Source organism: Sciurus carolinensis, chromosome 1 (assembly GCF_902686445.1).
Source record: "Sciurus carolinensis chromosome 1, mSciCar1.2, whole genome shotgun sequence".
Taxonomy (NCBI): Eukaryota; Metazoa; Chordata; class Mammalia; order Rodentia; family Sciuridae; genus Sciurus; species Sciurus carolinensis.
In genome coordinates, this window is record NC_062213.1 from 56,300,472 (window position 1) to 56,372,560 (window position 72,089).

The window sequence follows — 72,089 nt, forward strand, 5'->3', positions numbered from 1 at the left end:
GTGATGCAGTCAGGGAGGCTCTTACCAAGATGTCAGTATCATGTTGTTTGGACCCTCCAGTCACCAGAATTATGGGCCAACAAACCTCTTCACTTTATAAGTCATCCAGTCTCAGGTATTTTGTTATAGCAATACAGAGTAAGAAAGAACTCTATGGAAATGATCTTCTAAATTGCTTCATTTTCTCAGTAAAGTAAAAAGGAGAGGCATCAGTTCAGTATGAGGATAGGGAAGAAGTTTAAGAAATAGAAGAATAAGACTACAAAAATAAAATGTGATTGCCAGGAAAATAAAGGGCTTGCTTGAAGTTCATGTTCATGAACAGTGAGCATAGCTGTGTGGTTTATGCAACTACATTCATATGCACAGGCACAGGTGTGGTTAGATGGAGAGCAAGTTTAGCTTGTGTTACTGGTTTGGCCAAAAGAACAGCACAATTGAGAGAGAGAGAGAGAGAGAGAGAGAGAGAGAGAGAGAGAGAGAGAGAGAGAGAAAGAGAGAGAGAGACAGAGGGAGAGATAGTTGTAGAGATATATATGAGAGATAGCAACAATTAAATGATTGAAATTTAAGCTCAGCAAAGAGCAAGTGATGACTAAAGAAAATATGGCACATGAAAATGTCCTATTGATGGAACCTAGTCCCAATGTGGTTGAGGGATAGGGATTTGACTGGAGACAGGAGATGGTGGTCAGGCCATGGAATGGGATAATAGAAGGATTGTGGGTTTTGATAATGATAAGGTCTAGTGAATAACTGTGGGGTTGAGTGACCAAGGAGGAGAAGAAGAGGAAAAAGATCATGGGGTGGGTGCTCAAGGAACTCAGAACAGAATGTGAAAACTTGCTGTATGTGGATGTTATTATGGTCATTAGGACAGAAACGGTGGAAGAGAGTAACAGTGATCCAGGAACTAAAATCATGGGGACTGAGGGAACGTGACCTGGGGGTTGCTGGTGAACACTGACCATGAAGAAAAGAGGTTGAATAGTCTGGTAACAGGAAATTAAAGAGTGGGGATTTTAGGAAGGACCCAGAATGTTCCAGAAGTGGCAAACCGAGCAAGGAACATACGTGGCACAGCTTCTTGAGAAACCTGCTGAGGAAGCAGTGTCCTCAGGGAAACCGAGCTCTCCAGTGGGAAAGATATTGTTTACAGAGGGAATTGAATGTTTAAAGGAGTCAATACACAGGGTGCTGCCCAAAAGCACTGGGGATTTAATTGTTACCAAACTCTGTGAACAGTCCTGATGTATACTTTGCCATTTCTGGAGGCAGTTTTGTTCAGCTAGGTTCCGTGTCATCAGTACTGAACGGGAGCTTCAGGCTTTGAAGATCTGGCCTTGCTGCTGCTTTAAGTGACTCGCAGCTGGAACTGGCAGCCAGGCCATGCAGTCTGGGGTGGGAATTGGTTTGATGGGTTGACATCAGATTCTTAGTCAAGGAGCTGCTCCAAGAGATTTGATTTTGCTTTTGTCTAACACTAGGTGTTAGAAAGATTTCCTTTTTCATTGAAAAAACCTACTTTTTTGATCATCTAAACTAGTCCTTTGTATGACATAAACCTTAATTTCAAGCTCAAATAATGTAAAACCAAGCAGACATTATCAGACTTTGGAAGAAGGATAGGAGGTGGGAATTAATAATTAACTGTCTATGTGGGGCGAGCATTGCTTTAAATTTTTTTTCCTCATTTGGATTCATTAATTTGTTTTGTTTATTTAACCACTTACTCCATACTGTGAACTGAACACTTGTTAAGTACTAGGGATTCAACAACCAATTAGAGACTGTGCTTCAGAAGAGCTTGTGGCTAAATGAGAGAAACAGCTAAGTAAATGGAAACTCTAATATAGTGTAGTGCATATTAATAATTAATAATTATTAAATACTTATTATGTACTAGGTGCTGTGCTAAGCCCTTTTACCTTAGTTCATTTCATCTTCTCAGCAATCTTTATAGATCTTATAAGAATCATTTCATAATAATGCTGTACAAACCATTCTAAACCCTTGAGGAGGCTAGTGAAAACAATTATTTACTTTGCTGCATATTATATTTTCAGGCTGCCGGTCAGTCAGACCTGGTTCTAGGCTTTTGTTTGGGCTCTAGTCTGCTCCACAGGTCTTCACAGTCTCTTTGTTTCTGCAGCTTCCCTAAGATATGTTCTCATGGTAGATCATAAGGGGTATAAGCTGCCAAACCTCTGTATATTTAAAGCCTCTCCCTACTTCAAATCCATTATTATTCCATTGGCTAAAGTATGATGTGTGATCAAACCCAACATCAATGGGGCTGGGCATGAGTATTCAGGTTTAAGCTCTGGCTTTACCATTCCTGGTTCTCTTTGTAAGCTTTATACCATACAAAGGACTAGTTTAGATGATCAGAAAAATAGGCTTCCTGCAGTGGAAGGTGCTGCAAAGTCAAGGATACAGGGACAAGTGAAGTATCGAGAACAATGAGTTCATCGACCATAGGCATTTACTGTGATATCATCCTCAACTTACAGGTAAAGAAATTTTAAAAAGATACACAACTTCCTCAGGGTCAGAGAATTAGGAATGGTAGAGCCAGAACTTAAAGCTGAATGCCCCGTGCACTGGATCACTGAACTATTTTGCACAAGCTGCTTTGGGAGCATCAGGTGAGGTGGCTTGCCAGCCTAGTGGTGTGTGAAGAGTTAAAGAGAGTTCTGGAGAGAAGGTCATATTTGGGGCTGATCCTGAGTAGTATTTGATGAAATTAAGAATTTCCATTGGGTATAAAAACAAAGAGGTCATTAGCACTGGTGAAGCAGCTTCCTTAGGGAGGTGAGAACAAAAGGCAGATGGTGGTAGATTACGGGTGAGTGGGAGGTGAAGGAAGAGCTCCAGAATCATGGCTGTGAGGGGCAGGAAACATATGGCAACAGGATTGGAATAGGAGAGAGGATACCATTTTCTTTCTTAAATAACCTGAGTGCTTAATACAAATCTGAAAGTTCGTGGGGAGGTCCTGATGGATCTGGATTTGACCTCTAAAATATCCTTCACATCCTTGTCCCCTGGTACAAGGTGGACTCCACTGGATAGTGGGAGGGGGGAGAGGGAGAAGGAGGGGATTTGAGAGGGAAGGGTGATAATGTCAGTAGCTGCGTGTTGAATATTTGTGGTCTAGTATAGTGTCTGTCACATAGTTTACGGAGTTGGGTTGATCTATTTGCTTAATGATATTTAGGGAAACATGTTTATCAAGAGCAAGTTTGAAAAGACTTTCTTGGAGTATTCATTGATTTAGATGGACTTATTCTGGAGACAGCACCCCACGCTAGGGATAGAGGGATGTGAGAGATGGGAACACGAATCTTAGGGAATAATTCTATCAAATAGACCCACTGTGTTGACCCCCACATGCTTTCTTTCTAAGAAGCAATTTACCTGCTGCCCTGCCTGGCTTAAGTGGACAGGATATGTCACATTCCTTAGCAAACTACCTGTTATCTGTAGGAAAAATGTAGGCCCAATAAGAGGAACTCAAGTTACCCTGAAGTGGGGGGAATCTTATGATCCTTTTCATGGGTCAGATCCTGAAACCAGGAAGATAAGGATAATTCCTCCTAATCATAAAATCTGTAAGAATTTATGGTTAAGAATACAATTAGAACCAGTCACCATGGGCCAAAGTGACCTACAGTTGTCATGGCAGTGGGGACTTGAAAGTGTGATGTCATCCTGCTGCCAGAGGTAAACCTGGGTGGAACTATCTGGAAACTTCTCTGCCATGCACAATAAAACTGGAGTGCAAAAGAGGCATGATGCCTCTCTCCTCTCTCAGAGGACCCACTCTCTCCCTTGAGAGTGTCCCCTTCCCTTTTTCCTATCCCTTCAATAAACTTGTGCCTGTGACTCTGAATGGCTTGTATGAAATTTTTCTGACTTGACCACAAGAATCGAGGCTTGATCACAAGAATTGAGCTTTGTGCGGCCTCAGTTTCTCTGAAGGCCCTAATCCTGTATCAGTGATAGGTTAGTAAATTGTGTTTCACCATTTAACATTTAAAAGAGTCCACCGAAGTGGCAGTCATGGGAATCGAATGTTAGGAAATTGTAACCGTTGGAGGTGGTGGACATTATTTTACATGTGAAGCTTTTTGTATATTAGAGTTCATATACTGTTTTCTTTTCCACTTTTCTCTCTCTTGCCCTTTAAAACAATGTAGGTGATTTTTGCCAAAATAAACAAATGAAAAAATTCAATCTGCCTTTCAGACTCTGAGTTAAATAGCTCAGTTGGCAGATCAGGCCTCCCTCCAAATATCATAGCTTTAATTAGCTTCTTGGCATTTAGGGCTCAAGTGAACAGAAGATATGCAAGCCACTGGAAAGCTGCTGAAAAACAGAGAAACAAGCATACTCCCTTGAGCCCTCAACATGAATGTTTGGATTGGAGATGGCATGGTTGGTTACCAGGTGTGCAGGATGGCAAAAAGAATTTTCATCCAGTATTTATTAACCAGCAATGACTCAAAAATCCAGGAGCATGGATCCCAGAGCTCATTTCTCAGACATGCTGTGTGACTCTCTTGGAGGTGCTCTGTTCCTCGTCATCTTTATTCCAGGTCACAGTAACAGAGGGAAAGAGGGCATAGTGAATTGGCTCTTAAACCTTCCTCCTGAAAGTGGAACACATTATTTCTGCTCATATTTCATTGGCCCAAATGAGTCACAAGCCATACCCAGCCCAAAATGAACAGGAAGTACCATCTCAGAAGGAGAAAATCCAGCAATATTAGTCAATAGCACTAATGACAACCAAGTAGAAGAGTATTATAGTTGTGGTTAGTGCTGATCACTGCCTGCCATCTGGACTGCAGGAAGTGTACTCTGCCTCTCCAGGTTCTCTCTGCCTTTCTTCATCCTGCTCAGCCTCATTCAGCATTAAAATAAACTTCCTTGTCCTCTGATTTTTGGTTGCATTTGGCCAATGTGAGGTCTTGGCTAGAGATTAAAGGGTGAAAGAAGAAAGATGTTCAGTTTTTCATTCCCCAGGTCCTTCCTCTCTAGACAGCCTTGTTAGAGACTGAATTCCTCTCTGAAGGCCATGGCTGCTGGTCAGGCAGTCTTCTATAACTACTACTATCCCCTGGGTCATCAGGCCATGGTTGGGAATGGTTTCCCCATGTTTGCATTTTCTAGATGCTTCACTGTCCTCTGTTGGTGTCTCTTAAACTTTTAAAGAATGGTCATTAGATTTTCTTCACTTCCTTCTTTGTGGTGTACTCTTGTTTCCTACAGGATCTAGGCCAATATGGCAATCAATGAAAAGGTAAAAATCCTTGGGTCCTGAAGCTAGGTGTGCAGCAAGCAGGTTGAGAAGCTGAATAGATTCCAGAGGGGAGGGGGTGTATTCCCAATGCCCCTGTAAATGTGGCCAAGGAGAATAAAGGACCTAGAAGATCTGCTGAGAGGACAGAGCTGTGCCTTGGAGAACAAAGGCCTGGGGAGCTCCTCCCTGGGAGTAGGATCGAAGCAGAGTCAAGGAGCACTCTTTATCCCAAGGGTAGAGGTCCTCACAATGCCTGGCACTGGGACACCAGAATTTCTGTGATCATTGAATTCTGTGCATCTCCTATTTCCCTTTAGAATGAGCAGAGTCATTGTGATTATTCTATTGAGTGTCACTATGTGGGAAAAGATGACTTGTCTTTTTGGTGTTTTTGCTTCTGGTAAAGAGGACCTAAGGGGAGAGAGAAAGAGAAACTGCAACACCCAGAGATCTTGCACATTGAGTTTGATGCCATGACCAAATGGGATTTGGCAGTTGTGTGTCTTGAGGGCTGTGTGAGTGTACTTTACATGCAGGGAGGAGAGTGAGCTGCATATTTGGTGACCAACAGGGTGGTAGGTATTGGTGCAGTGTACCAAGTATTTCTGACTTTCTTCCTCCTGAGTTTATGATTAGATTGTACTTTTCTGCCTATTTGGAGTCAAATGGGATCATATCACTTGCTTTGCTTAATAAATCTGATGTGTGCTATGTGGAAGCTTTAAGAGCCAGTGTATGATTTGCCATGCTTGTTCTTCTCTCTTCCTTGGTGACCAGCAACACTCCAGAGAGAGGCAGCTCTATTTGTCTTTAGCCTCTGAGTGAGGAAAGACCCAGCAAAGAGTTCACAGTGACACACGTTGGACATGTAGCAGGAGTATGAAACAAAACTTTGTAATTTTAATTCACCGATATACTTTTTTAAAATCACAGCCTAACCTAGAAGTCTCTCCTGACTTAAGTTGTAGTGAAAATACCTCTGTACAGAAATTACAGCATGTGCATGGAGGCCTGAATTCTCACATTATTGGCATGTCAGAGTGAATACTTTGTGTGCAAAGGTAGTAACATTCATGAGGAAAGAGAAAGATGGTGGGACACCATCAGTTAGTGAATTATCTGGAGGGTAGCCTTGCAGAGGAGAGTGGATTTCATTTTTCATGTAAGGGGGAGGTGCAGTGTAAAGCAGTGGAAAGTCTGTAGGGAAGACTGCAGACTGGAGCAAGGACATGTGAGGAGGCTGGAGTGAGTCTAACGGGAGCCAAAGTAGGCAATATTTGTGGAAGTAGAAACAGCAATGAATGAGGGACACTATGGACATCAACTTGATGCTATTTAATGGTCTGTTGGGGATGATTCATAAGGGACAGTGAGAAATCCAAGACAACTATGAGGTAATCTGGGAACTCTTAGGTAAGCTTTGCTTTGGGCTCTGTGTTTGCTTTAACATTTTTCAGCAAATGGCTTGCTTAGAAGTCAAGGATGATTGTGTTGTCCAGGGCGGGGAACGTGAGAGGTGGTTGCTAAAACCAAGGATGCCATGTTTCCACCTTCTTACTCTCTCCCTCAGTAGGAGACCACGGATGGTGTTGATATGCCTATGGGTACATTTCTTACTTTGCTTTCTCTTAAGTGTCGTGGAGGCTGGCAAAAAGCCCAAAGGTAGGTGCTATGGTTTGAATCTGGAGTGTCCCCCAAGTCCACATGTTAAAGGACTGCTTTCCAGCTTGTGCTATCAGGAGGTGGTGGAAACTTTAAGAGGTGGGGCCTAAAGAGAGGTCTGTGGGTTATTGGGGGTGTGCCCTTGAAGGAGATTGTGGGACCTACTCCCTTCCTCTCTCTCTTGCTTCCTGGACATGAATTGAGAAGTGCTGCTCTGCCTTGTTGTTTCTGTCATGGCGTTTTATCCCTAAAAAAGGGGCCAACTGACCATGGACTAGAACCTCCAAAACTGTGATCCAAAACAGACCTTTTTAAGTAAGTTGAGGTCCCAGGTTATTGTTACAGTAGCAGCTGACTAACACAGCAGGGCTCTCACCATTTGTCAATATTCAATTGTTCCATACATTTTGGGGGTGTAGAAGAGATATGAGAGGTGGATGAATCATCAAATCAGTGTGATTTTTGTCAATTTTCACAGAACATTTTAAAGACATTTAGAGAAGCTAAACAAAGCACTGAGGAAACCAAGATTCTTAAAAACATCTTTAAGTGGAACAGGCTATGTACTGGATAATTCACTAACTGATATCACCCCTGCAAAGAGCCTAAGTCATTTCTAAAAGGGTTGGGAGCATCTTAGAACTTTTTAGGCCCTACTGAAAAGTGCTGTGTGAGACCCTGACCTCACCTGCTTCTCAGCCCTGCCCAGTCCCTAGCTGCATTATTCCTTTCTTTTTTCAGTATCCTGCAAAATGTAGTTATTTTCTTTCTTTTTTAGATTTCTTCTACTTCCACTTTCTGAGTAAAGCTGAATGAGTCTCTGTTTACACTGCCTGCCATGGAACATGCTCTGACTGAGCTCGGTACCCTCAGTGTGGCAGCCATGCAAGTCACACTCTGGATCAGTTTCATTGTCCATAGCAAGTGAGCCGTTCTGGCATCATACTTTCAAGTTTTGGCAGAGACCTCAGGAATCAAAGATTCTGGAGATGGGGCCCAGTAATCTGCCTTTAATAAGCCCTCCAGATGACCCTGAGACACACTCGAAGTTGAGGACGTCTGGTGTAGCAGAGCTTCACAGACGTAAGTTGTCCTCACCAGAGAGCTGAGACTTGGGAGTGGTCTGCTGATGAACTATTAGCGAGGAGAGAAGTCATGAGAGGTGGTTGTTGCCTGGAGTTAATGACTTAGCTCTTTGGGTCTTTGTTTCTTCACTTAGAATTAGATGGTGTAAAGTGATGGGAAGACTTGAGAGGAAGCAGCTGGACTGGTCAGTGATTGCAGTTCAAGGGCTCTCACAGTAGTATGAGAGGTACATCAGTTATTTTGAATATTTCAGAAAGCTTTATGGCAATGATCTGTTTTCCCTCATATGCTGCATGGACTGACCAACACAGCCCCATTTGCTACTTTTAGGCCAAAATAAGCTACTAGACCATCAGCTGATGTCCATTCCTGTTTATGTTCCCAGGTCTTTACACAGAATCTGGCCCAAGGAAAACCATCTGTTTTCAGAACTAATTTGTATAAATCATTGTGAATGTAGAGCTCATTTCATGCTAAACAGAAGTGCTAATGTTCTAAAGCATTTGTCTCATTTGTTGCAGTGTTAGGTTCTGACAAATATGAAAGGATATTTGAGATAGAGACCAGGTGGCCTCAGTGCTACCCTTGGCTTGTTAGTGGTCCTGGGGACTTTAACCCAATTTGCTTATTCATAAATCTGTGTGGTTTCAATTATTTATGACTTTCTGTTAAAACTGGATGTTGTTTCTTTGGTCCTGCAAGATCCATCTGGGCCAGTGACAGGACCCTGCTGTGTCCATGTGTGCAATGTGCTTACTGGCAGTACAACATTCAGCAATATGGCAGAGAAATCACATTTTAACAGACGGCCCAGGCTGAGGGAGGTGTCCCTGTGGGTGACATGCGAGGACTTGGGAAGGTGCCTGGATCCTCCCAGTGCCGAGGGGGCTCTCTTCCTCGGCCTTATCAGTCTGAGTTTTCGTTTCTCCTTCAGCCTCTGTGTAGTTAAAGGGGACGAGGTTGAACACTCTCTCACTGGTGGGCCTGTCCCAGGGAGGGGCAAAGAGGAGCGGCCTGCTGCTGCAGAAGGGAAGTGGTCAGCCATGCCCCAGCTTCCCTCCAGTGCAGAGCTGTCTCTTTGCTTGCGAGAGCATCCAATCCAATGGCCACCCTTTTAAAATTGGAACTCCAGGGTTAGAATGTGAAGGGGCAAGAGAAGAGACCAAACCTTTATTAGTTCACAGAACTCCAATTCTTTATTAATCACAGCTTGCTCACAATGACATACAGGAAAATAGCACTAATGAAGAGTATATATGCAGGCAGCAACCTTCAGGAGTTGGGAGGTGGGAGTTGGGGGAGAAACAACTTCAAAACTGCGATAGGTACTTATGGTGGGTATCTGGTGATTCTCTTAGTTGGCACAAATGCCCTGCCTAGCCCCCTTTGACTGCATCAGCTTCACAGATGGAGTGATATTTTTTTTTTCTTTTTTCTTTGTTTAAATAGGCAGGAATGCCTCACACTGGGGAAGAAAGACCAGCTTGAGTGGAAGTCCGCAGTGCTTTTGATTTTGTTTGTGTTTGAATGCAACAACCAGCTCACAGTTTCCAAGTGGAAAAATATTCAGTAGCATCATGTACTTGTACTATAGGTAAAAGCTTAAAATGAACATCATCAATCATGGCATCCACAAATAAGCCACCTGACACATTAATTCATTCCATCAAAAGAACTTAAACTAGAGAAGTCAGCCCACTTTATGAAGAGTGATTTTTGCGGCTGCTTGAACCATTTGGATGTGGATCTGTGTTCAGCACTTTAAAAGGTTCAACCTTTTGCTTCTACCCGGATTGATCTCAGATCTGTCTTCTCATCCATCCCTTTCTAAAGCCAAAGCACATTTGCAGCACATAATCCAGGAGAAGCAGAAGTAAATGCTATGACTGGTGGTTTATCTTAGCCTGGTTTGTAGTTTCTAGGCAGTAAGTAGATTATGAGCAAACAAATGTGGAGGTTCATGTGGAGTCAATACCTGTGGTCTAGGTATGGTCTTGGTCAAGCTCAGAGACTACAAAGTCACCTAGGTCATTAGGCAATGGTGGGTTTCTAGCACCATAGACTGTCTACTGACCTCATTTTTCTGTTAGGATGAAAAGGGCAGGGAATGGAGTTAGACATGGGGAGCTTCAAAAAGAACAGACCTTGCAAATCCATTTGAGTGGAAAGACACAACATCAAAAGCCTGTTACAGGACATGTAAGATTATGAAATAACTTGCATAATGCAATACTTGTATTTTTTAACAAAAATGTAAGTATTTACAAAATAAGATCCAAGGTATTTTTTAAACATCAAGCAAAACATTCTGCAAAGAGACCGCATTGACTTTTTTTAAATTTTTGATTCTGTTTTTTGTTTTTTATAATGAGTTCTTTTTAAACCATGTCATACATTTCCCATACTGATATCGCATGATCCATTATAATATAGGCAGGGGGATTTACTATCGGTGGGGCGTGCCATACCCTCCCTCGCTTCAGCCAGACAGTTCCACCTGGAGTTCCTTGTTCCTGCGCACCTCCGCAGCATGCCTCTCCTAGAAAACACCAAAGGGAGAGAATGACACAGAGCCGTGCTGTGTGGTCCACACAGGGCAGGATGGCTTGCTCCATCCTCTGCATAATGAGCACATGGCTGGAAGTAACCCTGTTTGATGACTACCTTTACGAAATTTTCATTTCACAAGAAGGGCAAATATGAGCACAGAGAAATGTCACATTAGAGGATTTTACAAGACTTACAGTGTCTTTAAAACTGTTTTTTTTTTTTTTTTTTTGGTTTAAACTATGATCAAAAAGTCATATGACTTGAGGATTTTGAATATAATGAATTCTGTATAAATCAAGAGAGTAGCTATAAAATATCAAATTGTTGGTTTCCCTATCATTTTTTAAATAGTGTCTTTCCTCTTCCCGAATATTTTAAGGTCTTTATCATAGTGGATCTAATTTTTCCAAAGATTAGATTCAAGAAGAAGACCTTTCATATTGTTTCCTAAACTCTTGATCTGTTCCCTTTATAACTTGTCTAATGACTTTTCCTGTCTTAGTGTCTGGTCTTTTCCTATACCTACATGATGTTTCTGTTTAATGGAATTGTATTTTCTTTAAAAAATATTTTTAACATATTTTTTAGTTGTAGATGGACACGATACCTTTTGTTTTATTTATTATTATGTGGTGCTGAGGATCAAACCCAGTGCCTCACACATTCCAGGCAAGCATTCTACTATGTGAGCCACATCTCCAGGCCCTGGATTTGTATTTTCATGCTTGAGATTCTTAGTCTTCCAGTGTAATCTTACTCTTTAAGCCCTGTGGCTGTTGTACCTTTCTCCAAGAAGATTTTCATGAGACCATAGGTTAAAGTAATTTCACCTTCTATGCAAATACCTGCATAAACAAATCTTTCCTTTTATGTGACATAAATAAACTTGAGAGCATTCCTGTCCTTGTCTCATCTGTTATATTGACTACAGGCTCACTGAGGGTCTGTCCTGTGTTTCTCATTTCTGTTCCACCTGCAAGTCTAATGGAGTGCTTTGCACATAGAACAGGACTGGTGGATGTTTATTAACATGAGGAAGGGAGGCACTAGTCCTGAACTGAACTTCTGAGAAAACTGATGGGGGAAAGATGGATCCAGTATTTTTTTAATACAGGGTTCTACATTGAATGATTATAAGCATATTGTTTTGCATATAGTAGGTGCCAAAAGTATATTAAATTGAACTTGTAAATGTCAATTATTAGTACTATTATGTATTATTTTATTTAGTATATTGTTTATACAAAGTTCCAGAACTTTCTTGAGTTCTGTAGTTTCCTTTAGTTCAGGGGCAATAACATTGACCAGATTATCATTAAACTCAATTCACTTCAGGATTATATGCTTATAATAGATTATAAGTATTAGATTATAATACTGAGCATTTATTAGGCTATTAATATGTACCAGGCCGGTCTCAACACAGACTTTAATTAGTTTCTTTAATCCTCATGGCAATCCTATCAGACAGACTCTGTTATCATCCCCTTTTTACAGATGAAGAAACTGAGGTACCAAAAGTTACATTACTTGCTCAAGTTCACCTAAGTGGTAAACTGATATTCAAACCCAGAGAATCCACTTCTACAATCCCTCTCTTAACTACTGCTGTACAATCTCAAGGTTAGTGTGAGGTGACAGTTGCATAGGAGTGAGGGAAAATGAGTCTTTTCAGGTGTAGGTTCTAGAGAAAAATGCATAGAGACTCTACACTTACTTCAGTGATACAGAATTGGAGGAATCAGGGACAGGTTCAGAGCACTTTTATCTAATTGGTTTAAATGAGCTTCAAAAACCATGACGAAAAGGGAGAAGAGGCATGTACAAAGAAATTAAGTCCTGTTTGGAAATGACTCTGGGAAAATTAGCATGGATGCAGCTGATTCTTTTTGTTCTGCTATTATAAGGAAAAGATGCAGCAAAATCTTTTTCTCATGCAAAAAGAAATGACAATTTTTGAGTGCTGAGTTCTTAGGAAAACTGAGAAAAGGTCTAGACCATAATTATGCTAGAAAAACACAAATCCTCAAGCTTAAAGATTCATATAAATGCATCTTCGTAAGAGGAAGCAATTTATAATTAGTATTACTAATCTCCTTTAGGATGTACTTATTATTATATTCAAAATTTGTTGCAAAGAAATGAGTTTTGCCATAGGGAAAAACAAATGTAATCTGTGAGCTTCAGATAACATGAGAAAAAGGAAATTTAGATTCATTCTTTTGAGTTGCTACAACATCATTTTGAGGCATTTAATCTATTATTTGAAAACTTTACATTCCAGTTATTAAATATATATTCATGAAATGTTAATGCAACTTGTGGGAGAACCAAAAGCAGACATACAGGAGGCATGCAATTGTTAGCATTGCCTGCTTTTCTTATCAGTAAACTGTTATTATTAGAAAACCTGCAGTCCAGAGTTTCCTAAGGCAGTTGGGAGACTCTAAGAAGTTCATCCAGAATACTGTTCTTTGATAATATTCATTTCATTATTGGGCTCCTAAAATTGGCTGGGCAGTATCAGAACCCCTTGGCTAGACAGGCCCAAACATCTCAATTTACAAGGTTTTTGCAATTAACCTTCTTCCTCCCTTCAGTAAGAAGGAAGCATCATAAATAGTATTTTCGCATTGAATGTAACTATTTTTTTGATATGAAAAAAATGTCTTAAATGTGGTTTAGGAAAACTTCTAGTCCTCTAAAAATGAAGTTTAGTAGATTTCTCCACTGGAAGGTAAGAACTACGAGGTCTTTTTTTTTCTTTGACTTTTAATGTCCCTTTAATTTCACTAGGTACCAAATGTAATCAAGGGGGCTTGAACTAGATGACTTAGGGTTTTAATTCTATCTGTGAAATTTTGTTTCTTGAATCTATTTAAATGCAAAATAAAGTTGATGTCATCAGGAATCTTTCTTTTATATGAAAGAGGGGGCAGGGGTGAGTCACGAGAAGCCCAGAGAGCTCCCATTTTCAAACGTCAATATGGTGGCAGCATAGGGTTGTGGGTAGTAATGGAGTGCATCTGTCCGTCCTTCGCTGAGACTGCTTACAATGCAGTGTTTGATGACTAATAAATAGTAGTTGCTTTAGCTTAGTAAAGAAGTTTGGAGTCAAAGATAAGCAGTCTGGTCTAGACTCTGCAATCTACTTAGCTTTGTGGCCTTGCCAAATGGCTTAACCTTCCTAAGGACCAGGCTTCTTAGATGTGAAATGGTGATACTAACAGTATTTCCTTTGTTTGGATTAAATGTGACAGTAAATGCAAAGAATACCTGGCCTACGATGAGCAATCAATAAAGATTAGTTTTAATCCCTTTTCCCCTTTCATTATTCATTCATCACATGTTCCATAGTAAATGGCTACACCACCATTCACACATGCACTTGTGAATCAGAACGACAATAAAACAAAATACCAGCCGGATGAGAAGAATGTAAGGTTACAACAGATGCAAATTGAGAATGGTTGAAAATTATACCTAGAGAGTCCTATGTTATCAAAATCACTCAAAGGAAAAGAACCACAGCATTTCATTCCCCAAAGACAAATATATTTTTAAGCTACATCATATTATGTGATGCTGTTTTCACTAGAACAAAGGCTATAATGCTTTTGATTCACATTTGTTAGATTATTGGAGGTGAAATTACCAATTATACTGAGGCCACATCTTTTATTTTCTAAGCACTGTCCTTTGTGGTTGGATAGGGTAAACTAGTTGCCAAGCTTGTCTGGGTAATTTACTTCTCTTGCTTTGGAACACCCTGATATTGTTGGTATTTATTATGATATTTTAAGTTGGAGAGGCAGGTGGGACAGGGGAGAATTTCCAGCAGGATGCTGTGAAGTACTTCAAGGGAGGAAGGATTCTGTTAGGGGAAGAAGAGAGTGTCTCTCTAATCATTCCTGCTGGTAGACAGGTGTTTTTCCTGGTGTGGCAGCCTTGATGTGGATTGGCTTTCACTGATATTCTTCAGTGCCTTGGTCTTTACTGACTGAATTGGATCACACTACACGTCTTGTTCTCTAATTGTGGATGCTATGCTATTTAGTGATGTATTTTGTCTGCATTGGGAAAGAGATGGTTGGTAAATACTTTTTGATGTTACACCCCCTTTCAGGTCCCTGAACATATAGTAGGGACTTCATAAATACTCGTTGAAGAATTAACTCATTAATAGCTGTTGTTTCTGAAGTAATCATCATTTGATGTGGCAGATTTCAGAAGCGCTTATGCTATATGGTCAGTTTTACACATTTTTCAGCATTATTATTGATCTTTTTAATTTCTACTTTCATAAGAGTAATTTCATTTGAATAAAAGGCTAGATAGTGATCATAACAAAAACACTTAGTAGTTTTTCTATATACAAAAAACTACTTAGTAGTTTTAGTCTATACAAACATAGACATAATATATAACAATAATTTTGCACCAAATCTACAATCTATTTAAAACATATCAAATGGAAGTCATTCTGTTACTTTCTCAGGAATATTTCTACTTTATTGAAGAGATAAAATATGTTGGCTGACAATGGTCAAAGATCCTAATAGATTTAAAAACTGTCTCTTTAGCTATGGAATACCAGAAAAAAATGAGGTCCTAGAAATGATGCTGGCTATATTGTTTGACCATGGGATAGAATACTGGTGGCTGAGATTTCAAATCAGAGCTGGCTACAAACCATGAGTCCTCAAACCTGGCTGCATATTGGAATCACGTGGAGAGTTAAAAGATATCTATATCTATATCTATATCTATATCTATATCTATATCTATATCCATAGATAATTGCCCCTGAAGAATCTGAAGCTTGTTGCCAGAAATCTAAGACCCTCCGTGGGTTTGTTATTTGCAGGAAAAGTTGTATATAGATAAATACATATGTGTTTGAGGGGGACTCTGTTTGGGTGAGAGGTGGTGGAAAGAGTACAGAAAAGAGATGGGCAGGAGATGGTGATCATTTAAAAAGCATGGAGGAAAAAAATTGCCCATTTAAATCTAGTACTTCTGGAAATACTGGTTAAAATATCAAATTTGATGACCAATTTTATATTCAGATCAGGAAGGATATGCTCTAGTTTTGCAAAGGCATAATCTAAAAAAAAATAATGCTTCTAGACTGTCAATGATACAAATTTTGCATTGGATATTAAAGGTGTAATTGAGAATGCTGGAATAAGATCAGCTCAGCATATACCATATCAAGCAACTGCACTTGATTTTTATTAGGGCCTAGGATATGAAATGAAAGTGAGTCAGTCACAGGTATAGCACACAGTGACTTTCTGCTGTCCATGGTACCAGCATTGGCCAAGCAAGAATTTCCTCTGTTCTCTAGGAAAGGGTGAATCGAGGGTAACTGGAGGAAGACTGACTGTTCAAGGTCAGGGGAATATGTTTTAGCAAACAGAACTTTTCTCTTCTGTACCTCAGTAAAGCATTTGTTTTGACACTATACATGTAACCTGCTGAGAGCCCAATTCTGTTGTTTCCCACAAATCATTTGGGTAAAAACATGATGACATAGTTCTGAGAGTTTGGAGACGCTGGCATATAAATAAAAATTCCAATCTCAAGTTTCAGGTTGTGGCTGAAGCATCCAGTGGCTACTCTGGCTCCTGCTCATGTCCCTAGTAGCCTCAACGTCTTAAATCTGTGTCAGAGCCTACACACTGTTCCACGGCAAAACTTACAAAAATTTCTTAAAAGCACAGATGCCCATGAAAATCTTGAAATTACAGTTTTTAAAGAATTTTATGCCTAAAGTCCTTTCTCTTAGCCTGAATCTGTAGAGACGGGGAATGAAAACACAGAATCACCAGAACTTCCAAATAAGGCTGACTGGATCTTAAATGAGATGGGCCAACTCTAATAGAAAACATGAAGCTTCCTAAAAAATACTCAAAAAACAGGAAGTGGATCTGTCTAAACTCCCAGCACTGGGATGACAGGACTGTCCTGTTTCTCTCTCTATCCTCAGAACCACACATCTAACAGTTTCTCAGTACTGGCCAGGAGGGTGACTGCTCAAAATGTTGGAGCATCTTGAAGTTCCTATTTTTTGAGCTTAACCCAATGTTTGGAATGGGAAAAAGCTAAATTACCATAGCTACGCTTCAAAGGAAAGGTTTTTTTTTGGGGGGGTTAGGTGGGGGATAGATAGCATAGAGCCTATAAAATGAAAAGAGAAAAGATTTCTCAGTGGATCTACAGCACTGCTCATCCTGATTGATGGGTACGAGTACATGTGCAGAAAGGCGACAGAATGGCCTTTGATGAACCAAACATCCACTATTACCTTCCCTTTGTGGAGTTCCATGCAATGTTATTATATGTCAATTTTCCATGTAGATTTCCCAAAATGGAGAGAATGGGCTTACCAGTGTACATAAATATCCTGGTCTTTCCTGACATATATATTTTACAATTTAATATTTCTATTAAATATATATTAATTAAATAAAATATTCCTCAGTTTATTATATATTAATATAATATTACTATATTAAATGTGTAATATTCTCAATTTAATACTTTTCCAGTAGTTTATTTCTTAAGGTTTGAATAGCAAACATTTGAAAAGCATGAATTAGCCACATCGAACCCACTGACTACTGGAAAATGTAACGAAATTGCAGTGTTAATGTGGGCGTCCCAGTTTCTCTACCATGTTTTAGCTCTTAACTGAGCCAACACTACTCTGAGACCCTCCCCATGGGGTCAGTTGTTCTAGCACATGCAGCAAATTTGGACTAAGTGTTTGTGCTCACAATTGTGGGGTTCATTCAATTGTATTGCCCATGAAAGCCTCTATCTGCTCGGGCCTGTGTTGTGATTACCTTTTCCTGCAGACGTTCAATAATAGCAGCTAGATTAGCCTCACGGTTTTCCTTAATTTGTTCCATTTTCAGGATCAGCTTTTCCTCTGCCATCTTGCTGAAGTTGTTGTTCTCCTCCAAAGCCTTCTGAAGGACTTCCCGCTCATGCTCCCTCTTCTCTGCCAATTGTTTCAGCACCTGGGCCTCCTGAGACTGTGGAAGAAAAATACATCCATCTTATAATTACCTGAACACCAACCTGGCAGAATAATGGTCCATGGGTTCCAGGGAGTGTTCTTTTCAAATGAACAGCACTTCTAACATTTTCTATAGAAATGTGCTTGGTTAGTTGGGAAATATGCTCTGTTCAATATTCCACTGTGGATTTTTTGGACAGACCATCTTAGAAGGAGAAGTATTTAAACCTTATCGAGGAGTGTTTTTTTTTTTTTTTAAATAAGTTGCTGTTAAGCATTTATGCAACAGGAAATGCTATAATTAATCACTGGATGGCCAAGTTCCCTCAATGCCTGAGGAAAATGGGTGAGGACTGAGGCTAGTTTTATTCCTTTTGCCTTTTTCCTGTTCCCCTTTTTTCTGATCAACTGTAGGTGTGGACCTATAATAAGATTTTCACCTTTCCTCAATCAAATCAACAAATTACTTTCTGTTTTTATTACATGCCTATCCTTTCCTCTCTTTTTACCCATAAGCCAAATTCTCTTTGGAGACCTGAAAACAGTACAAATTTAATGTTCACTTGGCCAGAGACAGCAGAAACTCCTTGTTATGATTCTTTCTTTAATGAGCATTCTGAGTGTTCATTAAAATCATGTGCTTGCTCAGTGATTTGAGCAGAAACATCAAGCCACACGTGCCTCTGGCATCGCCCCTGTTACTCTGCACACTGTAATTCTCCTCTAGCTTCAGGAGGCTATATGGCTCTGGGGGATGTGTTATTGCTGGGGTGTGGGATAAAAATGTAGGTGCCTGTTATCTACCTTTAGAGATTCTGATTTCAAGATTCTTTGGTGAGACCGTGGTATCTACATTTTTGATAAGCAGATCTACTGCAGGCAGGCAGGCCACAGTCTACTTTTTGAAAAATGCACTGGCATGGGCTTTATGGTCAGGCCTGTGTTTAAGCCTTAGTTCTGTTGGTGACTCCAGATGTGTTATTTACTCCTCCACACTATGTAACTGAGAGAAGTCTTACCCAATACTGAACTATCCAAGTTTAAGACCAAATTATTATTTACTCCTGGGCAGTTACTTAGGATTGACTGATGCTCTGAGGTGAGCCTTCACTGGAGTCTTGACAAATGTGAATATCTAAATAATTGTGGATTGAAAAATTCAGAAGTGGCCTGTTGAATACTGATTACAATTGAAAGCATTACTAGGAAAATCCTTAGTTGATGGTAGTGGTTGTGGGCATTTGCTGGAGAGAACTTGATGCATAGGCAATGGTAAAATCAAACAGCTTTACAAGTCTTCGCTTCTGTGTTTATTTGGAAGTTCATCTGGAATAGATCTGTGGCTCACTGAAGGATAGACAGAAAATTCTGAGAACTAGCCTTACTTCTTGCTTTAATTTCATAAAGGTTTTACTGAACATTTACTGAATTCCTTACGTTCTTTATTTGATTTAGCTTTCAGGAAAGCTAATATGAAAAATGAGAAAATGGTAACACCAAATTATACATTTTTCTAGGTGGTTCATCTTCTTGCCTCTAGAGGGGGCTGTTGTTAAAGCAGCCTACAGAGATGATGCTCTTTACTTTTACAGGAGTGCAGGATTGCTGGGCTTGGGTGTGGGGAGGGAGGGATGGTGGGATGGAGTGGGGAGGGGGAGAGAGAGAGAGAGAGAGAGAGAGAGAGAGAGAGAGAGAGAGAGGGAGAGAGATTGTTTTTTACTGTTATAGGGGACATGCTTTAAAGTCTGTCTCTGAGAAAAGTCTTCATGAAATTAATTTTTCTGGTGTATGGATAAGGATAGTATCCCTCTCCTAGGGTTATTTGTCAGTATCAAATAATGTTTTCCTCCCATCTTCTGTAGATCAGTGTTTCCAATACTGCCCTGACAGAATTCAGCTGTATGTTTTATGGCCATTTGTTTCAAGCAGTCTTTCTACAGGAGCTCCTGTGGCACCCTGAAATTGGGTTCCAACATGGTATTCAGAAAACCTGTGTTTGCGTCCCGTTTTTTTGAGGGTGGGGCCCACCTTAGTGCTGTGAACACGGAGTCCCTGGCAACTGGAGTGCATCTGCTGGTCCTCAGGCTGGATCAACTGCTCACAGAGAAAGTCACTGGGGGTGAACAGTTAGCAGGAGGCCCCTACAAAGGCTGAACATTTCATTTTCAGATGCTCAAATTAAATTGGCACTCAGCTCAGTTCTGTTTTAACTCAATGTGTATATTTACATTCTTAATTGCTTTGCAAAAGAGCCAGAGTCAGGAGGAGGCAGCAGGGGAGGAGGATTGAGAAGAGAAGACTTTAAAGAGTAATATAGCAACACGTACTTTTTTAAATTTCTGGCCTTGGTGGGACATATTTAGTCTGCATGAACACATCCACCCACAGTTCCCATTGTGAGTGATGGAGAATTCCCACTCTGGGAAGTGTCTATTGCATTTACTGGAGTGCAGCACTTGGCTCACTTCGAAATGCTTGTTAATGGGTTAGTACTTTTGCAGCTGTTGGGGCTAAACAAGACACATGGCATAAGGATCAGGTGCATTTTTCTAAGCACAATTAATAGTGTGAATCAGAAATAGAAAGCAATACAGAGTATCATCACATGAGCCTGAGGCTAGGCGACAAAGACCTAGGAAACTGGGCCAGGCCATCCTTTAGGGCTGCAAACTTCTAGGGTGCCCTTTTTATACACTGGAAGTGAATATAATACCCACCATTGCCTCAACTAATGCATTTTGAGTATCTAATAATTGTCCATGTATCAAATATTTGAAATTCAATTCCATGAAGAAAATATAGGATGTGGAGTTCAATATAATGAAAAGCATTCTTCATTGGGAAAGTATCTCTGGCTTTTTATTTTGGTCCCTACTCAAAAGTACTCAATTTTTAAACAAATTCTTCTGAGGAACTAGAAGCCATGGGGTCCTTTACCTTAGTTCCTAAGATCTCTGTTACTCCATTGTTACAGAAAGTTACAACTCTTTCTCTTTTTCACAGCCTAGTCTCCAGCTATTGCTGCCTATAAATTTTCTCACTGTATTCCTGGGAAGAAATTGATTCCCACATGAATAAAATTTAATGTTCCAATTATACCCTCAGGGAAGAAAATTGGTTCTGATTCTTGTATGTGTATCATGAGCAAGTACGAAGTTAGAGAAAACAGCCTTAAAACACGACATGAAATGAGTATGCGGTTATAGAATAAAAATGTGATATACAAAAGTGGTAGCATATTCTTTCATTTTCAGTAGAAGTCAAGTTCTCATTACAGGTTCAGATAGGTCTTCTCATGTTATACTTTGGATGGGCAGATTAACAGAAAGGAATCTTGATCACGTGAATTGAGAGGTTGGAGAGGCATTTGCTGAAAGTGCTTAAAAATAAATTGTTCATGGAAAAGCCCTCTGGCCTTGGAGGAACATTTCTGAAGAATGTGTACCTTATGTAAAAGGTTGCTGATATACTGAAATGGAAAATTAGGGCAAGTTGATGATTGGGTGATATAAAGCAAATGTCAAGGCAAAGTATAAAGCTGAGATGTGTGAGGTGGCATCTGGGGAGACCAGGAAACCTTCTCCATGGTACTGTTGCGGAAACCAATGCACATTACTGGCGAACACCTTTTCCAGGCATAAACCTCCTCACGTGGAACTCAGATGACGGGAATAATGACATGAGAGGTACGTGAAGGGAAAGTAATGAGACAGCTAAGAAGAGTTATTGTACATTCAGGAACACTTCAACGTTTTCCAAAGAGGTTAATTACCATTTCTTTTATTACCCAGTATAAGAGTTTAATTACCGCACAAATGAAATGGAAGATAAATTTGAGTTAACTGGTATATAAAACTCATTTTACTTTATGTACACATAAGAGATTTAAGGCTACATTTTAGTTAGCACTAGTTTCCCATTATTTCTGAAGTAAACACATTTCTGTCCTTTATTTTCTGGCTTCTTTTCATCATTTGGGGGACTTATTACTTGCTTGCTATCCAGGACAAATGATCACATACTAAACTCCCAGTAGCACATTGCCTTTATGCTGATAGGTTAGGTGATGTGTCTGTAATAATTGGCATTACAGCTAACAATGAAGAAACATTATTAACCCAGTTAAAGTCACAAACAACATCTTGTTAAAATGACAGTTGAATACAATCCTGTTAAACCAAAGGGTGCGATATTCACTTTATGTTGAAGAGTCAGAAGCATACTAAGAAATTTAAAATGGTTAAAACCCAAAGCCCTTTGGAATGAGTCCTTCCTATTCTAACACCTGTGATGGTTTTCACTCCTAGGAAAAGAAATTTGGGGTGCTCTTCATTGAGAGGATCTCACCAGAAGGATTCTGTGGCTTGTGTGTCAAACTGGCTTCCTGAATGCCAAACTACGAATAATCCAGCACTGAATTATGAAATCCAGTGCTGTAAAAACCACCCATCTTTCCCCAAATCCCATCTGAACTGTCACTTACCAAGAGAGATGTAAGCCTACCAGCTTTTGTAAATAATGATTCACTTTTATGTGATCTCATTGAGAGTAAGCAACACATCTTCTTTTTAGGGCTTCAGTGACTTTGGGGTTCATCATGCCAGCAATGTCAGTGTGTCAATTAAAATCTCACTGCACTGGTTTGAGTAGGGTGTATTTTAATTTAATCTGTTTTGGTGTGAAGTTTTATCAATATCATTGAGATTCTTTTCATCATTTTTTATATTAATTTTTTCAAGCCACATTTAGTTGGACCATTATCTATCAAACTGCCTATACTTTTATGTGATTTGATAAGGAATATTTTATTATATAAAAATATCTATAAAATGTATCTATGGTTAACATTTCACTGTGTTAATTAAAACCACTTTCCTTTATAAAATCAAGAGTTTGTTAGACCATAATCTCTGTGAGGTCAGAAACTCAATTTATCTTTACAAAATAATAGCTAACTCTTTCACAGTGCTTGTTACATGTCTTCATGTACAGTAACCTTCTGTTCTCACAATCACTTCATGAAATGTGACCTATTACAAGTCTCATTTCATAGATGGGTAAAAGAAGTCAGAGAGATTAGGTGACAAAGTCAGTAAGTGGTGGGATAGAATATAATCATGGCCATTCTCTTAATCATATGTTCTTAGCTCCCATGGTTTTATTTATTTATTTATTTTGGAACTGGGGATGGAACTCAGAGGTGCTTTACCACTAAGTCACATCCTGGCTTTTAAAAATTTTTTTGTTTTTGTTTTTTCATTTGAGACAGGGTCTCACTAAGTTGCTTAGAGCCTTGCTAAATTGCAGAGACTGAACTTGAGTTTGCAATCCTCCTGGCTCAGTCTCCTGAGTTTCTGGGATTACAGTTGTGTGCCACCATGTCCAGCAGCTACCATGGTTTTAAAGATGCTTTTAAACACTGCACTTTGCTGAATATGACTATCCTATCAATGATTACCCAAACTAGAACACCCAAGAAAGGAAAATCATTAATAATGATATCGAAATGGGAGAAAGTTGTCCTAGATCAACTGGTAGCCGAGTCCTGCTACCTCTTGCTAGCTAAGTGTTAGTTGAATGGATGAATAAATGAATGGGTAGATGACTAATTATATTCGGTTGTAGTACAGAGACTGTTTTCAAGTGAGCTTCAAGCGGATTGCATGAGATTAATACAGTCTCAGTGGAGGTGAACACTGACCCCCAAAGATAATTACAAAAGGGAAAAAAGCAGGAAAAAGATGTATTCTTTTTATCATAAGCTTCTACTAGCCAATCAATGGAACATTAATTCTGGTTCGAGGGAACCTGAGGGAGTATTGTCCACCTAGTAACCAGATGGTCACTGCTGCAATAGTGTCCACAGATAGAGTGAGAGTTGGAGAAGCTGCCAAACATTTAACATAAAGTAGAATTGATCCCATGTGGAGACATCTCTATGGCAGCCTTCTGGCTGTGAATCCAGGAAGCCTGTGCCGCAGAGTCCAGGTCCCCAGTTTCCAGATAGGATCTCTGAACTCCCAGGTTTGGGCCTTAAAGATATCAATGGTGATGGCAGTGTGTGTGTGTTGCGGGGGGGTGGGTGGGGTGGGGTGGGTGGTGTGGAGCTCACAAGTTGTTTAGTGTTTAAAAAGTCCTAACAGAAATTATACTTCACATCTATATCCAAGTCTACCTTTATTGTATTTTCTTTGAGTTAGAATTACATCAATTTAGTGAGAATATGCTTATTACTATCTGAGGATGATCAGAAATATGAATTGGCAGGTACAGGTATCTTTGCTTATAACCTTGGCAAGAAAATTTACTAATACTTATTTAAATGGAGTATGAGTTCTAGGTAGGCTCTTTAAAAATCTCTGACTCATGGGAAAGGAAATGAGTCCAGGGCAATGAAACTATTGCTGACTACTGGATCAGGGTGTGTGTGTGTGTGTGTGTATAGTTTTGGAAAGCCTTTCCTGACTCCTCATGTCTTGTGTAATGGAACTTGTACTCTAACCTAGCATTCAAGGCCCTCCCCAGTCTCACCTTCCAGCTATCTACTCCCTCCCCAAAGTGACTCCTCCAAATTGGGTCACCCAGTGCCCTGAAAACACACTTTCGGCATTCTCAAACCTGCCCTTGGTTCTCTTAGTCTAGAACATTTTTCTGTTCTCTCTATTTAATCTAACACTATTTATTTTTCTAGTTACTGCCCTCTTAAGAACAGATACATGTTTGAAATGATACTATGATTCACATCAAGTAGTGATATGGTTTTATTTTCTCCCACGACCTCTATTGCACTTGAAGTCAAAGCCCTTCAAATACTAGTTTCTGACCTCAGATCCTGCTCGGTCTCCCCTTGCATTCTCTGCTTCAGCCTCACTGGCCTTTGTGTTGTGTCTTAAAAGAACCCAGTACACTCTTACCTCAGGGTCATTGTACTTGCTACTCTCAAATGTCCTGTCCCCAGAGAAGAGCTGCATGTTTTACCTCCCTCCCTGATTTCATGTTTCTTTTCAAATATTTTCTTCCTTAAGAGACCCTCCTGTACTGCACTATACAAATAGATCCTTCTATCACTACACTCCTTATTCTTTTGCCTGCTTTATTTTGTACGCTCTGACGTATTTTATATTATGTTATTAGCTATTCCTCTCCATTGGAATGTAAGCTTGGTGGGGGTGTTCCTGGTGCCTGGAAAAGGGTCTAACCAAACAGTAGGTGCTTCATGGATATGGAGATAGGGTGACTTTCCCTAGATGAGGAATTTCTTGTATTGTAGAGTTTACTTAATGCAATTTCAGATGTCATTTGGAAATTTATTGACTACAATTTGTTTCAGGATGGAAGGATGGAATAGAAAAGAATCAAAAGAAGTTACATATTGGCATTTTAACATTTAGCCTCAGTTTTATAATTTATTTATTCACTTAAAAGTATTTGTAGTGCTGGGTGCCTGTACTCCCAGCTTCTCAGGAGACTGAGGCAGTAGGATTTCAAATTCAAGGCCAGCTGGGCAACTTAGCAAGGCTCTGTGTCAAAATAAATATAAAAAGGGCTGGAGATAAAGCTCAGTGGTAGAGTACTCGTCTAGAATGCATGAGGCCTTGGATTCAATCCCCCCCACCACAAAGTATTTGCAGTACTAACTATTGTTAGGTACTATTAAACAAAAGACACATATTGCTACGTTTATGGAGTTTATATTCTAATGGGAGATAAAGGGTTAAATAAAACTATGCAGATAAACATACGCTTACCAATTATACTAAGTGCTACTACGGAAAAGCTGGGTACTATGAGAGAGAACAGAAGATGAGCCTGGGCTCAGAGAAGTCTCCTCTCCAGTCATGAATCGACATGCAACAGAAACCACAGGGAGCCAAGGAAGAAAGTGTGAGATTCAGAGGGTCCCTGACTTTGTAATGCAAATATTGAAACCAGAGCACAGAAATTTCTTTTTAACTTTCTGAATTTCTATATCAATATAGAAATATCTATATCTATATCTATATATATCTATATTGATATAGATATAGATATCTAGAAATATCTATTTTTAGGGAATAAATATCTATTTTTAGGGAATCAGTAGTTTTTAAAAGTTGAAATATCTATTTTTAGAGAATCAGTATTTTTTTAAAAGTTGAATCTGAATACTAGTCTGGTACCAATATGAACGAATTAGGCTGAAGGTTCCCTGTTGTTCAGTAGAAATTTTCCCCTCTCGTCTTCTGTGCTATCCAGTTCCATGGCTACTGGCCACGTATGGCTCAAAAAAGATCTTGAAATACGGTTGGTTTGAATTGAACTCCATTGTAAGTGTAAACTACAAACTGGATTTCAGAGATTTACTATGAACAAAATAATGGGAAATATTAATAATTCCATATTGATTACATGTTGAAATAATGTTTTGGGTATGTTGGGCTCAAATATATTATTAAAAGTAATTTTGCACATTTCTTGTTCTTTTAAATATAGCTGCTAGAAAAGTTTTGATATATGTGTGGTTCGCATTACATTTTGAAAGAACAACGCTGTTCTTTGTAGTCACATAGATTGATTTTTTCCACTCTGTTTATATGAAAACAAGCACATAGGGTGTGTGTGGGGCAAAAGAGAATTACAAGTCCTATAGTGTATTAGTGTATAAGCTAAATAGTTATTCTAATTGTTATAGTAGCGCTAAATATTTGCAGATAAAAATGGAACACATCTGTAATTTTGCATGCTTAAGATCCATTTTCCCTGCTGATGAGAACACCTGTTCTTTTTTTTTTTTTTTTTTTTTTTTTTTTTTTTTTTTTTGAGAACTAGCCCTCCACACTTCTCACCCCAGGGATCTTATCTACGTTTCCCTGCAGGTCAGGGGTGGGCATGTGAAGCAGGTTTGCAAACTGAACTACTGCATCCCCTTGGCTGTAATGACTGGTTTAGGATTGGGCATGTGATCCAAGAAAGGTCACTGAGAGTCCATTCTAGGACTTTTGTTAGAACTATTGGGAAAGAGAAACTTTACTTTTTGCTGGAGTTGCTATGTTGTGAGAAAAGTAATTTGGCATTGACTGAAACTAAATTTTTTTGGTAGTGAAACCAATTTGATGCAAAGAGAAATGACAGATATCAAAAGAAAGTTTTCTGCCAAAACTGCTTGATCACCTGGATTCAGCCGTTCCTGAGGCATGGCCATTCCCTGACTTTTTAGTCATACATTCACTTTTCATTTCAGCTAGTTGAATTGGATTTGGGTTATTTGCATATCCTCACTAAGATATCTGCAGAGATATGTGCACTTACAGAAGACTCTTTAAAGAGAATTAACAGTTCTTCAAATAAGTGCTAATTAAGTCAGTACAATCCAATAGAAGAAAATCAATTGATGAATCGTTAAGCTGGTTCTTTCTGTTAATTAGTTACACTTTCTTCTAATTAAAAGTCTACCATTAGGACATAATCCACATAATGATTTTTGCATTGAAAAATTTTAATTATATGAGAAATGTAATAGAATACTGCTTTTTAAAGTGTTCTAAAAACATATATATTGCTGGCATCATAATGCTGAATGGTTACATTTATGAATGTTGTTGAGCTGTGTGGTCAATTTCTAGTTCAGATAAATTGTTTAAATGTGTAATTGTTGATAATTTATTGCTGTCAGGATGCAGGAGTTTTACCAGAATCATTAATTAGTCACCAAAGGGAGTTTTATATGACTTATAAATTAACACCCAGGTAATTTTGATCATCTCTGTGTTTTTTTTTTTTCCCCGTCAATAATTTTCTCCACATTAAATACACCTAGCAATACCATTAATGTTCTAAACCATGGTGCTGAACTTTGGTTTCTAGTTTTAATTTCTGGTTAGTCAATAACTTTGAATTCTGATCTCTACACATCAACTTACGGCTAGAACATACACCTGTGCCCATCTCTACACCTATTACCTGCAGGATGCCAGTGCTTGGGAGGGAACTTAAACTGTCTTGAGTGCAGCATGATCGCCACCGTTCCAGCTGGTAATATCTATTGGCAGCAAAGGGGCTGGGGAGATAGCTCAGTCGGTAGAGTGCTTGCCTTGCAAGCACAAGGCCCTGGGTTCGATCCCCAGCACCGCAAAAAAAAAAAAAAGAAAAAGTTCTATTGGCAGCAAAGTGTTGATGAACTGTAACTGAATAATTTAGTCTAGCTTTACCATGAGAAGAAAGCTATCAAAATGATAATTATCTTTTTAAAAAAATGATAATCCCTGCACATATGCTTGGTTTAATAGTTCAGTTTCTTCCTGTCTAAATCTGTATTCATAACATCAGTAATTGATAAAATTGTGGGGTGTGTGTGTGTGTGTGTGTGTTTGTGTGTCTTCCAATACTTGGAGAGCCTCACTCAGGTGAAAATTAGAGTTGAGATTAATATGTTACATATCACGGGAAGATATTTTTAACCACAAAGTTCAACATTTTCTCATTCAGGAAATTTAACCTGAGAGCTTCTAATCTTTGGGCTTTTTATTTGATATCAAACCTATTTATGTATGGATGTGTAATATACATACACATGTAGGTACATATACACACATGTGCACACACATACACACATGTTTGCTATGTTTGCTCTGTGTTCCCTGTTGGAGAATTTAGTCTTTGGAAAAGGTTGCTTTTCATTCTTTTTGTAATTATCCAACACAGAAGTGTATAATGTGTTGGCTGGCTTTTTATAGAAAATGTGTTCATAAAATAAAAAAAATGTATTAAAAATGCAAAATTTCCTCTCTAAGACCTTATGTGGAGTGTATTTTTAGTGACTACATGAGTCTAAAAATCTATGTCAAGGCTTAGAAATGGGTAGAGGGAGACACCAGAGATCTCAGAAAAGGTCTTGATCTTGGAAGGACTAACTTCAAGGGCAGAGAGGGAGACTCTGAGCAGGAAGCCCTTAGACTGGGGGAAAACCACATCTGGGCTGGAAAGATCTTGGGGAGAAGAACTGGTAATTAATAATTTCAAGGAAAATCATGCAGGACACTGGGGGTGTGATGCAGACCCTGAAAGGGAGCATTCGCCACCTCTGTGCCTCCACTCTGATCCCAGAAGTCGCCTAAGGCTGTGCTTTCTCTAGAGCATCCATACTGATGACTAGGAGGGAGGTTGTTATGGTAAGAGATCTAAGAAGAGGAGAGAGGACACTGAAGCTCTGTTAGCCTCTGAGAACTCTAATTTTGGCTAGCCTCAACTCAATGTTTGTTTAACCATAACTGAGGAAGTTTATATCCCAGCAAGCCTGACTCTGTCTACTGAAGACCTATGCATGTGGGATGGACAGGTTCAGGTGTTACTGTCCCCTGAAAACTTTGGTTGAAGTGTGTGTCCGTGTGTCTGTGTCTGTGTGTGTGTGTGTTGTGTGTGAGAGAGAGAGAGAGAGAGAGAAAGAAAGGGAGGAAGGGAGGAAGGTAGGAAAGGGAGAGAGAACTTAAAAACCTATGGAAAAATTACCTTTCTTCTTTCCTCTGCAGCCTCCAGTTTTTTCTGGATCTCCTCCAGGGACAGGTCTTTCTTCTTTGGAGAAGCTAAAGTTCGTGGGGCTTCTGAGATAGGAGATGGTGGCTTTAAGATCAGCTCAAAAGCCTGGCCAGAGGCACGTTTGTTGATTTGCTTCACTTCCATATCTAAGAAATGAACATTGAGGAATATTAAGCATGTGGAACTTGAAGCTTAGGTTTATTTTAATAATTCGGATTTCAGCAATTAAAAGTAGTATTCTTACTCTAGGAAATAAAAATAAATTGCTGCATATGATAATTTGCTCTACATTAGTTTGAAGGTATAAGATCTCTCTAGTAGAACTATATATATGTTTTAACAGAATAAATACTTGGTTTTGAGGAACTCAATAATGTTACAGGAGTTAAATAATGTTAGGCATACTTGGGAAAAATAGCCCGAGTTGATTTTAGACTAAGCTTTATTTTCCTTTTTTGAATAAAAATGAACTTTGTATAAAAATGAAGTAGCACATAATTATTTATTTTTGGAAATTACCATGATGGGAGGCACATTTTGGTTAGATGGATGAGGAAAAGAACACAGTTATCTAGTTCTCAGATATAATATGTGTGTGTGTGTGTGTGTGTGTGTGTGTGTGTGTGTGTAAATTACATATTATTACAATATTACCATTCCTGTGGCAGGAATTTACAAGAACTTTGCTAGAACCAAAATAACCTCCTTAGCAGTTAGAGTATTTGGCAAAGTCAGTGCTAATGTGAAAAACATCCTGTTGGTTCCTGACTTGTCCTTCAGTATGTTTGCTGCTCCCAGTGATGAAATGTGGGGATCCTTATCTTCAAGGTGCTCACAGTCTAATGGGGACAAGGGACAGGAGCCCACTTTAATATCTTCATTCCTATTTTGTTGCTACTTGGAATATCCTCCTTGGGCACAACTCAGCTGCAGTTGGGAGTTAGGGAAAGAGTCAGTGAAGTGGTAGTGGTGTTTGGGGGGGACAGCCTCTCCTTACTAATATGTACACATACACGTGGAATAGCATTATGCCTTCAAAAAGCAAAAAACAACAACAACAAAAAAGGAAATTCTGTCATTTGCACCAACATGGATGAACCCAGAGGACATTATATCAAGTGAAAAAAGCCAGGCACAGAAAGATAAATACCACACGCTGTGCCATCTGAAAAAGTAGAATTCATAGAGACAGAGAGCAGAAATGGTGGTTACCAGAGGCTGGGGGGAGGGTGTGGAGACAGGGAGATGTTGGTTGGAGAGTAAGAAATTTCAATTAGGCAGGAAAAATACATTCATAAGATCTATCATACAACTTGGTGACGATATAGCAATGAACTGTATTCTTGAAAATTGCTGAGACAGTGGATTTTAAGCGTTCTCTCCAAAAACATGATAAATAAATGGTGTAATAATATGTTAGTTTAATTTAGCCATTCTGCAACATATGTATATTTCAAAACATGTTGCACTTCATACTGATGTACAATTTTTAATTTGTCATTTAAAAAAGCCCCTGAAGAATGGCTAGTCAGTTTTTTCACCAGTGACTTAAAGATAAGCAGATTATCAGGCCTTCAGGTTTTACCCCCAAATAATATGATTTATAATATAAAATAACATAATTTACTGTACAAAAGAGTGATAGTATCTGCCAGGACATTTACAAGTACGTAACTCATAATAGTGAAATACAATGATTTTTTTAGAAAAAAGCTCTTTGTGTTCAGTCCCAGCATCTCTCTGAGGTCAGCTTTCTTGTCCTTGTTTGCAGCCTGAAACTTCCCTAGATTAGGTGGTTCTCTGTTGTGCATCACCAATTTTCAGGTACAGTTGTCTTTTGGGACCCTTGGGGGTTCGTTCCAAGGCCCCTTGAGGATACCAAAATTTGAAGATGCTCAAGCCCCTTACATAAAACGGTGGAGTGTGTGCACATAACCCACTCACATCCTCCAGAACAGTAACTGGTTTCAGATTACTTATACTATCAAATTCAAAAAAACGGTATGCATTTATTATTCTGTATTGTTCAGGGAATAATAGCAAGAAAAAAAGCTCATGTGTGTTTAGTACAAATGCAGTTTTTTCTCAATTATTTTTGATCTGAGGTTGGTTGAATCTGCTGATGCAAAACTCTGGATATGGAAGGCCCTCTGTATTTGAGACAGTTATGATGTCCCCTTTTGAGTCTTTTCCCTAGGCTAAACGCCCTCTGTCCCCTATAGTGAAAATGCCCCCTAAGCCTCTAATTTATTGATGTCCCTTTTAAGTTGTAGCAAAGACTGGGCCAGGTCTCCAGGTCAGCTCTGACTAGAGCACAGCAGAGAAGAAGCACCACTTCTAATGTGAAGATAATGCTTCCGCTGACGTTCTTTTGACAAGCACGGTGCACAGTGGGGCTGCGGTATGGTTAACCCCAGACTGACAGGATTATCTTAGATCCCTAAATGCTAACAAATAATCCAGTCACAGCTAGTTCAGAAAGTATATTGGAAATAATGCTTTTTTTAAGGTAAAAGTATGTTAAAATTTCCAGAAGGTATCCAAGATTATATTTTAAATACAACCAACACAATTTATGTAAGCCTATGAAAAGGGCTATTAGGGAGCATGGGAAAATAGTTTATTTAATAAACTGATGGAATTTAGAATAGTTTAGGTTAGACTTTGGAATCAGAACTTCCTGAATTTGCATTGGTATAGGAAGTGCCTCTGATTACTCTATGCCATGGAAACACCAAGTCCTTTAAGTTTTCATTTCCTCATTAAAAGACAGGGAATAAGAGAGCACTTTCCTCATAAGTTTGTTGTGAAGACCAAAAGATAAAGAACACTGAATGTAAATCACAGACCGTGGCATTTCCTGTTTATAAAGGTAAACGATAAAAACAATTACTGTTAATTCCTGTTAGATTGGTTGTCTGCAGTAAATAATGCACATTAGTATCATGACAGAAATACAAGGCTGAGTTAAAGACTTCAGAAACTCGAAATTCCCCACCTACTTTCCTTGGGAAGCAGTGCATTCGTGATATGGGATTGGATACTAGACTTCTAAGAGCCAGTGGATATGGAGCTTCTGCTTTTCTTCAATCCCTTCAAACCATCATGGTCTCCTCCGTCCTATCCACTATGTTCCACTTCCTGATCGTTTGTATACTGGAAGGCTCTCTACTAAGCCCTGAGTCTCTTGAAGGTGAGGACCACTCCATATTAATCTTTGGACCCTCAGTGACAACATGGAGTTATTAGATTCCCATAGGAAACACTGCTGGATTCCCAGCTGCAGCTACGTCTGGAAGAAAGTAAAGATCGGTGTAGTTTATGTGTTGACCGAATGAACATGTTACAAAGTAGGCATGGGTTCTGCATTCCAGTGAAAATTATGGTTGGAAACTGAGATCCCTTCACAGGGAGGGCATTTCCTTCTGAGAAAGTTAATTAGCGCTTACAGTGCTGGCGCCAGGACAGAACAACTTTGGAGGGAAAATGCCTTTGAGTCCTCAAATAGGCTTTAAAGGCATACTAGGGGTGACCTGCTAAAAGGTCATTTCTCCTTGTCTTTAATGTCTTTCTTTACAAATGTGGAAAGGAAAAATAATTGTGAGCCATCAGGTAGCAAACTATGCCTCAGCTATACTTGGCATACCTACAACATCATCAAACATTTTGATGACTGAATTAGATGAAGATAATTTTGTTGATAATGACAGTTACTATTGTCAAGTGCTTCAGGGGCCAGGCTTGGTGCTGATGTCTGATTTGCATTAAGTCATTTAAACTTCATAGCATCCCTGGGAGGAGATGCTAGTGTTAAATGAGGCTGAGAGAATCTAAGAGTCGGCTTGCCGGAGGCCACATGGATAGTGGAAGAGCCAGAAAGGAAAACAAACTAAGCATAATCCATCAGGATAGATCAAACCTAGAAGGTTGTGCTTCAGTGAAGTTCTCATGCCAGCTATTTGAAATGGGGGGAGGGAGGGAGGAAGGGAGGGGTTGTCTTTTTAAATCCTCTTTGCCTCGAGCCTCAGTCATAAGTCAGTTTTGTTTTTTAATTCAGTTACTGTTATTAACTTGTTGGTATACATATGCAAAATCTAGGAACTTCATAATGAAAAATAGTGATGGTTTTTGATTTTCTCTTGAGTGTTCTGAGTATAAAGCATTTTCTTACAAATTCTGATCTACTCTAATTGCAGCTTAGTATATATTACATTATTTGTTAAAGCCTTAGACATACTGTGGATGTTGATATATTGGATGTGGCTGCTAATAACAACTCAGCCATGCTTCTTAAGAGACATTAATGTGCTGTTATTAGCACCAAATTCAAACTGTTTTGAGCAATAGGCAATCAATAAGACCTAATAGCTAGACACAGCAAGTCAATAGCAAGATCTACAAAAATATTGATTTAATTATACCAAGAGCTATGAGAAGGAAGCAAATATAAGCAAGCTTTTGCAAGTGATCTTGCTAGCAGGGCATTTCCATTTGGGCACTCACCATCATAAGTGTAGATGTTGATGTTGCGAGGTTCCGGGTAGAAGCAAGAGCAGATCAGTGACAGCATGGACAGCTCCTTCATTTTTTCCTTGTAGGCTGAGAAGAAAGACTCAAGTTAGGACCTTTTGTTTTTTGAATTTCTTCTTAATGCTTCTCTAAATTTAAAATAATAATTATAGCATACTGCAGAATGAATACTGCCAGGTCCACTGCTTTGCTTTCTTTCACAATGAATAAACATGTCGAGGGCTGGGGTTGTGGCTCAGTGGTAGAGCTCTTGCCTAGCATGCATGAGGCATTAGGAATGATTCTCAGCACCGCATATAAATAAAAATAAATAAATAAAGGTCTGTTGACAACTAAATAAATATTTTTAAAAATGTCGACAAAGCCCTGAGAAGTATATTCCTTATTACAGAGGACATGAATTGCATAGTATAGCAAGTTAGTTAAGAAATGAAAGGGTGTTAGATGGAAAAGGGAAGGAATTAAGATCCAGTAGGATAGGAGGGAAAAATAGGAAAGATATAAGGGAAACAGATTCAATTAGCAGAGAGACAGAACTGTTCTAGAAAACATAAAAGCAAGTCTATTGTATGAAAGCAAGATTCAGGAAGGTTCAGCCTGAACCATCACATACTCATTTGGGGATGGTCAGAGAACTAAGGTACTAAGCAGAAACATCCTTTAGGGACATTTTCTTGCTGCTTTCTACCATCCTCAAGTACATTGTCTTACCTCTTCCTCTTCTCACAACTACTGGGTTGTGAGATGTGACAGGAACTCCTTTCCTGCCTCTGAAACCCAGTTGCCAAGCAGCTGCAGGACTGCAGAGTGTGCTGGCCCTCACTCCCCGTCTCCATTACATTTTCTCCTTTCTTGTTGAGAAAGCCTCCTACTTCCTGGGTAAACTTGGCGAGCATCTCACTACTATTGGTTTTAAACAGTCAGAAGGGGATAAGAAAGCAGGACCCTTTCACCTTTGTTGATATCTAATTAGTGAAATCAATAAATGAAGGAAAGCGGAAGAAAAGAGGCATGAGAAAATAAGGCATGAACAGAGGGCATGACCTAGCACACTGCACTTAACAGGTAACGTTTGCATCTTGGCAGGGTCATTTCATCAGCACTGTAACCCAAGGGAAAGTGGGTACCTTAGGAAGGAAGGAATTCCTAGAAGATGGATTTGGACATTATTGGCAGGTGCATCTTCTTTTGGTCATTAAGATACTGATTCAATAATTAAATGTTTAGAGTCACAAAATGTTAGACTGAGAAGTTTCCATGAGAAAGTAGGAAACCAAGCCCCAAAGAGGCCCAAGTCACACATGGGCATGGATGAAGATGGGGTCTCTGGAAAACTGTAGTAAGTTAATCAATCTATCTCAAGATTACTGAGAGTTTTCTAGCTCTACCATTTAGGATGAGATCCAATAGGCCACAGTCAGGGCTGAGAATGTTGGCATATTGTTGAACCAGACACAAAGATCAAATATTTTCAGTCTTATATAATTCAATCTAACATGTCCAGAGGACCTGCTAAAAGAACCTCTGCTGCTTATTTCCTTAAAATAAACCACACGATTTGCCATGTGCCTTAAAAGTCCTTGCCATAACCCATTCTGAGGAACTTTATTAAATGCCTTTGCAATTTTAGAGACTGAATCATACTTCTTTGTCTTATTTATTTAGTTAATGAAATTCCATCCCTTATAAAGACCTAAGCAGATCTTTACATGGATGTTCAATGTAAATCACAATTTCTATCAGAGGATAGCACATTTGGTGGTTTAATACATTTAATTCCATGAGCTGACTGAAAATAATAACATCCAGGCTTTTTAGGCTAGTGGTAAGTTTTTTGTAAGAAAATGCAATATGGTATCCAACAAAACATTTTGCAAAATTAAATATACAGTTAGCCTTCTATATCTGTGGGTTCTACATTCATGGATTCAACCAAAAAGTGATGGAAAATATTCAAAATAAAAATTGCTTCTGGGCTGAACACATATAGACCCTTTTCAGTAATCTATAGATGATTTAAAATATGTGAGAGAATGTGTAGGTTTTATGCAAATACACCATTTTAAACGAGGCACATGAGCAACTGCAGATTTTGGTATTCACATAGGTCCTGGAACCACTCTCCAATGCATACTGAAGGATGAATGTATATTACAGGCATGTTTATAGATATCAACTTCATTAAGAAATAATTCAAACAAAAAACAGAAGATTTTACAACTCATAAAGTACTAAGTTTAAATTTGTAGAAGAATTTCTACTGAATTTAATGAATTTCTACCAAAGAGAATGCTCCTCAATAACTGTCCTTAGTTTCTTGGAATTTAAATTCAGTGATTTTCAGTAAGACCATTGCCCCAACTGTGCTTGAGAAGCTAGCGAAGAGAGGGGAGTATAAAGACTGTCAGGGACCAACACATTTAGAGCCCTATGCATAATGAACAACCTTTGCTGTTTTTGGACTGAATGTTTGTATCTACCCCTTCACCCCATTCATATGTTCAAATTTGATACCCAACCTGAGGATATTTAAAAGTGAGGTCTTGCAAAGTAATTAGGTCATCCAGGTAAAGCCCTCAGAAATGACTCCCTTACAAAAGGTCAGAAAGTTAGCTCAATCTCTTACTGCCATGTGAGGATACAAGAAATTAGGAGCCAGGTGCGGTGGCACATGCCTGTAATCCTTTTCACTGCCCAAAGTGTCCGGGCTTAGCCATTCTGATCATTTTAGCAACAGGGAGTGGTTGAACACTTTGAAAGGGGGAGAGATCTCACAAGAACCTTTTTGGAGAGATTTTTTTTTCTGACCTTTTTATGCAGGAAAGACCAGGAGGCATATTAAGAAACAAATGAATACGAGTCAGCAGGGAAGATGGCGTGGCTTGGGATGCAAAGGAGAAAGAAAAAAGATGCAAGAGACCTTAGGAAAGAAGTGCTGGTAGGAATGAATGATTGAATTTGGGGATAAGGATCTACAAGAGTGTGGAGGGAATAGGGTGAAAGATCCCCAGAAGTTTTCCAGAGAAAATGTCTCTAAGCTGAGGCTGGTCAGATGGTTTGATTTGAGGAATATAGGATGAGGGAGGGCTAGACAGAGAAATATAAATAATTTGGATATTAAAAAAAAGTTAGCTACGAAAGAATCCCCAGCAAATGCAAAGGACTATGAGAAACATGCTAATAAGATTTCACTATTGATATTTCATACTTTGAAAGGACAATCGTTTCTTTAGATTAGTGTATGGAAAACAACATATATTGATCTTTTCACTACATTCCAATACCAAGCAGTGTTGAATGTGTTTGCAAAAATGTGGGAGGAGATAGGTAATTCCATACTCTCTTTTTAAATGGTTGGTTGCATTTGCTATTAAACTATTAATGTTTGCAAGTAAATGCATTTCTCTAGTGAATTCATTTAAAATTCATCCCACATGAAGTATAATGATTCTATAGCAATAGTCACTTAACCTAATGATGTGTAAACACTAATTGTATTATTCCATTCTTCCAAATGGCTACAATGAACCATGAGTTATAGTAACAGAGACTATTTATTGAGCACAAAGAATGTACTAAGGCATTTGCATGCAAATCCTTTAATCATTTCCACAATGCTATGAGAAAGGTACTATAATTAGTGCAAATTGACAGATGGAAAAAAAGATTTAAGGGAGTTTGAACAACTTGCCTAAAGTCTGATGGATTTCAAAGTGTGATATTTAGTTTGAATGTAGGTCTGTCTGACTCTATGTGCCTTGTTCTCAATACTCTTTAGTCCCCCAATAATTTGCTCAGATGTTTTAGCACCAACTTCACTGTCTACATATATTTTTTAACAATAATAACATTTTTTACTAATTTTTAAAGCAAAGTGTCATATTGATTGTTAAGGTAAAATGTCTAAGATTTTTTCTCTTTCCAATTTTATTTGGACTTTGCTCCTTAGTTCTCACATGTGAATCATTGACTACATGGCTATATGTAGGTACAATAGTCCATTGATATGCATGGGGGATTGTTCTAGGACCACCTCCCCCAGTGCCAAAATCTGAGGATGCTCAAGAGCCTTATACCAAATAGTGTATTCAGAAGTGAAACTGATCAAATTGTGACATATGTATGTGCAAATATGCCACAAATGAAACTGGCTATTCTGTATTAACTACTATGCACCAATATGAATTAAATAATCAAAAATAAAATGGCATAGTATTTGACAATAACCAAACACATTTTCCTGAATGCTTTAAATGATCTCTAGATTGTTTATAATACCTAAGCAAGGTCAATGTAAATGCTAATAAATATTTGTTATTCTGCATTTTTGGGGGGGACTAATGATAAGAAAAAAGTCCGTACAAGTTCAGTACAGATGAATTTTTTAAAAAAATTTCAATTCACAGTTGAATCTATGAATGCAAGACCTATGAATACAGAGGTTCACCTGTTACATGCTGTGTAAACTTTTCGATATGTGGATTATACTTGGGTAATACGTGTTGGTACAGAGATGACCAGAGACCTCAGGAATAGTTTCTCAAAATATGCAGATTCAGTAATCAGACTTGATTTTGGGATAAATTAAGACAGTAAAGAGAATTGTTTACTTGGTAAAATAAAATATACACACACATGTATTTCCCTGATTATTCTAAACGTGAACTCTGAGCTCTTTGCTCATTTTCAAATACATCTTAATTTTATAAATATCCTGTTTTAAGAAGAAAATAATATATATTAGTCATGACATTATGCTCCATTATTTTTTAAAGGCCTAAACAATTAGAAGGAAGTGTCTTAAAAATTTTCAATTTTCCACTTCATTTGGCTTATGTGGGAAGAACCATTAATTTGAGTTCTCACACATATTGTTTTGTTGTTATTTAATTTGTAATTGGTGGTATCATTGACATTTCTTCTGTTTATTCATTTTGTACAAATGTTTGAGTCCTTAGCTTTGCCTTATGTTGAGTGTGTTCTGACTTTGTCCTGACACACTGGCATTCTTGGAGACCATAAGGATGCATTTGGAGGACTGGATGGCTGCCCTGTGGCCTGTTTTAGGTGGATGTCACTGAAGAACGCCTGGGGTCTGCTAACACATGCCTTTTCTCTTTTTCTTTTCTTTTGTTCCCTGGGATCATATTAGTCTAAGCAGGGAGGTTTTCTTCATAAGTCCCAAAAGAGTCACTTTGGATTCAACATAAATTTCTTTTGAAACGTCTCTGGGGAGATAGCAAAGGATATGAAATGTAGGATGAAAGTCTCTTGCACTTGGTTTTACAGCAATTATCTTTGCATGCTTTTTGAAAGAAAGGACAAAAGCCCTTTGCTTGAACTGTGATCAATTCATATGAACAATGACAAAACCATTTTTATTTTTTCAGGAAGAAAACTATCATTTCCAGGCAGAGGTGTCTTTAGTACCTGGCACTTGAGAAGAGCTATGGACCCTACTTGCTTGGCAGTCTTCAACTGGTGCCAAGGATTTAAAAGGACAACAGACAATGGGAGGAACAACACTCTCTGCTAATTGGTTCTGAAAAGAACTAAGACTTACATCTGCATTGTGCCACACTGCTGCTCTCCTACTTCTGTCACTTCTCTCTTTTTTTCCACTACCTAAGTCTTTAACATAGATAGGAATCAGCTACCTGTAGCTCTTTTAGATTCTTCTTTTCCCCATTTCATAAATTTAAGTTCCTGGTGCTTGTTTTAACTGGGTTGTGACCACACTGTGTCTTTCTTGGGTAGTTTGCCTGATTTGGAGTCCTATAATTTAAGGTCAGATTATTATTATTGTTGTTATAATTATTACTACTCTCATATGTCATCTCATTTAGAAATATTTTGGGGAGTTCCATCACTGTGATATTTTTCTTTAAAGGTGAAAGTGAATAACAATTTTATTTTAAATACGTCTTACATACTATATTGGCTCAAATTTGGAGCATAAAAATATTTTGGTTGATGAATATGTAACTGAAGATGTGACATTTAGAAAGAAAAATAAATCACTCAGATTTTTAAAGACTTATTTTAACATCCCAGAAAATCACTGATATGAGGTAATGCTCTAGATATTTCTGCTGTGGTGATGTAATGCTAATTGGTTTAGCATAAAATTAGATTCAATCTGCATTCATTCAACCCATCTCTCCCTTCAAGAATTATGGTCTCCCCAGCTAGGGAAGTTTTGAAAGATTCATATTTTGACCAACCAAAGCATCCCAGTTTTTCTGTATATTATAGCTATCCAATCAAATAAAGGGACATTTAACAAGGTCAAAGCAGTACAACCCATCACTGGGTGTTACAGAAACATATGAGGCACTTAAATTTCAAAGGACTTTTAGCTTCAGTAAAATGGTGACAAGGAAAAGAAACTGGATGACATGAATCAGCTCCTGTGATCAACAGTATAATAGAAGCAGTAAATTGTCCCGACCTGGACCTTACCTTACTCCTGATCCCTTAAGCTCCTGCTGTGTTTAATGAGAGCTCCAATACATCATGCAGCGTCTTGTCTTTTTTTTTTTTTTTCCCTTCTCGATGAAAGAAATTATTATAGTCCTTGATGGAGACTAAACTGTGGCCAGAACTACACTGTAGTTTAAAGGAGCATTAGAAGTACTTAATCTGCTTCTGTGTCAAGATTTTATAGCCAAGCCTAATTCTGAGTACTGAGGGATCTCCCTCCTTCCTGATCCCCTAAATGCTACCAGGTAGTAGTAACAAGCCTTAAAGTGATAGCTAGGTTGGTTGGTACTTAAAATGAAGCAAAGCCTAGGTGATAAAACCAGTCTGTTCATCTGGACATGGAGAGATGGCTCTAAGGATGACTTTGCTCTTCCTTCTGCGGTTCCCTGAGCCAGGAGGCTCCTGCTCAAGGCTGCTATTGCATTTTCTGGGTTGATTCTCCAAAATGGCTGAACATGGCTCACATAATAATTCAGCAAAACTCACACTTCTTATGCAGAATGATCATCACATTTCTGGAGCCAATATTCAGAGTGACGAATATTTTAGTCACCAATGATAAGAATGTTAGTTTCTGGCTCACTTTGTTATAATAGGTTTTCTCCAGAAAGTAAGCCCTGAATTCTACTTCACATGAATTTTAGAATTTAGTGTGACTTCACGGAAGGCTATATATATGGCAGATTACCTATTATGTTCTCAGTGAAAGCAGGAACTTTCAGAGATGGAAAGTGCAAGACTTTCATCACAGTGAAAGAAAAAATCGTAAAATCCCAGTGACTTTATCTCATTTCATGGGCCAGGTGACTTTTTCATTTGAATTAACCAGTGGTTTGAATACGGAAGATAATTCACTTACTGAATTCAAAGGAATCCTATTTATCATCACAGGATGGGGTTGACTATCTTCAGATAATGGAATATGTTAATTTATAAAGAACACTGGGAAGAAACAGAGTCAAATTAAGCAGGAACCCTGCAGTAATTTCTGCAATAGGCCTTATTGCTTATATTCTGATTTAATTCTTCTATCAATCTGGAAATTCCCTGAACGTTCAAAGCACATTTCTTGAAGAGTTTGCATGTAAACCTCTACTTTCTTAAACTGGTACAAGTGGTTCACTGTATTACAAGAAGTCCATGTCATTGTTTTAGTTCTCAGTGTGTCATAGAAAACCCATGCTATGTACAAACCCATGCTATGTACAATAAATATCAATCATGAATAAAATACATATTTTAACTTAGTGTTATCACCAAATAATATTTATCATGTTTCTATAAAACAGAATTGTTATCTAGTACAAATTGTACTTATGGTAGTCTTCCTAAACGTTTTCCTAGGAAATGAATGGTAATTAAGTAATTAATAAAAGATAAGTATTTCAGATAAAGGTCACAACAGTCTCATGTAGGAGCCAGCAGTTTACTTGTCTACCCAAACATGAAGCTTTGTAAAATGCACAGTATGTAGCATTTACTCAATAGTGTCCTCAGTGCTGGGTTTTCAAAATCACATTGATTGTATTTTTAACTATTCATTGAAAAATTGATGATGCACCTGGTACAAAACTAAATAATTGGTTAAGATTTTCCACTGAATGAAAACAAGTTCTGTGACTTGTTTTCACACACACACACACACACACACACACACACACAAAACACATATACATGCTTTTTAAAAATATGAAATATAAATACTGTCAAGGTTTATAATTATCTGATGTCAAAAAAGCAGAAGCAGTAATTTTGTTTTTGAGCAACAATTTTGTTTCTGGCAGTATGAGAGTGACAGAGCCTGAGATGAGTGTAGAGCATCTTACTATCGCTTCCATGATGCAATTATCTTCAGCATCCATTTCAGAGACAGCTGAATCGGGTGAAGGACAATCTTCAGGTTAACCCAGATAAGCCACTGAGCAGTGCTTTTGCGTTTTGGAATTCCAATATTACTTCAAGCTTTGTCATGTGAGGACTCATTTTCTGAAATAGTTCCCATCAAATCATACTCTAGAATTTTAGTATAATTTTCTGCCAGGAACCTAAAGCAATATATAGAGCAAGTAAGTAATGCATCTGAAGCCTTTGCATTCTAGTTGGTTTGTGTCATCCAGTTTATGTTATAAACAGAATGAAAATGTGAAAGGCAACTTAGTCTAGGATAAATTTTCCAAATTTTATTAGTTTTTTTTTCTGGATTTTTTTTCCCTTTTTCTTTTTGGGTACTAGGGATTGAACCTAGGTCCTTGAGCATGCTAGGCAAGTGCTTTACTACTGAGCTACACGCTTAGGTTTTTTTTTTTTTTGAGACAGGATCTCATTCAGTTGTCCAGGCTGGCCTCAAACTTATAATTCTCCTGCCTCAGCTTCCTGAGTAGCTGGGATTGCAGGCATATGGCAAGGTACCTAGTTTGTTTGGATGTTTGGAAATAAAAGCTTTAAGAAGTGACCATTTTCACATATCGTCAAAGAAACATTTGTCAAAGGAAGACATACAAAAATCCAAAAGGTAAATAAGCAAATGTGTTCAACATCACTAAGCATCAAAAACCACAATGAGATATCTTCTCTCACCTGTTAGAGAGGCTATTATAAAAAAAAAAGACAAAAGATAACATGTGTTGGTAAGGATGTGGAGAAAAGGGAACCCTTGTACACTGTGGGTGTAATGCAATTAGTACAGCCATTACAGAAAACAGTATAGAGGTTCCTAAATTAAAAACAGTAGGATTCAGGAATCCTACTTATGGTTATGTATTAAAAAAATGAATCTGTATGTTGAAGAGACATCTGACTTTTAAGTTCATCGCAGCACTATTAACAAAAGCCAAGATATGGTATCAACCTAAATGTCCATAATGTGTGCACCCACACACACTCACACACTGGTAAACTATTTAGTTTTAAAAAAAGGAAAACTCTGTCACTGAGGACAAATGAATGAACCTGGAAGACAAATTTAGTGAAATAAGCCAGGCATAGAAAGATAAAAATTATATGTAAGTTGAACTTACAGAAGCAGATAGTAGAATTGGGTTACCAGGGCTTGGTATAGGGGTGGAGGAATAAGGAGAGGTTGTTCCAAGGGTACAAAGTCTCAAATGGCATGAACACATTCTGGAGATTCACTATACAACATGGTGACCAGTTAGTAATAACGTATTTTTTTTTACCTGAAACTTGTTAAAAGAGTAGGTCTTAAAGTATAAATTTAATGAAGGAAAGAAATGGTCATTTCCGATGGCACAAAAGTTTTGCATGCTTGTGCTATGATAAATGAAGTTTTGTTATTATTCTAGGCTCAGTTATCACTTTGCCTTTAGCAAATGGTCACAGAGAAGATGAGGTCATTGAAAACTGGATTTGATTTACTTGAAACAAGCAACTACATAGCACAGAAAAGACAGAAAGATTTAAAAAGTAATTATATTCTTTTGCAGGTTAATTTCAAAAAATGCTTAAAATAAGGTTGTTAAAATAAAGGTAAAAATAAGAATTCCAGTGAGATCAGGAACATTTGTTCACACCTTGAAGAAATATATTGTAAAGAGTGTTTTTTATTTTTTTTAACTATGGAATTTTAATCTTCCTTTTATATGATAACTGGTTTATTTGGTTTGGTTTAAATTATCTTTCCAAATAGTTACCTTGAGTTCATTAATAATAACTATTAATAACTTTGCATTTTATCTTGTGCAATTAGAATCACCAGTCATAGCATCTTGTACCTGGAAGGAACAGTAGAAATCCTCTAATGATATTCTGATTTTATAGACAAAGAAATCAGACCTAAAAACCTTTATTTCTGCAACGCTGCTCCTCGACCCTTCGGGGGTGGTTGGTGGTGGAGCAGTAGTAGTAGCAGGGACAGATCGGCCAACAAAGTGGGAAAGAGATGTGACTGGAATGATGGTAGGCTTTAAAAGAAAATCAGTATTTTTATTTGATATTTGACTTTTTTCTCCTGTTTCTAAATCTGCTAGTACATTTTTAGTATCGGGCAATAAAAAACAAAACAAAACAAAACACAACTTCTTTTGCTTTGTGGGAGACCCCTCTAGTCTAAAATCTCTTCCCGAGCACTTGGAGCAGCCTTTCAAGGATGTCACATTTTTCAGTCCTTCTTGGGAAGGATAGTCTTCAGTCTGTGAAGACCATGCTTCAAATTTGGGTAATAATTTGGGGGCAAATCCAGAAGCGTGGCACTCTTTGCGACTTAGTCTAACCATTGCCATATATGTGCAATTTTTAATGCTTTCAGAATTTCTCCAGTTAAAAAATTTTCATTAAAAACAATATTTCCCTTTGATTTTACAAAAACATGTTGCTTCTATCTTAGATACAAGCACAAGTCTGGATTAATCTCCTGCTATACAGAGGAAAATAAGCATCAAGTGGTGATTGACTTAAATAACCTTTAAGGACTTTGAGGACTTCAGATGCTTTATTCTGTGACTTATGTCAGTCACATCATGTCACTTAACTTCTCTGGACTCCTTTTTATCATTTATAATTAGTTCCTCAATGCTTTGGGATTTGAATTCTACATATTTAGCAAACTTTGCTTTTTAAGTAATTTTCCCATTACATACACATTCATCTTTTTGTGTTTTCTTCAGTAAGAGCTTTCTTTACCTTACTTTAGACAAGTCATTTTATGATGCCTCATATTAAAGAAAAGGGAAACTTTATCTTCATATTTTTGCTTTGTAAATTATTTCTTCTTTCTGAATCTTAGTATTTCATAACCATTTACATGGTAGACATAAAATATTATATCTAATGTGACAAATGATTCATGAAGCAAAGCTTGTCTTGAATTTCAAATTATTAAACTATCAGGGCAAATTATAATTTCCCCCATATTACATGAAAGGTCTATTTTTGGCTTCAAATATTCTTTTCTCACAGTGAGGTAGAGTAAGTGATGCATAAAATATAAGCTTTTTGGATGCCATCTGGAACTCTCTTTGAATTTCTAAGAGTCATTCTTAAGAGAAGGATTACATGTTGGGGTAACTGGCTGAGAGAGACTGGAATAATTTATATACTTTATCTGTGGCAGCAAATACCATATTTATTGGCCCTAAAATTTTTCAACAAAAATGAAAGAAGAAATAAATCAAGTCTTTGACCTGCATAGGATTATGTGAATTAGAATTTGGCATTAAAAAAATCACAACTTGGAAATCCAAACTACCTAAGGGCACAATATTGGTTCCCCTTTATGTTCCATTTTCTCTGGATTAAATATTATTCATAAAAAAATAACTTGTGGTTTGGAACATTGCTTACATCCTCAAAAATTTAACAGAGTTGTAATAGATAGAGTAGGACAGATGTCATATGGACTTGGATGCAGGGATGACTTCTAAATCTCTCCAGTCATTGAGAATGCAGTTCAAAAGGCTGGGTTTGTATATCTCTAGAAACAGAATCAAACTTAATGGTTTCTATTGCAAAAGCCTTGTGGTGACTGGTCTTCCAGGATAGTCTTCTTCCTGAATTGTTTCACATAGGTTAGCTTGCATTCCTCAATTGCTTTGTTTGCTGCTGGTCATTATTTCCTAACTCTATTTAAGTTTTTTGAGGGTGAGGGAAGATGTCTAAAAGCCTTTACTGTTTCTGTATTTCCCCTGAATGTGAGTTTACGCAACAGTTAGCAGGTGTTCTATAAATGCTTTTCCACTGTTGCTGACTGTTGTGGAGCAGGGAGGGAATCAGCAGCAAAAGAGCTGTTGATTCTCTGAGTGACCCATTTGACTTCCTCATAGAGACTAAGTTTAGGGTGGGGCTTAATATCCCAGATGTAGGAGCTGAGAGAGCTCAGATCTTTGTTCCATGAAATTCAGTAGCTTTGCATTATGCTGTGGACTCGTGTTTTTGTACTTTGAAGTTACCTTCTCTTACTTGGTCCTTGTTCCCTAGCTGTGGTTTGCTGATAAGTTGAAAAAGACACTAGTTAATGGTATGACAATTATTTGGTTTACAGGCAAGTCTTAAGAAAGTCCTCCCACTTCTATCATTAGAAGGCAGCTTTGCATCAGCAACCAATTCTCTGTGCTGGGAGGAAAAAGAGGCAGGTGAAGGAATGTTGCTCTTAATGACTAGAGGTAAGTAAATACTACCCTAAGGTAAGGGAGAGAAAATAGGTAGGAATTGAAGACTTGTACTCCAGTTTGGGATCTCTCTGGTTTTAGACACCATATTAAACCTTTTGAATAAGAGTTTACTCACAAAGTGTTTGCAAGACATTATTTTAAGGAATGAGTCAGGTAATGTGTGGAAAAACTGAAGTGCTGTACTGATGTAAGATATCCTTAATAAAGATTAGTTTTCTCCAAATGGATCATGATTTTTTGAGAGTGACCTTTTGAAGTTTTAAAGGACTTGGCCAGAGAAAAGTGTGTGGGTTTTTATTTCTTATAATTCTGCTTCTTTCCCTTACTTATTTCACCCTTATCATGAAACCACTGGGCACAACTAGAGCTCTTCTTTATATTCAGGGAGACCATATATAGTGGTTAACTAAATGGGCTCTGAGGCCAAACTGATTTATTTAAAATCCTGGCACTTTCACTTGTTGCCTGCATGTGACTTTACCTTCCTCCTTTTCTTACCTGTAAAAATGTGGATGACACACCTTGTAAGGTTCTTGGCATGGTTACTATACTTAACACAGTATCCAATACATTATCAGTCAACAGTGTCATTACTGAGAGCCCCATATGTGCTGTAGGGACGACAAAGTAAGTGAAACCTGTATCTGGGCTAAAAGGAGCCCTTGGTATAACTGGATATAAGAGAAAGAAATGTCTTTATTGAAACAAAAAGTAAAACTTGCTCAAGATGAGGAAGCCAGGATGCAGTGCAGAGAGTGATGGATTGGAAACCTGGCTCCTGAATTTGTGATCCAGAGCAAGTCACATAACTTCCCTTGCCTTGTGTTTGCTTTTCTTGTCAAATAGAGATAACAAAACTGATCTTAGAGCTGCCATGAAAATTAAATGGAAAAAAAGTGCATAGTGGCCTGCAACTTGTAATTGACTCATGCATAGTAGGTGAAGAATAAACTACAGGGAAGACAATAGCAAAAACTCCTAACAAGATGCTGTTTGGCTAATTGTTAGACAATAAACTCCCAAGAATTCACAGCAAGGAAAGATTAAGAAAAGTTAAGACTCGAGGTTGACTTGGGAAGCCTGCTGCTGTTCTGTCTTGGAAAGTGTGCCCTGCCTCAGAAGCAACTCTGAGAAGTCCTTTTGATATTGTAGCCGATTATCCTTTCTGTATTACCAAAGTTCACTTGTAAAGTGTATTAAAAATGAAAGAACTCTCATGTATTCATAGTTCATGTTTAAAAAACTCCTCCAAAAATGATAAAATTTGTATTTTTTATTACCAACATCCCAGCCAGAGAGACTGCATAGAACCCCCTTGCCTGGATTTGGCTACTGGTCCACGTAAGTAATAGGCAAGTGATGGAAAAAGAAAAAATGAATTTTATGCAATTTGATCAAACTGAGGAGAAGCAGCTGGTCAGCCAGGATCCAGGGAGGCTCCCTGGCTTGGTTGCCAGTAACAGTTTTCTGGGAAGAGTAACTTCATAGCTGTTTGCCATTTGTCAGAAGCAGTATTTAATCTTTGCAATTTGTTTAAGTGCACAGGTTTTTATTCTTTTCAGCTATGCAAGCTGGACACAAAGCCTAGTGTTGTTTCCTAAGTGACAAGCACATATATGTGTGTATGTATAATTTATGTAATATATATTTTATATTATACAATGTATATTTTGTATAATATATAAAACAATATATTTTGTGTTTCTTACCTTAGGCAAATTGTAATATAACTTGCCACAATTCACGAACATACTGCAACTGTGCAGTTTTTAATATTTCATTTTAAGAAAAATTTTAAAAAATGCAACCCAGTTTTTTTTGAAGCTGCTTAATTCAGTATTTCTTCAACTTGCTCCTTAACCTGGAAAGTATTCAAATAAAATTTCATTTTATTTGTTGTACTACTAGATTTAAAAAAATCAAGCATCATTAATAGAAGAGATGCAACTCCTTTTTGTCTTTGCATCTTTGTTTTTTTTTTTGCAGTACTGGGGATCGAACTCAGGGCCTTGTGCTTGTGAGGCTAGCACTCTACCAGCTGAGCTATCTCCCTAGCCCTCATCTTTGTGCTTTGATGTTACATTTTTTTTAAGGTGAGGAGAATGGATACACTCCTTGTGAGCATCTGAATTGTAGTGAGCCTTTCATATAAAGCTCTTTGTCATTTTCCCATGTCTATATGCTTATAAGAAAGTAGGTGTATATCTTACCATTCATATTTTATGGCTTATAAATGTGAAAAAATATTGGGCATTTTATATGCAGGTTATTATCATTAACAGTATCTAATTTGAAAAAGGAATATACTATACTTGTCAATATAAGCACATATTTCTCCAAATAGGTATGCAGTTATGTCATAAATATAATCTCTAGTTTATGTACCATACATTTATATAAATTGCTGTTTTAAAGGAAAAACAAAATGCCCAAGATGCCTTTTTATATCAGTAGTGAATTATCCTCCCTAAGTCTTCACAAAGTCAGATGCTAGATGAATACTAATTTTATTTTTCAAGATACCTTTGTTGCTCTAGTAATTATATTCTGCTAACTCCTTACAGATTAAAAAAACAGTAATAGATTATTGATTGGTATCTGAAAATGTATTACTTTCACATGCAACTGGGAGAATATGAAATCCTTTTCTCCAGCAATCATTTCAGGAATATTCTGTTGGTATTTTTTGGTTCTTGTGTCTTTATTATGCTCATAGAGGAGTGGGTGAAGAGGAAGGCAAAGTAGACTCAGAAAAGAAGGTACCCTGAAAGAAAATACCTAGCTGAAGGAAGGGTGTCAAAAATGGAAGTAGGAGATAGGATGCCAAGTAGGGAGATGGACAGGTGGGGATGAGAAATTGTGCAGCAGTAGAGTGAGCTGGGATGAAACTAATGGGCTGGGAATATTTTAAGATTGATTGCATGTGTGCCATGCACAAATGGTTTAATTCCCCTTTCTCCTACTCTTCAAAGTGATCTTAGTGTAGACTTTAATATTTTAATGCCTCTGGAGTCAATTTTTATTTATTCCTATTGAATATGACATCTCATGTTCGTAGGTAGCTACATTGGCAGCTGTGTCATAAAATACTATCAATTCTCCCTCTTAACACCAAGCATTAATAAGTAGTGATCAATTCCTCAATTCCAAGCAATTTTTAAATAACTTTTTCATTATATGTAGAAATTAACATAAAATTGAGATGTTTAACTTTTCATTATACTTACTTAGTATTTTCATCATTCATCTAGGGAGTTAGGGAAGGGGATCAATATTTTTATTATTAATTTCTTAATATTTGATTGTTTTCCTAATCCTCCTAACAGCCATATGACTTAGGTATTATTTTCTCCACTTGGTAAGGGTGAGGTGCCAAAATGGTGCCACCAAAGGACAAACATGGGACCAGAAGCAAAGCAAATAAGAGAGCTGCCTCTGTCTGGTTAACCCTCTCAGATTTCCTGTGTCTACTTTGCACAGAGATTCTCTAAGATTGGCAGCTGCCATCTCAGGCCCCTACTTTCCACTGTTTCCTTAAAGAATCTTGGATTTGGGAAAAGTTGGATAAGAATGGAAATAAAACTTTGGGTGAGTTAGTTGCTTCTGAATCGATCTCTGGGAAGAAGATATTTAAGAAACAAGCTTAAATATCTATCTACATGAGAGCTAGAGGGTTCTAATCAGAAGTCTTTCAAAATGTCAAATGCTATTGTCTGAAAGATTCAAGCAACATTTTAGTTCACTTTTCAGCATTTAGGAAGTACTTTTCAAAGCCAAATGACTTTCTGACTCTGCTTCTTGTTCCCACTTTACGCATTCTAAATGCATGCCCAGTAGTATTTCCACCAAAAAAGTCCAGTTATTATATCTGATGACAAAGAATTCAGGTCTTTGCATTTATAAAGTACTTGAAAGATAATGATCACTTTCAAATTCTCTTCCTTGATTCTGACTATGACAGTCTGATATGGACAGGAAGTTATTATTCCTGTTTTATTGGTTGTTAAATTAGAGATGCTGGAAAAGAAAATCCAGACCCAAGTTAGTGAGAGTCAAGATGAAAACTCAGGGCTTCATATCCTGCTCCTGGTCTCCTCCTTCAGCATAGCATTGGGATTGGTGGAGAGGAGCAGAACCACTGGGCTCTCTGTCCTTTACTATAGAGTAAGAGATCAAAATTCTCCCTCTGGAGGGCCACACTGTCCTGTATTCCCCACTGGTCATCACTGCTCAGATTGCTTCAAGTGACTCAGGGCCAGTTGCATCAACACCACCTGGGAGTTAGTTAGAAATGCAAATTCATGGGGCCCACTTCAGATCTGTGGAATCAGAACCTCTGGGAGTACAGCCCTAGTTCCCCAAGTGCTGCTGATGCTCAGGAAAATCCGAGAAGTGTTTTAATTAAATGATTCTCTGGCTGGATTGGCTGCCAGTTTAAATATTTTAATCCTGCAGCCTTTGGGTGGATCTTAGTACTTCCTGATTGAAGTCATTACACAATTTTTAAAATGGTAAACCTCTATAGTTAAGAGCTTCCGTTACTACTGCTTAAGTTTTTTGGTATGTACAGGATCTCATTTTATTCAAGACTAAATTCCCCAAGTGTGAAGATCATGTTTATTTATATTCTTATAATACCTTACACAGGCTTCTGAACAGAGCTAGCATTCAAATCTATTTTTGTTTTACTGACATTAACTATTAATGACTTTGGACTAGAGACAAATATGCCTAGTGTGTAGCTTTCTTCACTGTTTCTGCTTGATTATAGTACAGAGGATTAATGTTAAACTTCATTAGTTTCATATCAATGTCTTATCTATATTGAAGCCCACCTATATCCATTTTTACTAGAACTTTCTTCTAGTCATGGCTCCGAAGCTTACCATACGTGAACTTGATTGAGCAAATTCTTAGAACTTAAATTTACTCATCTCTAAATAGTGTAACTTGTATGCTATACTGGTCTCACAAGGATTATATGGAGAGTTAAAAAGATGGGACAAATAAAATGTTTTCTAGAAATAACAAGATCCCATATAGATAGATCATGCTATTTGATTTTTCTTTTGAACAATTTCCAATCTTCTAGGTGTATGTACTCTTTTCTTAACTATAAAAGGAAAAAGTTGTTCAGAAGTAGAATGAAAGATAATTTTTAAAGTAACAGGAATGATCTGTCATAAAAAGATTTGAACTGGCTTGGGTAATTTTTCACGTGTTTGAATAATTACTAGGAGGAAGACGTTAACAGGCATCTTGCTGTAAACTCACATTACCGATAGATATTTGTGTTTGAAATTAACAAAAATGTTGCAGTAGTAAGACAATTGTGTCCTGAAGGCATGGTTCCCAGGGAGGCTGCAGTGAGTCAATAACAGTTAATAAACAATAAATTGGGGTTTTTTCATGTGAGTTAGATTCCTACTTACCAGGACACCAGAACTAGAAGACTGTTTTTACGTTTACTGTGAAGTTTTTTTCCAATGGAAATTAAACTTTAAGGATGCAGTTCATAGGAAAAAATATTCCAAAAGAAGGAGTTTGATCTCTTTTAAAAAATATCTATGGGCCTAGATTTAAATTTAATTCTCTTTACCCTGAAGACAACTAAAAGATTGACAGATTCTTATCATAGATGATCTTCTGTTATAATAAGTACTTGGATTCATGGAAAATGTACAAACTCCAGTATCTGAAGTATGATTATTGTAGAATAACTGCTACATGGGTCCTCTTATAGACACTGCTTTATGATTTTGTAAAAAGAATTCAGTCTTGGACAATATTCTTGTTCTATAAAAATAAATTATATTGATATACCACATGAGGACTATAATCTTCTATTTCTTATCACAAAATCAAATTTGGAAGCAAAATTTCAGTGTTAAATATTGTAGTTTTGAAGTCAGAAATATTGCAAGTGAGGAAAAAGTCTAAAATATTTTCATTATATTTTTATATTATTATTATTGTTGTTATTGCTATTATTATTATTATGCTTGGGATCAAACTGAGGGCCTTGAACTTGCTATGCAAGTGCTCTACCACACTGAATAAATGAACGTTCCCAACCCTGCTGTGGTTTTAGAGTGGTTTTAAAGTATAACGTGTGGCTTCTCTTAAGTGCAAATCCTAGGAAAGCTATATTTCCAGATGACTAGCAAAATGAGTGCTGAAATGCATTAATTAACCTTTACATTCACATAAAAGTGTTTTGTGAGAACAAATGTACACAAAATGTTATCTTTAATCATGATTAATAAAAATGGGTTATTATAAACACAGGTTTTACTACTGCAAATGTCTCCTTGACAAATGACAGGGCCTGATTCTTTTATTAAAGATAATTAAAAATGTTTCACAAGGGATTCTGAGCCTTCCCACAGATCTCGCCTGCCTGTCTGCTTCTGGGGTAATAAGAGAATCTTGAAGTAAGACCTAATAGATCTATTCAATGTGGATGCCTGTGCTATATATCTCTTTCACTTCTAAATTTATTTTATAAGAACGATTATTAAAATCAAATGTCTAGAGGTTGTGGGAGGAGTTAGGATCCATTCTGAAACGTGCTAGCAAGCCTGAACCCGATGAGATCGAGCCAGCTTCTTTTCCACAAGGGATCATCCCAGTGTGTTCATATCAGAAGCTGCTGTTCTGCTTCTTTGAGCCTTGTGTCCATACATTACAAACCCCTCACAGCTCTCTTCACCCCAAAGCCTAATCCACAGCAATTAGTTTAATAAGCTCCAGTTAGCTATTAAAACTAGTCATCGGGTTGGGATGCATTTCCTCTTCAAAGTGACTTTGAGCTGGGAAAGGACAAGATTCTCTCAGGCTTGTTAACAAGAAGACAGTGTCACAGGTCTGACCCCTATGGTGGGACCACTTCTGACATGGAGTTGATATGAGACTAGCAGGTATTAGGTTAAAGATACAGATTCCGGAAATAAAGGGCCTGGGCAAGTCACGGCATCTTTCCATGTCTGTTTCCTCAGCTGTAATAGGACCTCCTACTTAGGATTGTTAGATGATTAACACAGTTAATAAATGCAAACTGCTCAAAACAGTCCCTCACATGTTTTAGGTACTATGTAGGGGTTAAATTCAATAAATACAAGCCACTTCTTGAGCTGGGCATGGTGGTGCATGCTTGTAACCTCAATGATTCAGAAGGCTGAGATAGGAGGATCGCAAGTTTGAAGCCAGCCTGGATAACTTAGTGAGATCTGGTCTCGAAATAAATACAAAAGGCTGGGGATGAAGCTCAGGGATAGAGCACCCCTGGGTTTAATCCCCAGTACTGGAAAAAAAGTCACCACTTACAGAGATTCTGGTATTTATTATACCAAGAAATGGTTCTTAAAAGAAAGGAACATGGTAAGAAAATTGTTGATTAAACAACTAGTTAGGAAGATTTTTCTTCAAGGTCTTCAAGTTTAGATTTTTGACATCTCCAAATGAAATTTTACATATAGCTGTGACAGAGTGTGAGGATTAAGTGTTTAAAAAACACACTACTTTTGTAATGTGTATTAGCATGTCTTGAATTGCAACCCTTGGAAGTTTCTCAATTTCTGGGACCCTGGAACAAACTGTTAACAACAACAAACAAGAAGGAAGGAATGGATAACCTTGAGACTTCATCCGACTTTATGTTGAGTAACAGTATATCCTACTACCTCTGTGCCCAATTTTATTTGGGATCATGTTTTTAATGCATTATTTATTTGGGAAATGCTCTATTTCTAATTTGAGACATTTTATATACATTATCATTTTTGCAGGATAACATTTCCAGAAATGTGGTAATGTTTGTGTGGTCAGTCAACAACTGTGTGGAAGAAGTAAGATGTGATATTTTTGATGATATTCTTCGAAGAACCAAGTTTTTCCCCACTAGGTTGATTTTCTTGGAAAGGTAGTATTGAATAATGGAGGTCCTCTGTTGGATTAAGTAAGCAGAAGGAAAAAACCCACAATCTGTTTTTGAATATACAGCCATAATCAATAAATTCTTAATAATTTTCTCATGTGGTACCCAGGAAGAAATACTGTTAGGATATTTTGATAAGTACTAAGTATGAAATAAAACCACAGATACATTTAGTGTGGTTTAATTCTCTTTTAAGTTCTTCATGATGTGGAGTATTTGTGGTGTAAAGTTTGAATTTGAGGTTACAAACTTTCACACATTTTCTCATATCCAAAAGGTTGAGGTTGAACTTTTGTTCTGCACATCATTTGCAAATAACAGTAAGCTAACATTATTATTTATCATACTTTCTCAATTGTGCCACAAACCACATTCATTTCTTAGGCAGGCAGGCAGGCAGGCAGATACACATACACACACCCACAGAGCCAGTTCCTTATTTTCCCCACATTTCTCTTGAAGGTCTTCTGTTGAATCCTGCAATATAAATATATCTAAAAAATCTAATTGAAAGAGAGTGATGACACAGAACATATAATCCTCAGAGGAATAAAATCCCTAAGTATGCACGAGTTTGGAAGTGAAATATTTTGTAAAGATTGCCATGAACTTAAACTTGTTAAGATGTAATATTAGGTTCTTATAAGGGGTACGTGCATATCATAATTCTTAAATTGATGATTTGGTGGTCAGAATCAGAATCATCTGGGAGCTTGTTAGGAATGCAGAATGTCTGGCCTCATCCCAGGCATACTGAATCAAAATTTGTACTTTAATGAAAATCAGATAATTCATAGGCACATTAAGATATGAGGAATACAGCGATATGACACTATTAAATATTTTACAGGTGGATTACAGTTACATAAAATGTAAGAGAAAAATAATTTTCCTTCTAATGCAGACCTGAGAAAAATTCACTAGTGATGATCCTAGAAATTGTGCTGATCCTTTGCTGCTTTAAAATGAACATCAATTTTCTACTAAACTAATGAAACTATTATAAGGAGATGCTTGATAGTTGTTGAAAGCTAACAAAAATCGAATTGAAATCACATTATATTTGGTTTGAAAAGGCATCTTTTAAATGGAAAAGAGAAATAGAAGACCAGAAAAAACAGGAACAGTTTTCAGGATCCCTCCTCAGTATCACACTATAGATACCTGCTTTACCAATAGAGCCTGCAGCTTCCCTGAAGGTGGAGACTCAAATATTAGGAGTGTCCAAAATGGGACACATTTTAAATAAAAAAATAGGTAAACAACAATTTTAATTTCTATATTTAAATATTAAAACATTCTGTTTCTAAATAATTTTGCTAATAATACTTACATTTTCTGACATTTCCTACTACTTATTCACTTACTTATTCAAACTCCAGAAGTAACATAAATGATATTATAATAACAACTTAATGAAACTAGAATTAACCAGGGACTAAGCTTACTTGCAGATTATGATCATTCATTTCATTTTAACTCAGTCAAAAATGCCCAGACCCTTTTCATTCACTAGTGCAAAGAATAACATTAATTTATTGAACAAACGTTTGAAAGTTCCCAATAAAAGAAAATAATTTACTAAACAGTTAATATTTAAAGCAAGATTTTAAATCATCTACTTCTTTAGAGAACTTGACTGCCCTCTAGTGGAGTAAAAGTTAACGCAGACGCCAAGGTTTTCCAATTGAGACAATCAAGGAGATTCTGGAAACAACTGGGTCACTAACTAATTCAGTATTTTCCTCTGCACTGGCATATTTATTTCGTTTTTCACATAAGGACACTGATATTGTGACAACAGAATAATGTATGTTTTTCCACAACCAAAAGGAAATTGGTGTGAGCTGGGGTTAGCTATCAGCACTGTGGGGTTGACCACACCCAGGTCCAGTGTGTGCGGTTGGTTAGCTTCCACTGCTCTGAGGCCAGCTTCATCCAGGTTTTCGTGAGCAAGGAGCTACTGCTCTGGCATGAATATAGAGTCCATCTTATTCAGTTGAAATAAAAACCAACAGGGATTGATAAATCAGTAATTTTCCTAAACATGGCCTGGATTTATCAGTGACAAAATTTTCACTTCAATATGTAATTAACTCATCTTTCATTTCATTTTTTGTTATTCAGATTTTACTTAAAAATTCTGCTTGATAGCCACTATTTGATATTCACAGAATTAATTAACTATTTTGATCCTAAATAATAAAGAGGAAAACTATTATTGCATGAATCAACTTTATGGCTCTCTGAGAGGGCATTTCTTGACTCTAAATATATGTAGTTTGCAGCATTTTATCACCAGAATGAGTGTTTTGATGATACTGTGTCAAATAATCACATGCTTATCTCATAATCTATTAGCAAATTAAAATAAAAAACCAAAAGTAATTAAACTTTTTAATGCAACAAATAATATCTTGGTAAAATTTTGAAGGGCAGAGGCATTGTTCTGACAAAATACCCCTCTCCTTTAGAATAATATACTACAAATATGTAAATCATATTGCAAAACCATTGTGAATATTGATTAAACAAAGTTCTAGATTTTAATATCTCAAATCATCCAATCAACTATTATTAAAAATATACTTTCAGGGAATTTTAACATGCATAGACATCAGATCTATTATACTTTTATACTAGCAAGTGGCAGTGTGCTACACTGGGTCACACGGTGTTTATTGCAAGCTCAGCTTACTCATCTGGTATGAACTAGATATATGTGATTAATTGATGTTACTTTTCTTTCAGTTTTATCCTAAAATCTCAATCAAAATCTTTAGAGTTACTTATATATTTATGTAGAAGGGTAATATTATATTTACTTAATACAATCATGTTGAATACAATAATTGGTTAATGAATAAAGAAAAAAGCACCCACTTTGGTGACTGATTATGCTTTGCAGTTGCGATTGGAATGACTGTAAAATCTATTATTTTAATATTGTAGAGGTCGTATTTCTTTGCATGATTTGCAAATGCAGCCTGATTATGGCAGAAACGATCTTTGCATTTGCTATCTTTGGGGTGAGATTTTTATTAGGTAGTGGCTACAATTTTTCCATTCGTGTTTCTGCATAGATATGAGACCAGGATCAAGAACAGCAGTTGGAAGACAGTTTTGGGGAAAAATAGTTAAAATGTTGTGCATAACCTATATTTATATGTTTACAGTTATAACCTCATGCTGAAGATCATCAGTTATATAATATTCACCCATTGCAGCCACAAACAATTCTCTGGAGAAATTTTCCAGCGATCGCTAACACACAGACCCTGCCCTTTGCAAGCACCTGAATATATGTCCCAGTCACATGAACATACAAAATCCTAACAGAAAGTCAAAATATATTTGCTTTATAACTTAGAGGAGTAACTGGAGACAAATTTTCTCTTTGGGGGGAGAGGGAAGGAAGAAGGGCGAGAGAAATATGGAGGAAGAAAAGTGAGTGCAAGGGTTAAACCTTCACCAAAAGCAATCAGTCCTTTACAAACAAATGAGAACAAATAAGGCTACTGAGTCATGGAATAATAATGCTGATTTGAAATAATAAAACTTATGATGATCAGTTTGTAGACACCTTCTGCAGCAGAAACCTCGCAGTAGGGGTGCAGAGCATGGAGCAAGATCGCCCCTACCCTCCATTCTCAGAACCTTTCCATGCGGGTGAAGTGCGAATTGTGGCAAGAGGGAGTAGCTCAGGACACTGCGCAGAAACCAGTCTACGGGGATGCTCCCGCGGGGGCGAACGCCCAGTTCCGGAGAGGGAGGGGTGCGCAGGGCGCGGCGGGAGGCTCTGCAGGGCTGGCAGAGCTCCACGCGCCCAGTCGCCACATGCGCCCCCACTCGGCCAGCGGCCGGCGGCTCCGGGCCCCAGCCGGGAGGGGTGGGGCTGAGCCGCGCCCCACTGGAGTACAGAGGGTCTCTGGAAGATACCCTCTACGGGGTCTCCAGCCTGGGAAATCCGAGAAGGGTGGGTTGTGGGCTTGGGTTGGGGGGAAATGTCACTGAACTCTAGGTGGGCTGTGGGTGGGCGAGAACCGAAAACCTTTCCGCACCCCAGGGGAGGGGTCACCTCTGTGGGCTAGAGGCCTGGAGGGGTGGGGTTGCGCCTTTGTGTGGCCGGGTGGGGCTCAAACCAGCTTTTCTGCAGAGCCACCCAATTGACTGGGAGGGGCTCCGCGCCGGGACTGAGAGCCACGCCAGGTGTCTGCACATCCTCAGAGGAGCTCGGCTGATCTGGACTGCGGGGCTGGAAAGAGGGATCCCAGGACCGTCGACCTCTCAAGCGCCCCTCCCATATTCCCTTTCCCTTCCAGCCTCGCTTGAGGTCTTCCCTGCGCGGCGGGAAGGGTGGGGCAGGGCGGAGCCGTACACATCCAGCCCTCTCCGCAGCTTTTACCCTCTCCGCATCCCGCAACCGGGTCCTGGGGGAGGGGTGCTTCCAGACACCCCCAGATTTCAGGGCTCTCCCAGCCTGTCTACTGATCCCTCCCTGGATCACTGAGCGCCCGAATCTTGGGACATTGGAAGCGCAAGACGAGTTGGGAATTAAGGCCTTGGATCCGGAGTCTTGTGTCTCTCTGATATAGGTTAAACGTATGAAATTACCGGCAGTTGGCCCTGTCTTTCCCACAAAATAGAAATTTCACTCGTCCAACTTAAGACTTTGACCTCTTTTCTTTATATTACGTTTACATATCTTTATCCGTATATTTATTTACACATATCTCTAGGTTCCAGAAGCTCGTCCTCAAAACGATCAAAGGAGTTCAAAGAAACCTTTTGCTGTGATTTGAACAGCCTATTCAATGTGGTTCTGGAAAGAAAAAATGTTAATCCACTCTCTTCTTCCCTCCCCAACACAGACAATGAGGCTACGGTGGGGCGGGCGGGGTCAGTGGTCAAGTCTCTTTCGGGAGCCGAGGCCAAGAGCCAGGAGTGCGGAGTGCGGGGCGGGGCGTGGCGCCGCTGTCCCCGCAGGGTTGGGCTGGCGGGTGTCGCGCTGCGCTCCCCACTCGGCCTCTTCCACCGAAGGGGGTTGGGGGTGGGGGCCGGCCCGGTTCCGCACAGGGTGGGGCTGTCCGCATTGTGCGCCCAGAGCTGCAGGTGCCTCCCCCCTTGGGACCGTTGGTCGGCACACAAAGAAACCCCACCCCGGCGCCTTCCGAGCCCGGTCCCTCTACCCCTCCCCGCAGCGCGCTTCCCCGCCCCTGCAGCTGCCCACCCGCGGCCTCCACGCCCTTCCCGACTTCCTCTCTCTTTCCCCTCCTTTTCCCTAAAACAAAGGAAAGGTCCTACTCCCACCCTTCCCCCTGCTGCCTACCTCCCTGCACCGCGCCCCGGGACTAGCGGTTTTTCCAACGAGACAATACCATAAAATGTGCCCCGCTCTCCTCCTCCCCCACCTCGTCTCCACCCATCTTTCAAACAGCCTAGATGGGACCGCTTTGACTTTGCATTTTTCTTTTTCCTTTCTCCCAACCTTCCCTCTATCCCTTTCCCTTCTCTTTTTCTTTTTTAACCACAGAAGAAATATAGGAGGTTACAAAGCACTTTCCAAAATGTCCCTTAACCCCATTAAAGGCAAACAGTTAAGGTAGCCCGCTCCAATCGCAATTGAGCTTTAATTTTAAATATGGAAAAAGTAAATTCCCTATCCATGGGAGGGCAACTTACCTGCTTCTATCTTCTTAAAGAAATCCTTCGCTTTGGATTTCCAAGGATTCCCTTTTTGCCCTCCCACCTCCCCTAGAGCTACCTCCGACCTTCCTGGCTCCTGTTACCATTAACGTCTTTTTCTTTATAAAATATCTCCGAATGCCTTCAAAGCTCTAAGCGAGCAGGTGAGAGGCGAACTCCCGGTCGAACAGAGGGAGAACGAGGCGCGATGCCTTACCCATTGCTGTTTTAGCCATTGTAAGGGATGTGCAGATGCTGAGCGGTGGCGAAGGCGAAGGGTCCAGCTACAGCAGCGGAGAGAGCGAGAGAGGAGACTGAATAAGGCACTGAGTCTGCAGAGTGGGACCGTGCTAGAGAAAGAGCAAGAGGCAGGAGCCCATGAATAATTATCACTCAGAAGCTCAAGCAGATTGGCTCCCAAGGTCCCCTGACATGACTCCCGCAGAGTCAGAATCTCCAAGCATTGAATATTGATCGGCCAATGGTGCTGGAGTACAAAGTACCAGAATGCAGTTTGAAATGGAAATCAGTCCTTTCCTGGCAGTTCCCCCCATTTTGGGGCCCGGATAGTACAGTCCAAGTAGAGTGGAGCCTTAGCCTAGAATCCTCCTAGGAGCTAAGAACTGGGCTGTGCCTACCTGTGCACCAAGAGGCTTGACTTGGTTTACATGTTTCATTGCACAAATAGACATAAAAAAGGGAAAGGAATTCACAGGCCTGAGAAGTCCTCACAGATATGCTGGCTGATGGAAAAATCCATGTTCTTAGTTTTTCATGTTTTCTTTTTCACCTTTGGCCCTGTCCTTGGAAGAGTCTGGTCCCCCAGGGCTAGCCCATGTCTGGCTGCAGTGGCAGTTGGAACAGACTTAAATTATTGACTTTTTTTTTTTTTTTTTTTTTTACCGTAGCACAACTGGATTCAGGTGTCTCTGAACTCAGGAGAGGGAGGCCTGGTGTTTTCTTCCCTTGGCACAGAGGAAGGGGCTGCTGGCTATTTGGGAATAGGGACAGTAGTATGTATGGGATGCCTGGGGACCTGGTGGAAGAGAGTGATATAGTCTCCTGTGTCTGTATCCTGTCCATCTGGTAACAGGGTACTGGGGGAACCACCAGTGGATGACATGCTGTCCTGGGGGTGTAGGATTGCACGGATTGAAACCTTAGTGATCTTTCTAAGGCAATGTAAAAAAAATCTTTATATTGAAAGCTCAGTAAAGACAAAAAGACAGAGTCTGGGGCATGATTTTTCTGCCATCCAGAGACTCCGTTGATCTAGGCCAAGGAAAGATGTGTTCAAGTTTCAGATTGAGCGATGTGGCATGTAAGGATCTTTGAGACCAGCTGTGAAAAATGATTTTTATTACAAATAAGACATTCATTAATTTATTTCTTTACATTTAATGAATGTCAGTCTTTAATTCACTCATTCTCACTTAAATATTTATTGGACATTTATCATGTACACAGCATTGAGGAGATAACAGTGGGGAATATTTTAGGACTTGTTCTCATGGAACTTTTAATCCCTGTTAATTTAACTTTTCTGTAACTGCATCGAATCAGTCTAAGCCCACACAGAAATTGTGACTTTGTTGTTAAAAAAATTGGTGAAGAATCACTAATTCCAACATATATGAAAGCTGAAAAAACTTGTAGTCATGAACATATATAAAATGCTGACAAGTTTTAATTTTATTCAAAATTAATTTTTTCATGAATGAAATTGGATTTTAGCAGCTTTCTATAAAACCACATTTCAAAATTTCTTTTCAGTATCATGAACAATATGCAATTTCCAATGCATTTGAAAATAGCAGAGCACTCTCCTTGGTGCTGAAATGAATTTCTTCACCTCTTCTTAAATTGCAAAGACATATTAACACATTTAACTTCTTGCTGAATGATAGGAAGATACTGGAACTTGGAGCAGTTTTTATCTGCTGAATCATGGGGAAACAAAAAATAAAGTGGTGATCAATAGAATTATTTCTTGAACAGGAAGATTAGAAATTATTGTTCCTGTCATTGTATAGGTCTGTGACTATGACACAGCAAGAGAGCAATATTGAAATTGGCAGTGTCTGGAAATACATAACCCTTTTCTCTCTATAGTCATTTCCTAGTATAAATGTGAGAGTTATTTCCCTCTCAGTGGAGTAGTTACCAGTCACGAGATGAGGGATATTCAGTTTGTCTGTGTGACTAATATCTTTAAAGTATTTCCCTTCTCCCCACCACACTCTTTCCCCTTAGCTGTGTGTCTTCTCTATACTTTCTTCAGCTTCCATGGGGAAAAGGGCCATAAGTCATGGCATTAATGTCTTTAACACCTGCAATTGGCAGTTCAGTGAGATTTATTGCACTTTTGATCACTATAAGAAAAGCAAAACACTAATTCTAATGTCCAAATTTCTCATTCTCTGGTGAACATTACTTATTGATAGATGGGAATGTGAGAGGGAGGTAAACATATACAAGGGTAAACATCAGGTACATGACTCTTTTCTATTTTGACTTTCTGGTTACTAGTCCCCTAACTTTGGTTTCATTGAATTTTCAAATAATGTCAAATAGGTTAATGATTTACAATAGAATATAAAGATAGCAGGTTATTGTCAACTGACTAAGAGAAACTAAATTCAAACAGCTGGGTGATTTTCAATTATTGTTTTTATTGTAAGAGTAATGGCAGATTAAGGGCAAAGTAGGAACAGATCAATTATTTTATAATCAGTAGTTTGTTCACTTATTCATTCCTTTCATTCCTTTCTTCAGCCGATTCATTCATTCATTCTTAATGAAGTTTCAGGCTTTTATATTATGAAGTCAGCTAAGCTTCTCCTTAATGTCTAAGAATATAAAATGAAGAAAAAAATGCCACCCCCACCCCTTTAAGAAAATGTCATTAACTTTGGAGAAAGACTGTCTTTCTGTTTACACTTTTAGTTGCAAATAATATAAACAAAACCAAAAACAACAGCCTCAACTGGCTCTGACAGTACAAAGGGATTTGTTGGCTCATCTCACTGTAAATATGGAGTGGGCTCAGTCTGCTTTCCCTGAAGCACTTGGTTTTAATGGATATTGGTGAACACCTGAGTTAAAGCATAGGTGCCGGATAAGTTCAGTGTATGATAAGAACAATAGTACCTATCTTGTAGAGATTTCAGTTGACTGAAATATTATCATATAATAAATATCATTTATTATATTATCATATAATAAAGGTGATATAAACTGCTTATATCACCTTTCTTAATAAATTGTAGGTTCTATGACTATGTTTATGGCTTCTAATACATATAAACTTCTTCTCTTTTTTTGGGGGGGGATGGAATGGGGGGAAGCAGGTGAGTTTGGGGGCAGGCAGCCAGTATGAGCCTAGTGTATCTCACATTTAAACTTTTTAAGAGCAAGGAATAAGCAATATATATTTTTACATCCTTCCTATGGCTTGACTTCATGATTTATATTGTTGATTGTCAATAAATGCTGATGAAATAATAAGTGATAATATACTTCAAAATGGTTAAAAATGATTGAACCCAATCAAGTCATATCCATGCTTCCAAACTTCCTTCCTGAAACTGAAACCAGGGATGCTCTACCACTGAGTTATACCCCCAGCCCTATTTGTTTTTCTTTTTTGAGACTACAGAGTCTCACTGAATTGCCCAGGATGGCCTCAAACTTTGCAATCCTCTTTTTAGAGGGAATACTTTCAGTTTTTCTCCATTTAGAATGATGTTAATCTTGAGATGAATGGACAAAGAAAATGTGTTATATGTACACAATGGATTAATACTCAGCCATTAAAAAGAATGACTTTATGACGTTTGCCAGTAGATCAGGAGACTATCACACTAAGTGAAATAAGCCAGTCCCCCAAAGTCAAAAATTGAATATTTTCACTGATATGTGGAAGCTAATCCTAAATAAGTGTGTGTGTGGGGGAGAATAGAAATTCAGTAGACTAAACAAAAGGAAATAGAGAGAGGGGATGGGGATAGGAATTGGAAAGACAGTGGAATGAGTCTGACATAATTTTCCTATGTACATATATGAATGTACCACAGTGAATCCCACCATTATGTGTATCCATGAGAATTAGGTCCTAATTAGAATAAAATAGATTCCATGTGTGTATAATTATAACAAAAAGGACTCCACTGTCATGTGTCACTAAAAAGAACAAATTAAAAAAAAACCCAAACCTAAATTTACTATCCTCTTGCTTCAACTTTCCTAGTCACTGGGATTATAGGTGTGAGTCACCACACCTGGCCCAACCACCCTCGTTTGTTCAGCTTCTGCCAGGAGCAGGTATGAGACTATTTACTGTTTATTTTATATCCTGCTCCATTCCCCAATGGGTAGAAGTAGTTAGAGTTCATGTTGGTAGAAGGCCCTTGTTAATTTTTGTTATCTTTAACAGCTGAAGTTGTGGAGATCAAAGACACTCTAACAGAGGTTTTAATTACAGTAGGTTATAGCCTATTGTGTATTATCTTTGCAAGGAGGCCTGTGTTGATTTCCTTCCAAGCTAGAGAGGAACAGTTTGCTTTGGAGGATTAGCTGATGTCATCTAATATAGTCATATGATTTTTTGCTATTAATAATCATGTCTGGGAAAGAATCCTCCAGTAATTATTAAAAGAAAGATATAAAAACTTTGCTAGAATTGAATTAATCCTTTTGATCTAACCTCAGTTGATTACAAAGAAAGTTTGAAGAATAAAAGCCACAGAAATTTTTAGGTGGTTAGAAATTTAGAAGTTAATATAGTTACAGTTGGAAATATCCAGGGATGCATCTAAAATAATTGCACAGAGAAAAAAATAGTTAATTGACTACCATTTGATTATTTTGCCATGCTTAAATCTTTACAGATTAATGAAAATAAAAGGGATCTGAAGGCCTTTAATAGAATTGTCCAATATGGTTTATTCAAAGTCATTGCAAGGAGGGAGAGATGTTTTTCTTTATTAGTAACACAATCTATTTTGCTCAGGAATTTGCCAGTATGTTGGAGTTATTTTTGAAATGCAAGATGGACATTATTTCATCATTTTCCTCTTAAGTTAGTTATTTACAACTGAAAAATGCTTCATTAATTATTATCTCTTTTTCTGTACCTAGGGTTTTCTTTATGTCTAAATGGAATTTGAACATATTAGTAATTAGTATAGTCCATCCCTGGAAGCAAAAGGACTTATTAACATTAGTAAATCCTATTGATGGTTTTATAATTGATCTTTTCAAAAAATGGACTTGCTCTAATCATAAAAGGAGTTTGATATACATTTAATAAGCTTAATATTTATATTAAATTGGTAAGGATGAGAAATTATTTTCTGTCTTCACAACAATGAGTATTTCCCCCTCTCTGTCAGTTGATTTACGGTTTGAGTTCAGGGAGAATATTAGTTGGACATCATAGAAGCTGGGAGGTTGGTTCCCCTTGGGAAGCCATTCAGTGTCCTAGCTCACAGCCCATGAGTGGGAACACATGGTGACAATACTGAAATGCCTGGAAAAGAAATCTAAAAGTATGACTCACTTCTCTCACAGGTATTATTTAGTTTTGTTTTTTAAAGACAGAAGCCCTACTATATACATTGTAGTATACATGCAACTAACATCAGTTACCTAAGAACGTAGTTCTTCTAAACACAGGTAGAAAGGGGAGGAGGAGGATTTAGGGAAGAAAAGAGCAAAAGCATTTTATTATACTGCATTCCAGAGAGATTTTCCCATGAGCCATTTATTAACTTCTTCTTTGACCCCCTGAACTTCCCCATCCCCATCCTACTGTATTATCAAATAGAATTGAAATAATACATGTAGGTAGTATTTTTTTTATAAAGCTATTTCATCAAAAATTCAATTTGACATACCATAGCCTCAAATTCAACTACAGAAAACAGAGTTTCATTCTATTTCTTCTTATCTCTTCAGGCCTTGAATGATTTTTTTTTCTTTTCCCGATTGCTCTCTGAATCATAGTCTAAGAACACACACCCAACTTTTTACGGAGTTCAGTTCAGCAAAAATAGAGCAATATGCAGTTATGCTTCTTATGGTAACAGAAAACAAATTGTCCATAGATTAGCAGATGTGTTATTTGGTTTATTTGGAATGCATAGGAAACATCCTCTTTTGGAAAGAGGAGTCTACAAACTTGTGAATACATAAGTCTTTTATCTAAAATATTTACATCAAAATATAAAATATTATACTTAAATTTTTGTCATGACTTATTTCAAATGGACAAAAAAGAAGAAAGAGCAATAATGAACTTGCATCAATCCAGTAAAAACTAAGATTTCATTGCCTTTGTTTCTTTTTCATTTTTGCTCCATTTGTTAAATGGAAATCTCAGACATTATTTAAATTCACTCTTTCATGTCTAAGTAAGGTATCTCTAAAAAATAGGAAACTTTTCTGACACAAATACCATTCTATTATTTTTTGCAACTTAACAAGAATTCATTGTATCACCTAATACATAGTCCATAATTACATTTTTGGAATTGTCTCAAGAGCCATTTTATATTTGTTTCATTTGAAATAGGATCCAAATGTGGTCCACATGTTATGTTTGGTTTTATGTTTCTCAAATCTCTTTTAATCTGGAGCAGCCCTCCCTTCATTTTTCAAATTCCTGCCATCAATTTATTGTAGAAACTGGTTCAATTGTCCAAAGAACTTTCTAACATTTGGGGTGTGACTTCTGCTTCCAATGTGGTCACAACTTATTCTCATGTTTCCAGTAAGTGGAAGTCAACTTTAGAGCCTTGATTAGATTCAGGATCATCTTATCAAAGAATCACTCAGATGTATTCAGTTTAATTAAAAGCAAAGTTGGTATTTATTCCCATGTGCTGAAGCTCAGCTGTGGAACCAAGGCAAGGAAGGGTTTATATAAGCAAAACCCACAGCAATATAGGGAACAATGAAGTAGTATTTCTTTTTTGTTCATGGGAAAGCTGATTTTTCAAACTTATCAGGGGGCACATTTTCCCCATAGCAGTCTGGCATTTATCAAGGAATTTTTTGAGAAATCTTATAACTGTAAATGACAGAAAGTATTATTTTATTTCTACATGTGCCTGCTGCTGACCACTCCTCTGGATCTCTGTTGAACTCTCCACCTGAATTAAGCTAACAGTGCATAATTTCTCTATTATAATAACTTTGTTTCTTATTTGGTCAAACTCTGCTAAATGTCAGGATGGTTTCAACTTTTTGAAGCAGCATTGCAATTGAGTGACTGCTTTTGTCCCCCTAAATTTAAAATGTTGAAATCCCAAGAAGATGTATTAGGAGTTAATGGTATTAGGAAATGGCTAGGTCATGAGGATGGATCCCTAGTGAATGGTATTAGTGCCTCATAAAGGAGACCTCAGAGAGCTCCCTTGCCCCTTCCATGTGTCAGGACACATCTAGTAGGTGCCATCTGTGAAACAGAAAGCAAACACTTCCCAGACAGCAAGTCTGCTAGTGTCTTGGTCTTAGACTTTTCAGCCTCCAGAAATGTGAGGAATAAATTTCTGTTCTTTGTAAGTCACCCAGTGTATGGTATCTTTGTTATAGCAGCTCAAATTGAATAAGACATAGCTAGCTGAGTATCAGCCTAGCATAAAAGCAGCGTAGTAATTTTAAAGCACCTGCATATCATTCTGCAGAAAATATAAGCGGCATGAAGACAATCATAAATGTTGACAAATATTTGGAATCCCAGTTTGTATCTAGTTTTTTATTGCTTCTTTTTAGTTATACATGACAGTAGAATTCATTTTGACATAATTTTAAAAGCATGGAATGTATTCTTTTCTTGGAGCCAACCAGAAAAATATGTCCCATGGACAGTCTGGACATCTTAAATAACTGTGTATCTTTTTCTCCTTTTAAATTAATGAGTCCACTTTTCCTGAAGTGTTTACCCAGGAGTTAGTTATTGTATTGACTCAATAGATGGTTGGTCTGTAAATAGTCTGGGACAATTTTATTAGCTAGGACTATTGTAGCCAATAAATTTATGGTGATTAGATGAGCTTCTAAAACTTGGGCTGTTTTATTTAAGTTCCTTTGCCATCAGTTATAACCTGGGAATCACACATTTCAGCATAAATAGGTCCAAGTGATACCTGGTGTTTTGGGTCTTTTCTTGTAAATTACCATGTTGGGCTTCCCCCAAAATACATGAAACAGAAAGATGTGTTTTCAATCCTTGGAAAGGCAGGATGATCTTGACAAAGTATAGGTCACATTTTGATGACAGTAGCCTGGGAGGCCCATCTAATTACACAGGAAAAATGGTCCCTTGGGTGCATGTTGAAGGAACATAAAGATAATTGGTATCACTTGTTACCTGAATGTATTTTGTCTAATTACAAAGAACAAACATTCTAGGTAGATGTAAATAAATCATATGACAGTTCTGAATTAATTTATGGCAAACTAGTTGGATCATAACTTGCATTATTAGTCACCTCTTCCTTCTGTCCATCACATTCCATGTGTGATTTTGAGGGTGTGGTGGGGTTAGAATTTAGTTGAGGCATGTGGATTTGATGTGTTTGGGTTATTACTTTTAGAAGGGTCTGGGTCAAATAAGAAATCTGTTACTGACAATGTTGAAAGCTGTGACAATTGTCCATTTTAATTGTATGTTTATTTCTGTTAATTTCCTGCATCTGGAGGCCTTTTAGTAAGCTCAGACTTAGATCTTTAGTGGGTCCATAATATGTTTGCACATTGAGAAGTATAGATCTATGGGCCATATATTCTGGAGTTTAAGAGCAGCACTAGTAGTTAAAACACATGAAATGATCTTTTCAATATAGTTGTAAGACTGACTCTCACTTTCCCTACATAAACAGTTGACTGGTTGTATATCATGTGGGGTGTGTTCATTGGTTCCTCTTTAAGAAATGCAGGTAACATCTGTTGGGTATGGCTTTGTGTATGATGTTAGGTTTTGAAAACATCCAATGAGATCAGAATGTAGCAAGGTAATTTTAGTCATCAAAGGAGTGAGAGTTTACAGGGATTTTGTGTATAGATATCACCATCATTAAGGCTAGGATAGAAGTTTAGTATAAGGGGATTGAATTTTTTTGTAAATAAGAGCTGTTCTCATTTCAATTATGATTGATTTGTAATTTTAAAATTCCTCTCTTTACAGATAAAAAAATCTGCAAAAAATCCTTAATACTTAATAATAATTTCTTGTTTGTATAGTATAGGGTAGAAATTCTGAAGTCATTTTGCATGTGTAGTAAGATGAAGAAAGTGACTGAATATGATCTCATTGTTGAGAACCAGGGTTCTCACTGTGGAATCAGAGAGAGAAAAATATATAATTGGGGATGGTATGGAAGAATCTAATGGTAGACTAGAGCCAGAAATATATAAATCCATAGTATTTTATGCATACACACATACATTTCTTAACTCATGATTAAAATATGCCACATTTATAATCAAAGTCAGTATTTATTTCTTAAGAATAGACATTTGATGGGCTTAGAAGAAATCATACCTATAGCCTGGCAAACACCCAGATTCTGTTTTGAAATACCACAATATCATTCTCCAATGAAAAGAACCAGAAAAGGAGGACTACTTGGAAGAATATTTGACCTAGTTAAAGTATAGGCCACATTTTCATGTGGATTGGCATGGGAAGACCATTCAATTACATAGGAAAAGTATACACCCTCTAATGGTATGTATTGAGGGAACATACATTTATTGATAAAACTGTGGAGAACAAACTCTGGGTAGCTTGTAAGAAGCTAATAAGTTCTGAAGAGCTTAGAGACATGACTGATTCTAGGTCAGGGACACAGGAAGTTCAAGATGAGTCTGAAACATTTTATTGTTTCAAAAGGTAAGGAAGTTCTAAAAAGTAATGGAGACCATAAAAGGGACACTGGAGCTAGTTTGAAGGGACCCTGATGGCCAAAAACTGGACAATCTAATCATCAATATAAATCTAATCATAATGGATGATAACTCATTAAATAAGAACCATGGGTTTCTACTGAAGCTAAAGAAATAAACTGGAGAAAAAAAAATCTCTTTATTATCATAGAATGTTATATGATAAACATAGAGAAAAAGATATAGTTGGAAAAAAATCACTATTACATAACTATAATAGCAATAATTGACTCAGGCTCTAATAGTTAATAAATGCTAAAACTACTAGATGAAAGTTTGATGGAGAACAGATAATTGCACCATTTCAGAGTATTTCCCCACAAATAACTTACCAGTTACAAAGAGAATGTTGTTGATTTTACATAAAGAAACCTAGTGGCAGCCATCTGAATTAAGTTATTGAAGTGAACACACTAGTAATGCGATCAACTGGCACCGTGCGCCTCTTGGTACTAAGATGCACTAAGGAGACAATATAAGTGGTGTGGTATTCCTGCCCAAGGTTCAAAACAAATTGTCACAAAACACACAAAAAGTTTATATTAAAGGCAAAGCCATTAAAAAACTAATCTATACTCTTCAAAAATATCAATGTCATAAAATCAAAGAAAGCTGAGAAACTAATCCAAGTTAAAGGAAATTAAAAATACATAATAAGCAATTGCAATGGTGATCATGGACTAGATTATGGATCAAGAAAAACAAATAACATAAGGGTTGTTTTGGGTCAACTGGTGAAGTGGAATAAAAGCTGTATATAATAATGTTATAGCAATATTAGATTTTCTGAATTTGCTTACTGTCCTGTTAGTTGCGTAAGTGAGTATTCATATTCTTAGAGATGACACACACACAAAAACACTTAGGAATAAAGGAACATAATCTGTGAAACCAACCTTCAAATGGTCCAGCATTAGTAATAATGAATGTGTGAAAAAATATGTATATGAGAAAAGAGAAAAATATAGAGAAAATATGCAAAATGCTAATAATTAGTGAATATACGTAAGGGGTATGTAGTAGTTTATTGAAATATTCATGTAACTTCCTGCAAATTTGGATTTTAAAAAATAAAGATATAAAATAAGACATCATGAACTTACTTAACCTTTTCAAAACTCTAAGGCTAATAGTCAATGAAGGTTCTATTTTAAAAGAAGCACCTATAGCCTCTATGGCATTTTATCTGTAAATAGGGAAATCAAACAGAGCAAGCTACTCTTCCCTCCATAGTTCGAGTGTTATATACATAGCTGGTGGGACTGCAAATTGGAGCAATCACTTTGGAAAGCATTATGGAGATTTCTCAGAAAACCTGGAACAGAACCACCATTTGACTCAGTCATCCCACTCCCAGGTTTATACCCAAAGAACTTAAAATAGGCATACAACATTGACACAGTTACATTGATGTTTATAGCAGCTCAATTCACAATAGCTAAACTATGGAACCAGCCTAGCTGTCCTTCAATGGATAAAGAAAATGTGGTATGTATACACAATGGAATATTACTCAGCCATAAAGAAGAATGAAATTATTGTATTTGCCAGTAAATGGATAGAACTGAAGAACATCATGCTAAGTGAAATAAGCCAAAACCTGAATGTTCTCTCTGATATGCAGATGCTAACTCACAATAAGGTGGGGGTAAGAATAGAAGCACTTTGAATTAGACAAAGGGGAATGAAGGGAAGGGAGGGGGAGTGGGAACAGGAAAGACAGTAGAATGAATTGGACATTATTTTCCTGTATGCATATATGAATACATGACCAATGTAATTCCACATCATGTGCAACCAGAAGAATGGGATGTTACTTCTACTTTCATGTATAACTAACAACAACAACAACAACAACAACAACAATAACAACACAAAGTTGGAGGGTTAGACTTTCTGCAAGAGAAAACTTCATATCCAGAAAATATAAAAATTATTACTGAAACCTACTTAAAGCTTTGTGATTTGAACAATTAAATGAATCCATTTGTGCATACTGAGATTATCCTTGTTGCCCATGTTTGGAGGTCATGATAAAAAATAATTCCCCAGATTAGTGTGAAGCATCTTTTCCCCTATGTTTTCTTCTAGTAGTTTCATAGCTTTGTGTCTTATGTACAAGTCTTTGATACAATTTTGTGTTTATTTTTTTAATGAATGGTGTGAGATGTAATTTAATTCTTCTGTATATAAATATTCAATTTTCCCAACACTATTTATCAAAGAGATTATTCT

The 72,089-nt window shown here is 37.8% G+C and overlaps 1 protein-coding gene across 1 annotated transcript; it reads right to left on the minus strand.

Moving 5' to 3' along the window:
• Positions 1 to 9,422: 9,422 nt before the first annotated feature.
• Stmn2 (stathmin 2) lies at positions 9,423 to 60,276 on the minus strand. Its single transcript, XM_047527858.1, has 5 exons — positions 60,121 to 60,276; positions 33,648 to 33,743; positions 29,118 to 29,290; positions 17,458 to 17,649; positions 9,423 to 10,595 (listed from the first exon to the last, which is right to left on the minus strand). The coding sequence occupies exons 1-5, from the start codon at positions 60,137 to 60,139 to the stop codon at positions 10,536 to 10,538; spliced, it is 540 nt and encodes a 179-aa protein (XP_047383814.1). The 5' UTR covers positions 60,140 to 60,276; the 3' UTR covers positions 9,423 to 10,535.
• Between the last annotated feature and the right edge of the window lie 11,813 nt (positions 60,277 to 72,089).

Bases quoted from the DNA above. Each gene is read 5' to 3' on its own strand.
- Stmn2 (XM_047527858.1), bottom strand. The intron at 29,291-33,647 runs GTGAGTGCCCAA...TTCATTTCTTAG, and splicing joins CAACATCTACACTTATGATG to ATATGGAAGTGAAGCAAATC. The intron at 10,596-17,457 runs GTAATCACAACA...GGTGTTTTCTAG, and splicing joins TTGAACGTCTGCAGGAAAAG to GAGAGGCATGCTGCGGAGGT.